The 51,269-nt window shown below is 42.9% G+C and overlaps 2 protein-coding genes and 1 long non-coding RNA gene across 8 annotated transcripts; 1 reads left to right on the forward strand and 2 right to left on the reverse strand.

Annotated features, from left to right (window-relative positions):
- Nucleotides 1-8,846: 8,846 nt before the first annotated feature.
- LOC120725785 (protein NLRC3-like) lies at nucleotides 8,847-26,274 on the reverse strand. Of its 6 annotated transcripts, none has more exons than XM_040018824.1 (6): nucleotides 25,502-26,274; nucleotides 25,041-25,172; nucleotides 19,474-19,715; nucleotides 17,584-19,369; nucleotides 10,246-10,463; nucleotides 8,847-9,498 (listed from the first exon to the last, which is right to left on the reverse strand). In XM_040018824.1, exons 1-5 carry the CDS (start codon nucleotides 25,609-25,611, stop codon nucleotides 10,286-10,288), a joined length of 2,448 nt encoding a protein of 815 aa, XP_039874758.1. In that variant the 5' UTR covers nucleotides 25,612-26,274; the 3' UTR covers nucleotides 8,847-9,498; nucleotides 10,246-10,285. The 6 variants fall into 6 exon arrangements, with proteins under 6 accessions (XP_039874758.1, XP_039874759.1, XP_039874757.1 ...); XM_040018825.1 differs by lacking the exon at nucleotides 8,847-9,498 and adding an exon at nucleotides 9,508-9,667 and having other exon boundaries at nucleotides 10,268-10,463; XM_040018827.1 differs by lacking the exon at nucleotides 8,847-9,498 and adding an exon at nucleotides 10,158-10,169 and having other exon boundaries at nucleotides 10,263-10,463.
- Nucleotides 26,275-31,663: 5,389 nt separating this feature from the next.
- Nucleotides 31,664-35,022, forward strand: LOC120725787. Its single transcript, XR_005694213.1, has 4 exons — nucleotides 31,664-31,785; nucleotides 32,075-32,153; nucleotides 33,555-34,279; nucleotides 34,422-35,022. It is a non-coding gene; the product is annotated as an uncharacterized LOC120725787 (long non-coding RNA).
- Nucleotides 35,023-40,277: 5,255 nt separating this feature from the next.
- Nucleotides 40,278-42,900, reverse strand: LOC120725786. Its single transcript, XM_040018830.1, has 6 exons — nucleotides 42,408-42,900; nucleotides 42,242-42,313; nucleotides 42,024-42,142; nucleotides 41,880-41,940; nucleotides 41,695-41,789; nucleotides 40,278-41,259 (listed from the first exon to the last, which is right to left on the reverse strand). Exons 1-6 carry the CDS (start codon nucleotides 42,441-42,443, stop codon nucleotides 40,278-40,280), a joined length of 1,365 nt encoding a protein of 454 aa, XP_039874764.1. The 5' UTR covers nucleotides 42,444-42,900.
- Between the last annotated feature and the right edge of the window lie 8,369 nt (nucleotides 42,901-51,269).

The raw sequence follows: 51,269 nt of genomic DNA on the forward strand, positions 1-51,269 counted from the left end.
CTACCGTACCGGCCGGGGTAATGGAGGCAATAGAGTGTGCGACTAGAAAAAATCAACGAGCGGATGACCGAGAAAAACCAGATGATGGCTCAATGCCGGAGAGATTGTCATACGGACGAGCCAAAGAAGTTCCGTAGTGTGACGGTATTTCGGCTATTTCAACGTCTGACCAAAAACAGCGTAGCGTGCACTGTAAAATTGTGCCGACAGCAAGTCTGGGCACTACAATAAAAAACTGGTGCATTGTCGCTACGTACACACGTACCCGGGTATTTTGAAAACGCAGATTTTTCTATGCTTTGCCCACATTTCGTCCACAACGTAACACGGCGTTTTTGCGTCACTTGAAAACGAACGATTTTTAAACAATCTCCGTTTTGCATTTACGTGTGGACTAGAAAAAACGGAGAAACCGCAGTTGTCACAAGGTGTGCCCCATTTTTGAGTCACACTGTGCGCCACGTTCTGTTTCAGTGAAATGAATTCTACCTCACTGTTAATTCTCACTCTCTTGCGTGTTTAAATGCTTACATCTACACACAGTTCTTACTCGTCCCTTCCCACATACGGACTGTCTTGCGCTCCTCCCTCTCCGACCCCCCCAGCTTTGTTTACTTTTTCCCACAAGGACTCTTCTAGCACTTTGATTTGGCCAACATTTACTGCACGGTTCGGAATCCCTAGCGCCACTTGCTGCCTTTTGACATGTCATAGAAGCGTTTCCTCATTTCTGCCTTTATTTGTGTGGACGCGGATTTTTTTAAAGCGAAAACGGAAAATCTCCGTTTTCAAAAATACCCGTGTATCGTGTCGGACGTCAGCTAGTCTCTGACTGAAGGCTAATTCCGTCATTCGGCTTTTGTCAGACTAAATTAACTGTTTTTAAACTGTTTGACAAAGCCTCGCTATCAACCAACGATGAGATTGGAATTTCCCTTTTATTTCTCAGTTTATTTGATATTGACCAGTTGTCAGTTTTGTCTCTTCTTCGCTAAAAACAACTAAGATTTATTTTTAGCTTCATATTTTTGTTTCTACATGGAAATTGACAGTTAGTCTGTTTCGTTTGTTTATTTTGAAACTTTAACGCTTTAGCGGCTGCCTTTTGTATTTGCATTATTTGCCTTTATTTATTGACAAAAGTCTCCAATGTTCCTTATACCTCCTACCTGTTGACAAAATTTTTTATTTATCGGTTTGGGAATAAACATATTTAAATAAATAAAACACAGCTGCTGATTATTTCACATTTTACTTGTGAGCACCGGCACATTCAATCTTCCACAATATTTATTTATTGGCTCTATTGATGATAGATATCGTATCGCTCCCATGAAATGAAAAAAAATATCCGTGCATTGAAACAATCTTATATCGCCAGGCTCGAATCTCAGCCAAACCTATTTACTCACGAACAAACAAAACACGAAAAACGCCCCAACAATCACCTTTTCGGTTGTCTAAGTGACTTTATATATTACGTTTTAACCGAGTCAGCGAAAGGTCCGCGGTGATTGAAATATGATTGTGCCGGGAAGTTGTGCCGTTTCTCGGTCGGCTTCAGTGACCATCGAGCTCCCGTCGTGACACATATCGAGTGGTGCGGTAAAGCAGATCGTTCTCCGAAAAAACGTCGAAGCCACTTTTGCACAATCTCGATATCTTGAATAACACCGACAGATATTTGATGTCCTAACAGCTACTTTCTCGCCTGAAAATATTTAAAGTATTTTGTGACCCAGAAAGATTTCGTATGAGTGATTTTCAAAATTAGTAGCCGCCGCCATTGTTTGAAATGGAGTTGGCTGGGCCGGCTATGAATTCTGGCGTTATGGTAGTCCACGAATGGCACACACCTCGACCGAATCTTCAAATTCTGGGAAAAGGAGGGGCGCTTTGTCGGCCTGCATTCGGAGGAGTCTCCGAATTTGGACAGGCCTTCAACGCGTCGCTGTGACGAATCGCGTCTACAATTACTGCGGCCCTCAGGAGGATTTGCAGCCCATGAATTGTGACCGACCTACATTTGTTTGTACATCCAGCTTATTCAATATCCTGTCTGCTGTCTTTCATTATTACTCTTCACCCCGCTTCACATCGTCACACTGTGTGGGATGGAGCTGCCTGACCCCGCCCACACAGACACCGCTCCTCTCTGAGCTAACTCTGTTCATTCCGCCCCTTTCTTCATCCCTCACCTCTCTTTTTCTTCTTCATGTTCCTGCCGCACCGGAGCCTCCCCGCCTTAGCCACGCCCCATTAACTGAGCAGCTAGCCTTACCCAGCATTGCCGTGCGCCGTTGTCTAGTTTGTAAATGTGCAACGAAATCTTGCTCAAACTGTTTCACCAGATGCTGTGTGCCGTGACCTTGACCTGCTACTAGAAGCTGTCGGATTATTCATTGTTTGTGTCGATACTTAGAACCGTGAGGAAGAGCTACACAGTTTAATCAGGGTCCCTCTCTCTGATCAGGAAAGGTGGGCAGGCCCGTGTGGGCCGCGGGCCATACGTTGGTATCCACTGTTTGAATGTGACACTGTTCTGCTGCAGTCAATGGATAAACCAAGAAGAAGAAACAGACTTTACCATGAAGATCCTCAGTGTGGATAGTATATATCAGCCTGATGTCTGCATTTAGTGTCACACACAACTTTCACATCATATTCATCTCAGCACACTAAAACATGCTGACTGACCCAGAGTTTCAAGTGACATCTGGATCTCCAGGAAACAAACGATGCTTCACTCCAGACCTGCAGGTGCTGTAGGTTACTCAGGTCCACTCTCTGTGCGGAATGAGGTGTTGGACTTCAGTGCTGCTGCCAGATATCAAGCCATGATCTTGACAAACCACCGCCTTCAACTGTTAAAAGAACGGAAAGATGTAGTTTATTTAGACAAAGTGCTTGAAATCATCAGTGTTTCATCATCTGTTCAGCGCTGAAGAAGGTTCACATGTAGAAGTTTAGAAAATGGAAACTCCAAACAGCTGAATGCCAACAGGACAGCAGCTTACCAAAACAAACCAGAACAAGAAAAAAACTCTGAATGTTTCACCATTAAAGTCGATACATTTCCTAACAAGCGTATTTAAAGCACCGGTCCCTGATGATCATCTTCTGCCCAGTATAAAACTTTGGTTTTCCACCGGTGAGGTAATGATGCACAAACGACTGTGAGTGCCAAGAGGGAGCGACGGGGATGACAGAGGCGATTGTACAGGGCGCCATCAAGAACCCGGCGCGGAAATGCAGCAGAAGGACTTGGAGCTGTGGATTGAAGCTTTCACAGAGACGTGTTTGACTGACGACTACCACCCAGGACAGATTTTAATTCCACCAGGCCAGCATTTGGAACTTGACTCTTTCTGTCTTCTGGTCACAAAATGATGTGCCTGTCTTAACTCTTCCGGTGACTGTCCTTTTGAATCCGTCAGCAGTGCTCTGCATCTTGTGTGGTTCCTCCCGTGTGTGCCTTTTGTACTCTTTACTGAGTTGTTTTTTCTCCACAGGCTCTTTCATAACATCGCAGTTTGGTGTTGTTCGTATGTCGAGACTGAGTGTACACTGGAGGCTTGCTAACACTGCCGATGCTATGTGACTGGCCACTTGTTTTTTCTCGTAGGTGCCCCCCCATCAGTCCACCTGTATTGCGTACATTCCAGTATTACGACACCCGTCTCATCCCCCCCCCCCCCCCATCCCTGTGCTCGCTGTTTTTGTCTTTTTTCAAGTTTATTACTCGTTCGATCAGCCCGCACTTCTCATCTATCACTGTCGTGGTAGCTTTTTGGGTAGTTCCCTCATGCCTGAGGGCCCCGCCCACACCAGTGATCATCACTGTCCTCTCTGATAGCAAACTTTCTGCTACTTCATCTATGTCCTCTTTTTCCTCGTTCCTATCCATCTCTCTTTTCTCTTCTTTCAGTGTTCTGCAGCCATACAGAGCCTCACATCCGTTACGCTACGCCACTAATCTGAGCAGCTTCAGCATTCTCCCATCGCATGCACCGTTGCCTTCTAGTCAGTGTCAGTTTGTACATTGTGCCCAAGAAATTCCTGCTTCCACAACTGTTTCACAGAGTGCTGTGTGCCCGTGACCTTTGACCTGCTAAAGACAGTCAGGCTGTGGATTATTCATCGTTGTGTTGATACTTAGACACTGTGCGGAAGACGCTACACAGCTAATCAGCTGAAGTCCCCACTCTCTCTGATGATTAGGGAAAGGTGTGGCAGGCAGTGATTTTCCCCGTCACTTTTGTCTTAATTAATAATCTACCCCTTACCTCTTTCATTTCTTTCTACAGATTGAAGGGCGGGGACCGACGGACTCTACTTGTTGTAGTTATCACTGTTTTTGACTATGGACACATTGTTCTGCTCTGCCAGTCAATGCCGACGAAACCAGAGACGAAGAAAATCGTAGACTTTACCATGATAGTACCTCAGTGTGGTCCTTCAGTAGACACTCCTCTCCAGTCCTAGCTGCCTCTGACAGTTTTCCGTGTCAGCCCACACCCTTTCACATCATATTATCCACGCACACACTAAAACCCACATGGCTGCATGACTGCAGACTGTTCACGCAACTAGGATCATTTACCGTGGCTTCTCCGGATAAATCCATCACAGATTCACTCCACTCCTGGCTCCTGTCAGGGCCCGTCTTGCTCAGGTTCCACTCAGGGCCACCCTCTCGTTTGGGCAGTATCGCGGTGAGTTGGCGCTTTCCAGTTGCTTCTGCCAGATATGCACTGGCCTACTTTATTCTGGATCAACCACTCAACTCGGTTCTTCCCTATTCGGTATATATCTTATCGCCCATGACTCGTCTGGTCCCGTTTCCTATCGCCACCGTGCTTGAAACTCCCTTTTCTTCGCTGTTTTCCTTCCTCTGACTCAGGAGCTGCACGACGTTCCAGCTGTTAGATGCAGGTTTAGACAACTGTGACACTCCACCCACCCCGCCTGCATGATCCCCCCCACCAGCTCCGCCCGCTTCATCTTTTACCTCCCACACACCCGGCGACTTCACTCTTGACTGTTTTCTACTCTTTCAAGTCGACACATTTTTTCTCCTTCCCAAATCTTCTCTCGCTTCACCTTGCTCTGCTTCCCCGTTCGTGGTGTTTCTTGTCTTTTACGCCCGGCCCACCATTCCCTCCTTCCTGCCCTTCCCTTTTTTCCTACCTGCGTTGCCGTGTTCGATTCCCTCCGCCCTTGGCCCTCCTCCTCTTGAACGTCAACCAACCCTCTTTCTCTCCTCTCTTCCCCTCCTTATCCTCCAGCCTTTTTTGTTACCCCCTCCCCGCTCACTTCCCTTTTCCTTTCCACACCTTCGTCCTTTCTCCTCTTCTTCCTGTTCCTTCCTGTGATTCTACCACCCTTTCCATTGCGATCTCGTCTGTGCAGCCCCCCCCTGGCCTCGTGATTGGCACCTCCTCCCCTGTGGCTCCGGTGCTAGCGCATCTACCAAGTTGCCACCCCCCACCCCCCTCTCCCACATTTTGCGGGCTTCCCACCCCCATCTATTAAAAAACAAGATACATCACACTCTCATTTGCTTCCAGCACCTTTCACCACCCAAACATCCTACTGTATCTTATTTTCACCCCAACTCTTGTGGACTTCTTTATTGCCAAATCTCAAATGGGACTTAATCCATGCGCTCAGACAAACGCGGCACCCCGTTTTATTTTGCGGATCACTATGATGACATGTTGGTCTTTTGCGCAGCAAGTCCCTCATGCCATGTCCGTTTTCCTATACGAAAACACAATACACCATGATGTGTATACACAACCCCATGTTTTACATATACCTTCACCGTGTTGGACTTGGTTTATCCAGCAGGTATCATAGTTGTATGTTTCTAAACGGTATTTATGCGTCTCTGGTATGAGCGTCCATGTTATTTACCCTCTATACTTCAGTACTGGACGCTGTATCCCACTGTCATCCCAGGTGTTCTTGCACAGCTTCGTAGACGCTCCCTTGGGCCTCACAGCCATGCTGCACACTCATGGACACCGCCGGACATTACCCAGCTTTTATTAGCGGCGCCTGGTACACAATTCATGTTGCAGCATCCGAGCTAGAATCTAAGTCATGGAATCGTGGCTCTGCTTCTACCTATACTCACCCTTTTTGACTCATTTTTGATATAGCATTTCACCCGACCTTTTGGACTTCCGTCTCCGCATTCTCAGTCTTTTTTTTCTTTCCAACTTCCTGAATCGATGTTTATATAATGTATTTTGCCAGAATCTCAGGTTAAAGCTCACAAACTATTTTCAACAAGCAGCAAACAGCTAAAACAGTAAATGAGAGCAGCTAAACACACAAGATGGAAACACAGAGCGTGGATCGTTCACTCGACGGCACGTACACGGACACGCCGTCGGGGCTGAAAGTGGACAGCTCACAGATCCTGAAGCTGCAGGTTTCATCTGTCTCCAACCAAAACTGAGTGAAGCAGCAGCAAAAGAAGATCCAAACTCTGCTTCACGTTTGATAAATATGCTCATGAATTCTCTCTGACTTTGGCTGTTCCTGCCTGCACAGCTCTCTCTCTCTCAGTGTACTCCAAGAACAGCTTCAAACATCTGTTTCTGCATCATTCACTGTTTATTAGCCACCAGTCTGCTGTTGTGTTCAGTGCTGTCGGCCTCTGACAGTAAAGCCTCATTTCTGCTGTTCCATGGAAACTTTTTAAAATGATGACAGATTACAAACTCTCAGCTGTGTCTGTAATCAAACCTCTGTAACTTTGCTTCACTTCAGCAGCATCAGCTCATGTTCACATGTTGCTTCATGGTTTGCTTCAGTTTTTGATCGACTGCAGAATATTTTGAAGGTTATCTGCTATAAAAAGCCAGAAGAGGAAAATCTGCTTCATGTGTTTCTGTTTGATCCTCAGTGACTTTGACACAAAGGCCTCTGCTGTGATGATCACACCTCTGATCAAGTCTCACAGTGTCACAACTGATAAATGATCAGAGTTAGAATATTTCTGACTGTCTGCTGTGTGCCGTGACCTTTGACCTGCTAAAGACAGTCAGCTGTGGATTATTCATTGTTGTGTCTGATACTTAGAACTGTGAGGAAGAAGCTACACAGTTAATCAGGGTCCCCTCTCTCTGAATCAGGAAAGGTGGGCAGGCCGCGTGTGGGCCGCGGGCCATACGTTGAGTATCACTGTTTGAAATGTGAACATTGTTCTGCTGCAGTCAATGGACTAAACCAGAGAAGAAGAAAACAGACTTTACCATGAAGATCCTCAGTGTGGATCAGTATAATATCAGCCTGATGTCTGCAGTTTAGTGTCAACACAACTTTCACATCATATTCATCTCAGCACAACTAAAACATGCTGACTGACCCCAGAGTTTCAAGTTTACATCCTGGACTCTCCAGGAAACCACACAGATGCTTCACTCCTGGATCCTGCAGCTTGTAGTTGTAGCTCAGGTCCAGCTCTCTCAGATGGGAGGGGTTGGACTTCAGTGCTGCTGCCAGATAATCACAGCTGATCTCTGACAAACCACAGCCCTTCAATCTGTATAAAGAATGAAAGATGTAAGTTTATTAGACAAAGTGCTTGAAATCATTCAGTGTTTCATCATCTGTTCAGAGCTGAAGAAGGTTCAGAATGTAGAAGTTTAGAAAATGGAAACTCCAAACATCTACTGTCATTATTGTCACCAAACTCTGTGGATCAATTTTTTAATATTAATTTATTTTGCCCGAAATTCCAGAATCTCAGGTTAAACCTCACAAATTTTCAACAACCACCAAACAGCTGAAACAGTAAATGAGAGCAGGAACACAGATTCTGCACAGAGACATAAACACAAAGCTCGGACCCGCCGACGCATCAGAATCAGTGAGATGTCGCCTTTCTCACTGACGGCACGGACACGGTCGGGGCTGAAAGCCGACAGCTCGCTGATTCTGATGTTTCGGCGGGTCCACGCTTTGTGTTTACGTCCTTTTCACGCTGATTCTGAAGCTGTTAGTTTTATCTCTCTCCAAACAATATTGACCGAACCAGCAGCAAAAGAAGATCCAAACTACACTTCACATAAACATCGTCATGAACTCACTCTGACTTTTGCTGTTTTGCTTCCACCAGGATAAAATCACACTTCATGCACAGCTCTCTCTCTCTCTCACACACAGTTTCCCGTCTAAAAATCTGTTTTCTGCATTATTCGCTTGCTTGTTACGCACAAGTCTACCGTTGTTTACAGGCTGTCGGCCGATGTTTTTTTCCTTTTACTTGCTTTCAAAAAGAAAGCCTCATTTCTGCCGTTCAATTCTGAACAAATTTAAACTTTTTAAAATTATGCAAAATTGCAAAACGCTGTGTCTCTAATAAAACCGCTGTAACTTTGCTCTGCTTCACTTCAGCAGCATCAGGTAATGTTCATGTGTTGATTCACGGTTTTCTTTTGTTTTTCATCTACTGCAGAATATTTTTATAAAATCCCAGAACAGGAAAATCAGCTTCATGTTTTTCTGTATTTTATCTTCAGCTACTTTGACACAAAGGCCTCTGCTGTGATGCTCACACCTTTGATAAAGTCTCCAAAGTGTCAGCTTCCCTTTTATAGACACAAAAATATGTAAATGTACTGAATTATAATATTTCTGTCTGAGGCAAAGTTTCCCAGATTCCAATCGAATTGAATCGATTCTAGAAATCAGTGACGATACCCAGCCCTACTTTGAATTGTGTTACACAAAGAAAAGCAAAGTTTTCACGTTGTTCAGGCAGAATCGAGCGTTGAAGAATGAATTCACACGTCAATAAACATTTTCAAGCAGGACAATGAAAGCAGGAAATACCCCAAACTACAGACCCACAGTCTCTGATTGCTCTGAAATCTCACTGACAGCCAATAGAAATAAAGAAAAGTCCAGACTGACAGTCTCTGTGGGGTTAGGCAGTGAACTGCTCACGCTGCGTTCAAGTGCATCACAAACTATTGGAATTGGATCCAACTTTGTGAAGCAGATTTCTTCTCAGCTGCTGTTTTGAACATTTCCTCATGAACTGTATTAAACTCTGTAAATGAACTGAGAACTATTTCTACATTTGAAACTATGGATTCATTTTCCCGTTCACTTCTGTACCTTAGTGTATAAATGAATGTTAGACTGGGCTCCATGGAAACACTTGGACTGGTCTCAGCTGCCTTCTTTCTGTAGTCATTCCAACAGAGTCCTTTCTCTTCTCCAGCTTCTGTTTGAAATCCTCTCACAGAGCCTGAATCCTGCTTTGCTGTCATGTTTGGGCCTGTGTTCGGCTGCTCTGTGTTCCTCTGCTTTAACACAAACCTCACCACAGCAGCTGTGTGGGTCGTCTCTGTAGCAGCCAGATCAGCTTCTGATACATGAACATCGTCACAGCTCCTAACTTCACCTTTATTAGCTTTGACATTCATGTCTTTCTTTTCTCTGTCTGTTTCCACACAAGCTCAAAGTCTCTGCAGCCTGTTTTTATCTGCTACCATCAGATCTCCAACAGCCTCATTCACATCCCTCACACACTCTACAGCCTCACCAGTACTGACTTCATCTTCACTGACTGATGGAGCACAACATGAACCTGTGGAGGCTGAAAAGCTGTCCTGTCAAACATCTCCCCGTCACCACTCCACTTCTGTCAGCCTTTAAATGAACCCTGCTCAAGTCTGTCACTTCCACAGTGGGGCAAAAAAGTATTTAGTCAGCCACCGATTGTGCAAGTTCCCCAACTTAAAATGATGACAGAGGTCAGTAATTTGCACCAGAGGTAAACCCTCGATGGGCCTTCGGGGAAGAGGCCATTTAATCTCTTGGCCTTTGCTACTCTGGTGTATTTTTTCAGTTCAGTGGCCAGAGCCGTCAACCACTGTTTAGCAGTTTCTAGACCCTCAGTTACAGACATCGTTTTTGTGTCTGTTATTCATCTAGGACCCATCTCTCATGACACATGTTCTGTATGTTAGTTAACTGATTAAGATCCTTCCAAAACTTCCCTAACTTTGTCTTCCAGCCTTCTTCTCAATGTATCCCTTTCTCTACATTTATTGTTGCAGAATCCAATAGCTCATACTGTATTTGGAGCCAAGAGGAAAAACTGTTGTTCAGTCGATTGGAAAGACACAACATTTCTGAAAGCACTCAAACTTCTTCACATTTGTCTTCAGACACATCCTGAACATTTAGGAACTAAAGAAAGTTTCAAACATCAAAGATCTGAAATATAGAAAAACAACAACAGCTGCAGTCAGTGAACTCACCTCAGAGTCTCCAGTCGACAGTTTGGACTCTCCAGTCCAGCACACAGAAGCTTCACTGCTGAATCCTGCAGCTTGTTCTTACTAATGTCCAGCTCTGTCAGATGGGAGGGGATGGACTTCAGAGCCGAGGCCACAACTTCACAGTGAGTCTCTGAGAGTCCACAGTCAGCCAGTCTGAGATTACAGAAAATATAAAATGTGTTATTATAAAAGCAGAAAGTCTGCATTATAAACACAGACTGAATGTATATGAAGATAAAACAGAGTGAGGTCATAATCTGATGAACATCTGCTCTTCACATCTGTGCTTCAGCTCCTCTTACTGTGTTTGACATGACACAACGATTGAGTCTCTCTCAGACCTGCAGACTTTTAATGAGAATCTTTGTTTGGCTTTAATCTGCAGATGAAGGAGGAAGATGGCGTCACATTTAGGCTTCCATAATGTCCACAGTCTGTCACTGAGATCTGATCCAGAGTCAGAGTGAAGACACACATGTGGACTGTTTCCTGTCTTGAATCTAGAACATTTTGAATGAGCTCAGCTCAGTGAAGAGTTCCAGCTGGAAAGATGATCTCTGTTTGCTACCTGCTGCTGTCAGGTACGACTGTTCACGTCCACACGCAGGAAAAATCTGCTGACTGTCACCAAACGGAGCAGAAATGTCATCACTGGACAATAATGATGAATGAACTCAGAGCTGCTGATATCAAATCTGATTTCAGGGGAACTAAACTAAAAAGGAACAAATAGAAACAACCATCATGACTCTGTTTGACCTTCAGATCAGAAACTATGGTTCAGAACAGCAGCAGGATTTCAGGCACTGTCACATCCTCAACATCCATATTCCAAATGCTCTTCCTGACAGGACACGCTTTGTTCCCACTCAGGGAGTTTCCATGTGTAGAAATCATTTCTGAATCTCAGTAGACTGGGAGGTTTTTCCATCTCATGAATCTCTTTCCTAACATCAAACTAGATAAATCAAACAAAGGAACTGGAGTCTGTCTAATTTCTGACCCCAGTAAAGCTTGTACTGGGATACCCCGACATACTCTCTCTCCATCTGCTCCCACAGCCTCATATTCACAGCTGGCCCTTCTCTCAGCATCCACACTCAGGGTGGGGGCGGGGTCAACACCAGTCAAAACCATTGCTTTGGCCTTATGGCCATTTTATTAGTGTGCGTTTCTGAGTAACAAGCAGGCCTACGCACAGGTATTTGGACATGTGTGGACCCGACCTACACTTAAACTTCTTAAATCCTCTGTTTCTGTGTCACCAGCTACACTTTTAATATTCATATATTCACTCCGACGTTTTTGGGGAGCGGTCAGAGCTCGTACACTGCAGACAGACATGTCTCCCAGCACACAGCCGACTGTCAACTCTCTGAGATTGGATATGATTCATTTAGATTATATCTGTAAGGTGAAGTTTATCTCGGTGTTTATTTGTTCCTGAGGAAGTCAGCTCGGCTCAGATTAAAGTTTAATAACTGAACAATTTTCATGAACCTTAACGCCTCCCTGGAGCATATATGGAACTGAATCAGTCACTTTTCTTTATTTCCTCATGTTCATATGTGACACACATGTTTTAACCATTAATCTGGAATTAAACTGACATTTAATATATTTTAAGGAGGAAAGAGAAATTTCACCAGAGGATGTTGATGCTGTTCATGGAGACTGAAGACAGAACGATTTATCTGTCTTAATATTTCTGCTGCTCTTTCCTCTGGTGCAAAAATATTTTAACTGTTGGTTTTAAATCAAAATCAATGGTTAAAATGTTAAAATACCAACAAACTTGTGGCGTTAGTGTTGATATTCTGTGAGTTACTTAACCCTTTGACTGCCTCACCAAGAAAAATACAATGAAAAAATTATTTGTTCATATTTTCTATTCCTTTAGGTCAATAATGATCACAATCAAAAAAAAATTTATACACACCTTATAGTTTTTTAAATATTACCCTCTACCAAACGGTTGAGATGTCACTCTATGGTACAACTACATAAAGTTCTACAGACATAACTAGTAGAAAAAAGTAAAGGTTATACTCATTTTGCAAAATAATAACTACCCAATTTTGTGTTTGACCCACTTTATTGTGGTAGTAAAACATCAAACATTGTTGGATTCCATTTCAACAGTGGGCGTTATAATAACAAACCACAAAATGTATAAAACAGAAAAATATTGTAAATTTGATCAAAAACTTGATCTGCAATTACCGAAAATTCATAAACATACAAATTCACTTTTGACCTGTTGTTAACATAAACTTTTCACTGTAGTGTTGGAACAGCACTAACATTTTTTATTTTATTTTCCAGAAAATTCTGGTGGTATATTATATACCATTGCCATTTTGCACTGAAAAATTTAAGAACACACTGAAACAGTTCTGGCTCTTTTCTTTTGCCGTTCATGCAACTTCACCAATACCCCTTGATGATTAGATCTTCTGGTGGTACACTGCAAAGCATTCCTGACTGGCATTCAAGCACAAGAAAACATTGCATTTTTGGCATTTCCATCTTGAGACGCCCTTTGGACAGTAATTGCATCGGCCTCGCTTGTCACAGTGAAGTGGCCAATGCCCAAAGCAGTCATATCGCACATCTGGCTGTGGTTGTGAGGGTCTTGGGGTGTATCGTTTCTTTGATGGTGGTGGAGAGCTGGATGATGGTCGGCCAACTTTGGATGCTGGCTTGTTGACTTGTTTCAAGCTATGCGCAACTGCCAGGTGGAATCTTTTGAGTGTGATTGGTTTCTGGTTTAGTTGTCCACATTCCCTCTTGTAGACCAGCCAGGAATTTGCAATGGACAGATCAAGCATGTAACCAAAGAGTGGCAGGTACCATCTTGTAGACTTGGCTGGGGTCTTGTACAGGTGTACCAGCATGTCAGAGAGATCTATCCCTCCCATATGCTCATTGTATGCAGGGATGAGTGATGGGCGTGGGATCATAACTTTCGCCTTGGATTCTTTGCTCCAGCAATCCAGGATTGCCAGAAAATCTTCAATTTCCTTAGGGCTAGTCTTGATTGTGTCCCCCAACTCTTGAGCAGAATACAGATTGGTATGATAGGCAATATGATCAATCATTTCATCAGTGAAGAGCATTTTGAAGTACTGGAAAGGGGACTGTAGGGCGTCAGGGGTTTCAAAACTTGCATCTGGAACTTGAAATTCTTCAATGTCCTCATGCTTCCAGATTCTTCTTGTGTCTTTTTTTGGGACTAAAGAGGAAGATGGGTCTAATGTATCCTCTGCTTCATCCAAGGGAACTGTTTTTAGGATAGGTTTCCCTTTTTTGCTCATTTTACGCGAAAGTTTATTAGATCTACTTATTGAAGGAGCATCTTCATCCAGGGAAACATCAAAGCAGCTTTCATCACTATCATCTGCAAAATTGGGTTGAAAATCTGGATCCTCTATTGGGTCATCATCACTCAGTTCACCATCGGAGTCCTGAGAATTTTCAGGTACAAGGGCCAGGTTGGTGCGTTGTCTTGCTCCATAAAAGAATTTGCAATCCATCTAATAAACATTAAAAAAAATAAAATTGTAGAAATATAGTTGGTTTGATTTCCATGTGTCATTTAAAACTGTAAAAATAATCACAGAAAGTGAGTAAATCTTTAAACATTACAACATTTTGTAACATACAGTATTTGTCATGGAAAAATTTAAACATGTCATATTTACATGTATAGATCATTAAATTATTTATATTCAATAGTAAATAGTCAATTTCATATGTTAAAACAACAGTTCTAAACATTAGCTAAGTTTTGCTACTCTTACCATCAATTGACAAATCAACCGTTTGGTTGAGCATGTTTTTAAAAAAATATTACGGATTTATTACAGCTATTTTCTGGTATCAAATGACATAATCATGTTCAGTAAAGACTCTGACATGTTTATACTGCAGAAAAATGTACTTACCTTTAAAATTTTTAGCCAAAACAGTCCATGTGTCCAGAGTGATTTTTTGCTTTCTGATTTCCTGTTTGGAGGGTGGCAGATGAGGCCTGCCATATCCTGACACAGTGCCATCTAGTGTTTTTTTTTAGGATAACATAACTCAACCAAGTGGTAGAGATGGCTCAATAAGGTTGAGTTAAGCTAAGTACTCCAGTTCATTATATATAGTCTCTCAAAATATGCTAAACCAAATGGTTGAGCAGGCAGTCAAAGGGTTAAAGAGATCACACAGGTACAGGACATATTTTATGTTTAAGTTTATGCATGTTTGTGGTGAGATGTGCATGTAGTGGGCTGTTATGCTGTAAACTGTGTGGATGTGTTTGGGAACAGAAAGATTATTTTACTGCATAAAACGGCGCTGATCAGCTGTTTCTGCCGCTGACACACTCGGCCGGTGAACCACCTGACTCACACAGGCGCTCCTCCTCCACAGTCCTCGTTTATGAAGAGCTTTACAAACACAACATCTCGGCTAACAGCTGGATTCTCCCGTTTCAGTGCCAAACAGCCACTTCCTGCTACAGACAGTAAAGTGGACAGTTTGGTGCTAAACATGTTTTTAAAACTTTAAGCTCTTATTTGTTAAAGCCAGCTTCACAGACAGATCTGTGTCAGTGTTTTAGAGCAGGGCTCAGTGGTGTAAACCAGCCTTTATATGTGTTTCATCTCCATTTTTACATTAAACTGAACCAAAACACTGAAACCTTCACCTGATATGTCTGTGCAGGTTCTCATCATACAGTCATGGTAATCTAAGGAGCCTGGAAAGAAAAGTGACTTCTTTAAGTTTCTTGAAGACGTTTCATCTCTCGAAACCTCTGCTGATGATCACCCACACCCTTTTTCACAGCTTGGCTCGTGATGAGCCACATGATCAATAGTTGGTCAGCGACCCTCTTAAGGGACACTCCCACTAGGATTAAAATCTGGGACTCTCCACTTTTTGGTTTTAGAAGTGAAGAAGCTGAATGTTCGGATTAAACATCTTCAAGAAACTTAAAGCAGTGCACTCGCTTTTCTTTCTAAGCGGCCTTTCTTAGATCACCTGATATAACCTGAGTAAATTATGTCGAGTGTCAGCGGGGTTTGAAAACTCTGCAGCATGACCCGGGTGTTGCTGGTGGCATCATGAGCTTAGACCCCTCAGTCAGCTCGGTCTGAAGTCATCGCAGCACTAACAGGCACAAATAGGCTCTAACGTGACAAACTGACCCGACATTTAAAGAGTGCCCACTACAGTCTCAGCTAAAACATATTAAAATGTTAGACAGCAAGGACTGTACACTGGACTCCACTTCAGTGCAAAAAGAATAAAACAAAGTAAATCCATCCACCCATCCAATCTCCTCTGCCTGTCCTTATCATCAATAAAAACAAGAAAACAGAAAATCATAGAAACAGTCATCTTTGTTATTGCATCATCACACATCAGTTCCCAGTAACTAGTCAGAATGAGACGTTGTTTTCATCTTTCTCACACTCATCTCACTCCCCGGTCACAACAGGTGGTGACTTTAACAGGTGTTACAACCTGGCTCAAAGCTGCAAAAGAGGGTGGAGACTGAAAACAGAGACTGGTTTCATTTTGAAGTACTTAATAACCTCGGCTAAAGATGACACCAGACAGCGTGACAGGGTCTGACAACGAGTGGTGTCGTCGTCCTAGCCGACCTCGGCAGTTATTCACACGCCATGACCAAAAACTCCTGCAGTGTGACAGCAGATAGAGGAGGAGTCACAGAGGAGCGTAACAGCTGTGACAGATGCAACAGGAGGACGAGCTCCAACAGTAAACACACTGTGAAGACAGGAAAGCAGTCACGAGTGATGTTGGTCCTGTTTTTATCTCCACTAAAACCTCTCTAACGTCACATGTAACAGAACACAGACACGTCTGATTATCAGGGACCACGACCCACATCTTTGCCTCACTATGTTTATACGAAGAGACTGAAGATAATGATTCTCCCAACACATCACCAACACTTTTATGGCAAACAGATAATAGTGAGTGACAAGAGGTGAACTGTTTCATATGCAGTTATCAGGGTAAATACATTTAAACCAAAGACACTGGAAGAGTAAAGGAAAGGAACTGAAGGTGACAATTCAAGAAGCTCAACAGAGCTCAAATGTAACAGGATCAAGATTCCCTGTTAAAAACAGATATGTACAGTATAATAGTAGACTATAGTAATAATAGTAAATTTAGTGAGTAAATGTATTTCATTTTAAAAAACATTTTTGAATTCCAATTTTTCAAAAGATTTTTACAAATCTTTTAAAAAATAAAATCAAAGATTTACTTTGTACATTTAAAATGGTGATTCCGCTCCTCATTTGAAAATCCATTTCTTCACTGCATTTCCCTTTCCTGTTAGCTCAGGATTACCATATTAGGTATTAGCTGACCTCTGACCTTATATTCCACTTGTGTGGTGTCAGAGTCTCGTCTCTGTTTTCACAGAGGATGTGGTTCTGTTGGCTTCATCAGGTGATGGCCTCCAGCTCACAGTGGAGCTGTTCTCAGCAGAGTGTGAAGCCGTGTGAATGAGGATCAGCATCATGGTCCTCAGCTGGGAAAGGGTGGAGTGCCCACTCTGGGTCACAGACAAGTTCCTGCCCCAGGTGGAGGAGTCTGAGTATCTCAGGGTCGTGTAAAGAAGGGGGAGGGGAGCAGGAATCAACAGACAGACTGTTGCTGCGGTAACAGCGAGGTGGACGCTGTACCGGTCTGTCGTGGTGAAGAGAGAGAGAGCTGAGCCTGACAGCGAAGCTCTCAATTTACCGGTCGATCTACGTCCCTGCCCTCACCTATGGTCACGAGCTGTGGGCAGTGACTGGAAGAACCAGATCGTGGTTACAAGTGGGGCAAATACATTTTCTCTGAAGGGTAGCTGGTGTCTCCCTTGGAGACGGGGTGAGGAGAATCCCCTTCACAAAAACTAATCAAGTGAACAAGACTCTCCAGGAGGTAAACATTTAAATATCCAAGTCTACCATAAAGAGAAAACTGCATGAAGGTAAACACAGATGGTGCATCACAATTCATTGCATGTGTTTTACATGAAGAATGGAGGATATACCGTCCACTTTCACTCTGTCTTTAGCAGCAAGTGGCTCTTTGTTGTTTGGCTAGCTGCACTGAAACAGGAGAATCCAGCTGTTAGCCGTAATGTTGGTGTTTGTAAAGCACTTTATAACCAAGGACTGTGTTTTTAATTTAAAGATTAAACTATTAACCGACACTGATCAATGATGTCAATGATCACATCTGGACTCACCGAGCCTTTCTGCAGTTCCTCACAGCTGGAATCAGTCTCAGTCGTCCCTCCTTTGAAGCTTTGTACTTCTGCAGGTCAAACTCATCCAGAACCTCCTCTGACATCTGCAGCATGAAGGCCAGAGCTGAGCAGTGGATCATAGAGAGGTCCTTTGACCTTTTCTTTGACTTCAGGAACTCTTGGATCTCCTGATGTACTGAGAGGTCGTTCATCTCCATCAGACAGTGGAAGATGTTGATGCTTCTGTCAGGAGAGGATTTTGTCTTCCTTTCTTTTAGATTCTTGATGACTCTCTGGATGGTTTCTGGACTGTTCTCTGTCTGACCCAGCAGACCTCCTAAGAGTCTCTGGTTGGACTCCAGACAGAGGCCATGAAGGAAGCGGACAAACAGGTCCAGGTGGCCATTTTTACTCTGGAGGGATTTCTCCATGGCTCGTTTAAGGAAATCATCCAGAGAGGACTCGTTGTATTTTTTTCCCAGGAAGTCCTTCAGCACCTCTGACTTCCTGTTGGTGAAACAGTGGAACATGTAGACCGCAGCCAGAAACTCCTGGATGCTCAGATGAACAAAGCAGTAGACTGGTTTCTGGAAGATCACACACTCTCTTTTGAAGATCTCTGTACAAACTCCTGAGTACACCGAGGCCTCTGTCACATCCAGACCACACTGCTCCAGGTCTTCTTGGTAGAACATGATGTTTCCTTTCTCCAGATGTTCAAACGCCAGCCTCCCCAGCTTCAGAAGAACTTCCCTGTCAGCCTCCGTCAGCTCCTGTGGACTCGTCTCATGTCCCTCGTGGTACTTGTTCTTCTTCCTCTTTGTCTGAACCAGCAGGAAGTGTGAGTACATGTCAGTCAGGGTCTTGGGCAGCTCTCCTCTCTGCTCTGTAGTCAACATGTGCTCCAGAACTGTAGCAGTGATCCAGCAGAAGACTGGGATTCTACACATGATGTGGAGGCTCCTGGATGTCTTCATGTGGGAGATGATTCTGCTGGACAGCTCTTCATCACTGAATCTCCTCCTGAAGTACTCCTCCTTCTGGGCGTCAGTGAAGCCTCGTACTTCTGTTAGCCTGTCAACACATGTAGGAGGGATCTGATTGGCCGCTGCAGGTCGGGAAGTTATCCAGACGAGAGCCGAGGGAAGCAGATTCCCCTGGATGAGGTTTGTCAGCAGCTGGCTGACTGATGACTTCTGTGTGACGTCAGACAGCAGCTTCCTGTTGGTGAAATCCAATGAAAGTCTGCTTTCATCCAGGCCGTCAAAGATGAACAAAAGCTGAGAGACAGCCAGCTTCTCTGCTGTGACCTTCTGTAGTGTTGGATGGAAAACATGGAGCAGCTCCAGAAGACTGCACTGCTCATCTCTGATCAGGTTCAGCTCCCTGAATGAAAGCAGAACCACCACACTGACATGTTGGTTCTCCAAGCCCTCTGCCCAGTCCAGAGTGAACTTCTGCACTGAGAAGGTTTTTCCAACACCAGCCACGCCGTTGGTCAGAACCACTCTGATGGGTCTCTGTTGGTCAGGTAAGGCTTTAAAGATGTCCTGGCACCTGATTGGAGCATCATGGAGGGCGTCCATCTTGGAAGCTGTCTCCAGCTGCCTCACCTCATGTTGGCTATGAACCTCTTCACTCTGTCCCTCTGTGATGTAGAGCTCAGTGTAGATCCTGTTGAGGAGGGTTCTACTTCCTGTTTCATCACTTCCTTCAGTCACACGTTCACATCTCCTCCTCAGACTGATCTTATGTTCATCTAAAACCTCCTGCAGACCAACATCTGCTGAAAGAAAGAAAAACAGAAAGAAAACTCTTCAATGTCTGAACAACAACAAGAAGTCCAGTTTTCAGAAATGAGTCCATCAGCAGACAGATGTTCAGTCTTACTTTGTACACAGCTGCTCTGACTGGCTGTCTGCAGTCCAGCTCTGCTTCTGGATCTTTCTCCACACTGGGGACAGGACCAGTCTCCTGATGAAGCAGACTGGTCCCAGTATGAGCAGATGCACTGTCTGCAGAACCAGTGTCCACAGCTGGTAGAGACTGGATCCTTCAGGACGTCCTGACACAAAGCACAGCAGGACAGCTGCTCCTCCTCACAGACACCACTCCTCTTCCTCTTCCTCCCTCTGTGAACACATTTCTTTATCACTAAAATCATTGACTGTCAGTGACAAACATCCAGATTTGATGACACTGTGCAGAAGCTCTGATGGTCACAGAGAAAAGTCAAAGTGGAGAAACTTGTGTTTGAGTTCAGAATCCAAGTTTCCTTTGCTGTTCCTGCCTGTCTTATTAAACACAGAGTGATCAGCCTACAAACTCCACAGTAAAAGCCTTCATCACAGAGCTGATTATGTCCTTCACTGGATGTACTGGAAGTTTGGGATCCATCACTTTCAACTGACCTTTGACCTCCTCTAAAAACTGTGGTGGAGCAGCGGTGTCACATTCAGAGCTTTCAGCTTTATTTTGAAAGAGTTCAGTCATCAGGAAGTGAACTTCTGGGTTCTGATTTCCTTTCTATTATTTTACAGAAGTGAAGAAGAAGAACTAAAAGCTTTGAAATGATCTGAGTGATATTTTTGAACATTGCCACCAAATTGAGTTCAGCCTCCAGCAGTAACTTTGTTTCATGATGCCTCCCTGATGATGTGATGTTTGATTACAAACCTGTTTATGTGTTAGACATTAATCACATGAACACAGGCAGAAAAAAGAAGCCAATGAAACAAATGACAGAAACGTGTTCATTCACTGCCATGATCCATATTCTATATGTACAGATGTTTGTAAAGAACACGTGTGCAGCGCTTTGTTCTGAGTATCTGCTGTCAGCACACAGTGCAGCAATAACTACAACCACATGTTTCTGTAGATCCTGAACATCAGCCTGGAGGAATCTGACCTCAGGTCTGCACACAGAGGAGCTTCACCTCTGGGATGATGCTGGCTTCAGCTCCTTCTACAATCAGGCAGAAGCTTCTGCACCATCAGGACACAAACAGAGAGGAGCTTCTATCCTCAGACCATCCAAGTCCTAAATCAGAACATGCTCCCCTCATAGCATCACCATCAGGGTTTAAACAGGACCTTCTTCATTAATCCCATGCAAATGTACACCTATCTGGAATAACCCTGACATATTACAAAACAATAATATGATTAATTTCCCAGAATGGAGTTGTAAAGGAATTAAATACTTAGAACATATATTAGAGGGAACAGAATTTATTCCATTTGACAGACTAGTTGAACAATATGGGATCAACAAGACAAGGTTTTTAGAATATCAACAAATTAAATCCATAGTAAAAAAGAAATTTAACCTCAGTCAAGTTGAATTACAAACACCACTAAGTGCGGCACATTTTCTTACTCTTAAATCCCCCAAATTATTATCTAAAATATACAGAACACTTTCTAAATTAGATGAATCAATATCCCTTCCTACTGCAAAGTGGGAAGCAGATTTATCAGTCAACCTAGACCAAAACTTCTGGTCTCAGATTTGCTTAAAAACCTTTAAATTAATTAAAAATCCCAGTCTGCAATTAATACAATACAAAATACTACATAGAGTGCACTATACAGGTCATCGGATGTTCAAGATGGGCTTTACATCTTCCAACAACTGCTCACACTGTCAAGGCAATACACCAGACAATTACATCCACGCTCTTTGGTTCTGTCCACCAAACGAACCTTGGACTTCAGTTGAGCTCTCCCTGACGCTGGGAGAAATGAAGAGGCAGTGACACTCCTGTGGAAATCTCCTGGAGGAGGAAAAACAACAGTGCCCTCTTTTCGGTTTTAAACGTTTTTTTCTGCGAGATATGTGAAGACTTATCAAAGTGTCTGAAATGTAACATTCCAACTTCCCCCTTAGTGTGTCTACTGGGCAGCTTAGATAATGTCACTTCAGAAAAGAATATAGCCCATATGGTTTTCACTGCCCTATGCATAGCCAAGAAAACAGTCCTCATGAACTGGAAAAATAAAAATAATCTTAATTCTAACCAATATAGAAATTATCTATTAGATTACATTAGTCTTGACACAGCCTCTGCCACCACATTAGATCAATTGCTCTGGGCCCCTTTTATCAGCTCCATCACCTAGTGGGGGTGGGGGGTCATAGTTTGGTCCCGCCTTCACTGTTGTGATTGGTGAGGGGGTAGGGACAGGCTTAGGGCGTCGGGGGGTTCCCCGGAGGCATCTTCCTTGGGGGGCTCAACCCGGGGTAGCGGTCACGTCCGGTTGGGGGCTCTGTTGGCTCTCAGGTGACTGTTTCCTCGCGGCTGCGTGCAGCGGGGCTAGGGGAGGGTCTGTGCTGACGGACGTGGGTTACTGACCTGGCAACCTGGCTGCCCCTGGGTGGGTCCGGGATGGGCGTGAGGTTCTGGGGGCGCTCCGTCTCTGGGCTGGGGGCCGGGCCTCGGGGGCTTGGGTCCTGGTTGGTGTGTTGCCGGGGTTGTGGGCGGGTGGGTGCATGGGGGCCCGGCCCTGGAGCAGGGTGCCGCCGGTGCGTTGAGCCGCCTGGGGGGCTCTTCCACTGGTGGGGGGGATGGTCACATCTTGCAGGAGCTTTCTTCTCTTCAGGAACTCTCTGCAGGAGGGGAAGATACAGGAGAGGTGGAGGAAGATCTCAGCCTGGGCGTTTACTGTCTTATGTAGTCTGGAAGATGAGTGGATGGTGGGGTGGGTGCAGTTTTCTCTGTGGTGGGGTTGGGTGGACTGTCCAGGGCTCTGTGGAGCCGGGGGGCACTACTGCACTGGGCCCCGGTCTGATGGGCCTGGGCCCCCTTTACCTGGCGGGTCGCGAAGGGTGGGAGTGCCTACTGGGGTCAGCGGGGGAGCTGGCCCCAGGGAGGGGTTACCTGCCCCTCCCTTCCTTCCCTCCCCATCTCCAGCTGCCTTCCTCTTCCCGCTCCTCCACAACCACCCACACATGCAGGGCCTTGGAGTAGGGGTATGTCACCAGGGTGCAGAGGAGGCTACCCCCCCCTCTGTCCCCTTCTGGCTGCCTCTGCCTCAATTTTATCCCACAACTTAGACATTCACATTATTCACACTCTCATTACACATACATATAGGATCTTGGGGGTGGGCACAATCACGGAGTCCAAATTACCATCAGGGTGTATACCTCACCCCTGACGTCGTTGCCCACCTCTCAATTTTAAATACACTTAGTCATTGAGGGCTAGCAGGAGGGACTATGCGCTTACCTGCTGCTCCTTGGCAGGTAGCTCCATGCCCTCCTGGGTTTTAATTGCACCTTAGAACACATATGCATCAACACTACAATGAGCGGGTGGAGGGAGGTTTGGAGTCTTCTCCCACCCCCATTCTCTGCGGCCTGCTGGAGCGGGAGGGCTAGGAGGAGGAGTTGGCCGTCCGACTGCGGTCTGGGGTGTGGGGCCTCCCTGCTGCTGCGGAGTCGGGGTGGTCTGCCTCTCCCCACCGCAGGGAAAAGGGTAACACCACCTGGGTCTGGGTGCAATTCCCCCCTCCAGGGGCAAGGGTACCTAGACCCGGTTTGTAGAGTACGCTTGGGGAGTGTGATTGTGTGTACAGCGTCTCTTTATGTCTGTCTCCACGTTGGTTGAGTGTGGAGTGAGTGCATATGAGAGCATGAGGGTGGGAATGGATGTTTGTGTCTGTGTGTGCCTGTATGTCTGTGTCTATATGTCAGGTTGGGTATCAGACGCCACCTCTCTGGGGACATCTCAGGCCCTCCAAGGTTTGGAGGTCTATCTCCCCCCACCACCACTTCCCCTGCCGGTGGCGGACTCCCTCAGGTGTCGGTGTGTTGGTGGTTCTTTGTGTCTGGGGGTGGGCGTCCGGGTACACACCGGCTCACTCCTTGGCGGCCGCTTGTCGGGGCCTGGGGCCTGGGGCTCGCTCGGGCCCCTTTGGAGATGGGGTGCCCCCGGCCTCTCGGCCTGGGGCTCGGTCACTCAGGCACAGCTGGGGGCCGGCGGAGCTCACGGGCGCGTCACTGCAACTCCCCCTGGCTTCTGCTCCGCGGCTGCTGAGTGAGCCCTCATCTGGGACTCTCCTCAGCTCTTACTGGAACAGTGGCGCGGCTGCCCCTCTGTTGGTCTTCCATGGTCTCTTGTGTTCTGGGGGCCTCTGGATGTCTGGAGTTTTGATCTCCTCCATACCTGCTTCACACCCTGGAGGACGGGGCTGTGGCTCCCCACACTCCCTAGCAGATCATTACATGGAGAAACCTTTGGAATGCAAGCATGCTGATCCACACAGGTATGCACACAGGTGTACACATGGGTATTCACAGACGCGGACTAAAGCTTTCTTGGCTGCTGCCTCAAAGCACACTGTGCACTGTCTATCTTGCGTGCTGCACAATATCGTTTATTATTTAGTAACTATTGATATCTATGACTAGCTAGTTTATTGTGATGGTGCTTTGTTTTCTCTATTATTATGTTGCTCTTTGTTGTTTGCTGTCTCCTCTGTTTGTTTGTTTTTTGTTTGGTTTTTTTTTCTCCATACAGGTGACCCAGGAGTTTTTTTTTTTTTTTTTTTTTTTTTTTTTTTCTCTCTCTTCCCCCCCCTTCTCACCGTCTCTTCTCCCCTTTGGTTTTCTTTCTTTCTCTCCCCCTCTTTCTCTCATTCATTCCCCCTGTCCTATTTATTAAATTAAAAAAAAAAAAAAAGACAAAGGATGAACTGAAGCTCTGCCATCACGTAATGTCGCATACTGCTGTTTCTGATGTCATTTAGGAAAAAAAAAAAAAAATAAAAAAAAAAGGGTTTAAACAGGACCTTACATCATGCTCTTGTCTCACTGTCATATTTCAGATCATGTCTGATTCATTATGACGTCACACGCTGCTACACTGATCCTGCTGCTTCATTACTGCTGATATTACTCTGCTCACTCTGTTCAGTTACTCTGTTTACATCACTTTGCTCATTTGCTTTGTTCTGCTTGCACTGCTCTGTCAGTACATGCTGTGCTAATGTGGCACAAAGCACTTTAACATTACATCTGCACAATGTTTCATTCATTCATTTAATGATTGTTTCTAATGTTTTGTCCAGTCACAGGAGCAGCTCAGCACATTTCACTGTGTTGTACGTGTATGACGATGCCTGTGACAAATAAACAGCCTCGGACTCTTCAATCTTCTGCATTTCTTTGGAGATCAGCTCAGTGGCCTGTTGAGACCATCTTTCTACTTCTGATGACTCAGTTCAGATTATTATCCTGATACTTTCTTTTAAAATGTGATGAAATCATTTATCTGATGTTCTGACACAAATACACCAAAACAATCCCAAACAGCATAAACCACCACGTTACACACAGTGTAATAAAAATACAGGCAACTACAAATAAAAACACTTTTAAAATATAAACTAAAATTACAAAGTGGTCACAGAATTTCAAACACACGTAAATGAGTCAGCAGCTCTCTTACATGGTCAGCTGAGCTCCATGATTGAAGAACATTGTTGCTGCAGGTTCATTACTGAAGTTTACAGGTCTGTCTTTGGACCAGTCACTCCTCACAGACACACAGCTGGATGCTGGAGACTGTGACCTCTGACCTCTGCAAACACAAACATCAATAACTGATCAGTTCTCTCTGACAGCCATGTGATCAGCTGATCACTCTGTGATAGTGTGTCTGCCTCATAACGCTGACAGGTCAGCCAATCATCAGCCAGTTTTTTCTGTCTCTGAATGAACTCAGTTTGTTCTCAGCTCTTCTCTCTGATTCTGCTGCACTGACTTCACTTAAACTTACAGAGTTCAGATCTTAGCAAGAAAACAAGTCAAGAAAAATCAAACTCAGATCAAACAGTTTGAACCAATCACAGATCAATGATTCTGTCATGGTTATGTTGAAATGACTAATAAAGTTAGTAGTGTTCTTACATTGTTGCTGCAGGTCCATGACTGTAAGGTGGAGGTGTTTGTGTAACCCCATCACTCCTCACAGACACACAGCTGGATGCTGCAGATGCTGCTCCGTCTTCTTCCTCCATCTTCTTGATGTCAGGGTGGAGTTAGTCTGAGAGGTAAACACACACACTCAGAGGTGCTGTTGTACTGGAAGCATCACACTGACGGCTTTCTAATGTTGGAGCTTTGGCCCTAAAGTCCAAACCAGTTATTTTAGAGGCTCAAAGTCTTTAAAAAACACCAAAACCATCACATTATTTAATAAGTACATGATCAGGTGGATGAAGGAACTCAGTGTGTTTGGGATCATCATCATGGTGAGGAGCCCACATGTTACGGCTCCTTTGGAGAGAAGCTGAGGATCACTGCAGGAAGTGAGCTCATGAAACCAAACTGCTGTTTGTGAGCAGGATGACTCTGTTATTGGACCTGCTCTGTGTTCTACATATGATCAATACTTCAAATATCTGTAAACATCTCATCTTATATTTGTTGCACTTGGTCACATCTGTCTTTAAAAATAGATTTTTAATGTCACTGAGAGTTCTTTTCTACCTTTATTGATTTATTTTGGAATAAATTAAATATAAAGGTGCCAAAAACTGCCTGCAGCTTCTGCTCTGTGACAGGAAACTACTGTCAGGCTCAAAATGACTTCAGATTATTCATCACAGAGTGTTTATAGATCACAGGACACGTTACAGTTTCACTGTCGATGTTTTAGTTTAAAAAATGACGTGATAAGATCTTACTGTGAATCTGCGCGCTCATTGGCTAATAACTTGAGACTGACAGGTGGTTATCCAATCAGCGTGCGGCCTCACACGGACATAAAACTCTAAAAGTTTGTTTCTGAAGGGATTTTCAGATCAGACCTGATGTTTCTGCCTACAGCCTGTTTACCGATATAATCAATATCAGATATCAGAGCAACAGAAACCTCGGTGATCAGGACGCCGGGACTGAGAACAGGAAGTGGCTCAAACGTCCCACTTTCATAAAGTCAGCCTGAACTCCACTCACCGAGTTTCTGTCGCCATCCCAGATTTGTTGGTGTAGTGAAAATGTTGTACAGAGATATAACAAGAAGTATTGCACTCAATCAAGGGTTTTCTAATAGTTTTAAAATTAATCGTGGCATTCGGCAGGGATGCCCTATTAGCCCGTTATTGTTTATTGTTGCAGCAGAAATGCTTGCCATTTATATCAAACTCTCTTCAGATCTGGAAGGCATAAACATTCTTGATAAAGAATTTAAAATTAGTCAATTTGCTGATGACACTGCCTTATTTCTAAGGAATGTAAATATGGTCTCTCTACTGCAATTAATAAAATCCTTTCATTCTCAAAAGCATCCGGCTTAACACTAAACCTTAAAAAATGTGAAATCTTAGCTGTACACAGCTGTAATCAAAATACTATTAACAATATTCCAGTAAAAGAGGAAGTAAAATACCTTGGTTTAATAATCAGTAAAAAATACTAATGATCGAGAGAATAATAACATAACTCCTAGATTAAATGTAGTTAAAAAAATATTTAATCATTGGTTAACACGTGATTTATCCATATTAGGTCGTATCTTACTGTCTAAAGCAGAAGGACTTTCAAGACTCATATACCCCTGTTATTCAATTTTTACATCTCCTAAAATGATTAAACTGTCCAATTCTATTATATTCAGCTTTATCTGGAAGAATAAAACACATTATATACGCAAATCACAATTAGTTAAAGACTATGAAAACGGGGGCTTGAAAGCTTTAGACTTTGAATCCATTATTGCTGCATTCAGGCTCACATGGATAAAAGACTGCATTTCCTATCCTCAATCTATGTGGTACCATATTCCAAACAAACTCTTTAATAAGGTCGGGGGGTTAGATTTTTTGCTCAGATGTGATTATGAAATATCTAAGATTCCTCTTAAGTTGTCTAGTTTCTATAAGCAAGCTTTGAATTTTGGGAAAATAATTTTCACCCACAATTTTTCACCTCACAATTCTGTGTTGTGGAATAATAGGGTTATAGTCATCAATAAGAAGTCCTTATTTAAATCAGACTGGTATGATAGCGGTGTATGTTTTGTTGTTGATCTGCTTGATAAAAATGGAAACTTGCTATCTTATGAAGAATTTACTGATAAGTATAAAATAGAGATTTCATTTAATAATTATAATAAGGTTTGTAAAGCGATACCCACACCGTTGTTAAATCTTATTGTAAATACTTTAAAGTATTCATTAATAAGAACATGCTTACCTTCACTGACGATAGGCAATACCTCAATAAAGGACAAACAATTTAATAATAAGTTCATCTCTAATACCTTTAAGCAAATAGTATTCTGCAACTACAATGTCAATGTCAGACATGACCTTGATAGGATGTTGAAAGAAAAGTCATTTTCTTTTTACCTAAAATACCCACTTGCGCCTAAAATGAAAGAAACACACTTCAGAATCATATCCGGCATTTATCCAGTTGGAGAATTCCTGTATAAAAGGTTTCGTTTTGAGGCAGACTCTTGTGCTTTCTGTTCTTCCGATCCAGAAACACTAGAGCATCTATTTTTCACTTGTCAGTATGTTAATGCTTTTTGGTTTGAAATACACTGTTGAGTTTCACTCAGAATTTCCAATGTACCTGCCTTCACATCTAAGGATATTCTTTACTTTATGGACAATCTGGATTCTGAAATCTCAGATGTTGTCAATTTTGTAATAGTGCTATGTAAGTTTTTTATTCATTTATGTAAGTGGAAGAATGCCTCTCCTATGTTTACCGTCTTCTTGAATTACTTTTGTCAATATTTTAAGTCACTTAAGCTTATTTCAAATATGAACAAAAAAACTTCTGTACTATACTGTAAAATCACAAAATACTTGCTATTCTAATTTTCCTGCCTGTGTCAAGAGGTCTATGTTCCTTATTACTTTACCCTAGAAACTTTTATTTTCTCCCTGTAAAGTTATGATGACTTGCTTCACCATCTTTATAATGTAAATTGTTACAATTCTGGTCTGTTTCCTTTACTTTTTTTGTATATGAAAATTTGTTTCAATAAAAAAAAAAAAAAAAAAAAACAAAAAAGCGTTTCTGTCGCCATTTTAGTTTTTAAAAATGTCGTGATAAGGGCGGGTCTTACTGTGAACCTGCGCGCTCATTGGCTAATAACTTGAGATTGACAAGCCGTTATCCAATGAGCGCGCGGCTTCTCCCAACATAAAGTAGTTTCCTTTGAAAAACCAAAGTCTGATTATTTTTGGCTCCACTGACGGAGCCTGTTGTTCCCGCCACAGAGACACAGTAATGTCAGAGCGGTGTTAACACTCACCTGCCTCAGCACAGCTCTCACTCTCCTCCTGCTCTCTCAGCTAAACTCACTTCCTCTCTACTTACAGGAAACCAGCGCTCAGAGGAGCCGACCGGCCTCACGTTTCACCCACAGACACGAACAGCGTGGAATTATTTTATGTCATAAGAAGAAACATATTCATGTTAACACTCGCCTGCCTCAGCTCCACCTTCCTCCTCCTGCTGCTCGGAGGATCAACACTTTCACTTTCACTGCTCCTCCCTAAACACAGAGGATGCTGGGACTTGTAGTTTTTACCTTGTGTGATATTTATGGCTGTGACACTAAATCACAGCACGAAGACTTCCTGCAAATATGTCACAGGTGATAAAAGTTTCACATTAAAGGTGAAGTTATTTTTCTGTCTCGTGTTCAATAAACAGTGAGCTGGGAAAACTGAAGAACAGACTTCAGACGTTCCCTGCAGAGTTTCTGCTGCTCGGTCGTCTGCATGTTGCTGAGACTGAGCTGATGATGAAGCTGTGACGGGTTTATGGCACGTTTGGTTCTGGAGAAGAGTTTTACTGTCGGTGCAGGTGAAATGATCAGAGGTTACAGCCTCTGGTTAAAGTGGAGGCAGCGATCAGGACGGCTGAGCAGCAGAGGTCTCGAGGGTCCTAAAGTGTAAAAGCATCAGTGTTAGTAACACAAAGATCACAGAATGGGATCATCCACACAACACTAACATCTAAATCCACGGCAGGAACTCTTCCAGTGTCCTGAAAAATCTGTGTGCACGATGCTGAGATTAAAATCTGTCTCCTCATCTTAATGCAATATTTACTGAAGTCTGGTAGAAGTTTTACTGATTTCCAGTCCACTTAGCAGACGTGTGGATAGGTGGTGGGTTGTAGAGCAGACTGAAAGCTTTAAGTTCATCCTCTGATTAAAAACTCAGACCCACAGATACAGGAAGTATAACCCTGGTGTAAGACAGGAAACAGCAACACGGCAGCCATCTTTTTCCTCCCATGCTGACCAGTGTCCCAGCAGAAGCTGGGGTTTGTTAGATCCTGTTCGATCCAGAGGAAACAGGCTAAAAGAGTCGATCAGGGGGGATCATGGTTTTATTATGTGCTCGTTATGATTGAAGCTCTGGTTGTGTGTTAGAGACAGAACCTGCAGATTCCTCCACTCTGCCTCCTCCTCTGCAGGAATCAGCCTCTTGGCTGCTTTTATTCACCAACGTGAATAAAATCATCAAACTAATCCAAGTTCATTGTGAAATGCCTGAAAATGGAAGAATAAATCTGTCAGTTACCGTATAAAGTTTGAGTTTGTCAGTGTTTTACATGGAGACGGTCGTCAGATGTTGAATGTTTAGCATGAATGTTCCACATCTGGAGAAACCTTCAAGATTAAAGCCAGTGAAAAGTGAAGAGTTTCTGCAGCAGCCGCACTTCCTGCAAATGTGTTCTTTCAAAATAAAGTGAAAAGTCTAAAATTATATTCACGACAGGTTTAAAGGTGAAGGTGGTCACATGGTTTTAGTGGAATGCCTACGTGGGCGCGTCTGAGTGATTTTGATTCAGATTGGTGCAGCGTGGAGCAGTAAACACTTGTTTTTGTTCATCTGGACTCATGAAGGATTCCAGTTAGCACATTTCCAGCCAATGAAATGTAACTACAGATGAAGACAAACACATTTAAGCTGCCTGACTCTCGAGTGTGGGTGCGTGTTCCCATTTTCAGTCTGTTTTAGTTTTCAGTTTAGAGGAACGCTGCAAACTCACAAAAACTTCTTTCTTGTGAGGTTTTGTTGGCAGACTGATAAAAGCAGCAGCAGCTGGTGTTTGATGAGCAGACGTGTGTTTCCTGTTCTGTAATAATCAGCTTGTTACCATCACATAATGAACTCAGCCGTGACCAATGAGGCCGTCCTTGTGCGGTTCTCTGGCGCTGATTCTGACTGTGACCTTCACCTCTGCAGGGTCGCCTCTGCTCGTGGCTGAGCTTGTGTTTGTCAGGCTGACAAAATAAAAGCTTCTTCATTTCTGTGGCTGAAGAGGAGTCTGCTCTTCTTCACCAACAGGAAGTGAAACATTTCTCACTGATTCTGAAATCTTCACTTGTCTCACAAATTCACAGTAACACACACACGGTTGTGTTTTCATATCCTTGTGGGGACATCTATTTGACATCATGCTCTCCTCAGCCTTTTACTCTAACCATTGAGACTGAATGCCTAACCCTGACCTGACTGTCCCTGACACTAAAACCACATCTGAGTCTCACAAATGTCTTCAAACTTGTGGGGACGGGCATTTTGGTCCCCACAAATATATTAAAATCTGTAACATAATGTTTGGAGTTTAGTCTGTTACTGTTACTATTTTTACCATTTCTTTTTGGCGCAACTGTAATCCACATAATTTCCTTAGGGATTAATAAAGTATTCTGATTCTGATTGTTTCAGGATGACCTGCCATTATCCAATGACACATCTGCTTACCTGTATCTTTGGCTCATTTCTCCCCTTCTTTTCTAATTTTTCTAAACTGAGCACCTGATGGCTTTGAACTTTTCTTGTCCATCTTCCATTGGTTTTAATTTTGCACTCCAGTATGAACACAAATCCCCCAACTCGAGGATCATCACAACATAACCTAACAGACCAACACCTTAGTTGATAGATTCACTTTGTCGAGGGTTTATTTCTGGGATTTCACACAACCCAGGATTCAAATCATGAATACATAATGGGCTTGGATTTACATCATTATGAATGAAATGTGCTCTGTTTGGACAACACGTTCTCACTCCCAACTCGTCAAACGTGTGACGCATGGTCAGGCTCCCTCTGCTTCACTGATGGACGCACAGGGTACCCCCCTCGCGTCGGGAATTGACGTGAAGGGTCCTCCGATTGAAGAGATTGCTGCGGAAGTGCCTGTTGTCGGTATATTTAGACATTTTCCAAATCACATTGTAGTGAGGTATACAGAACACAATAAATTATATAATGTAAACAACTACCTGAAAAACAGGTAGAACGATGCTTTTGTATCGTTTATTGCGTTTACGGAGGGAGTGATGTATGCTGGGTAATGGCACAGCTACTGGGTGACTTTATTCACCCGCTTCGGCTGTTATCAGTCCATACAATGGGCGTTATTAGCACAAATCAGTCCCATAGATATGGGCCATCTCCTGCTAGATTGTTCAGAAGGTTGTTCTCATCCATCCAGATGGAGGATCACTAACAGGAGCGTGGAAGACTCCAGAATCCACTCTGGCTGGAATCCGGTGGATATACAGTGTGTACAGGTAAGACCATTTAAACGGGCAGCATTTATAGAATGACTATTAAAAGTCAGCGAGTGTCAGTAATGTTAATGTGGTTATGTTAGTAATACACCGAGTGCTAATATAACAGCTTTAAGATGCATTTGTAGATATTATTACGTGTTTTACCGTCTTTATGGTGCTAGCTTAAAGTTACGGTGTAAACGTTAGCTTATATTGGAGTAAAGCTGTTACTGGTTAAACGATGTTAGCACAGAAATATTAGCTTCTGTCATGACTGATGAAGTTACTAGTGTCACGGACCGCCGGGGCAGACCGTGTGGAGTGAGTGGAGGACCCAAGAGCAAACAGAGGTGAGGACACAAAACCGGACTTAACAGAAGGCGAGCCTTTATTTAGGGCCGAAAATATAAGGAACAAGGCAGCAAAGGAACTGAGGGAAAACCTGAACATAGACTGGGAAAACTATGGCTAAACAAGGTACAAACTAGGACTAGTTGAGGCTGGGGAACTATGACAAGGGGTAGGGGAGATAACACAGACGACGCGACACAGACTACATGAAACACAGAGACTAAATACACAAGAGGGATGATCAGGGGAAGTGGCCACACATGGGAACACAGCTGACACAGATAAACATAACAAGACATGGCAGGAGTAAACAACACTGACGGGAGACTGTCAAAGTAAAACAGGAAGTACACAGAGGTGCAAACAGGAGGAGAGAGAGAGAGAGCACGGGCATAGTGGGCTGGGGAAACATGGAATAAAACATAAGGAGAGACGAGGGCTCACAGATACACAGAGGGGCACACAGGGGGCAAAAGCCACGAATGGAAAACACTAAGGGAACAACACAAGAGGGCAACTCAGAAAACATGGCCTAAAATAAGGAACGAAATACAAAAATACAAAGAACTAAGAATACTGGGCCCACATGGCCCAGGACCATGACAACTAGTTAATAAAGTTTCCAGTAAAGTGTTTAATCGCAGCCACAGATTGACAGCAAATATCTCGATTACCTTCAGTGCATCTGTAATAAATATGTGCAAGTTTCAGTGCTTCGTTTAAACTGTATGATACTTACACTGACCCTGGGTCAGTGTAAAATACAATCCTAGCTGTGTGAACAAAGCCTGGCTCCTTTAATCCTGCATGACAAACCTCAGGATGCAGGTTATTATTACTCTTTCCTGCTGGCACACCTGTCACACCTGAGAGTCAGCTAGAAACTTACAGTGACGTGGACATCATGCAAAGACTGCCAGACTCTGTAATACTGTAAATGATCAGTGACTCAGGTTATCACTAAACTTTAAACGGCACCTCTGTGTCTCTGTGTGCTGAACATCTAGGATTGAGTCAGGCTGCATCAGCTGAAGCTGTTATTTGTATATATCAGTATTTTTTGTTCAGGTGTGGGGAAAATACGTAAGACTGCAGTGAAGCGATGCACCAGAGTAATCCCTGGCCAAAGGTATCGTACTTAAATCAGACTACTGATCCAGCCACATCAGCCTTTTGTGAGTTCTGTTTAAAGTAGACTAAAAGTGAACTGCAGGTTCCTGAGAGGTGGACTGTGAGCACAGAAACACATGTTCATACATACAGCTGCAGCAAACTTACATTAATTTTAAATAGATTTGTTACTCTGATGTCTGTCTCTGTGTTAGTCCTCTGACAGACTGGTGACCTGTCCAGGTGTGTTCTACCTATGACTACTGGGACAGGCTCTAGCCTCTGTAATAGAAATTTTCTGTTATTCTCATTTAAAGTAATTAAGTGCTTATGCATGTGCTTAGTTGTGACACTGTTACTGTTCAGTGAAAGTTTCTAAAACTAGATGAACTTACTTCAGCGTCAGCAGTTTGAGAAAACAACTCCCTTTACAGGTGCTGATAAGGCCAAGGGCACAAAACAGCTTAACCATTGATCCGTTAGGTTTCATAGCGAGACACGTGAAGTGTGGTAGGATCAGTTTGTAACTTCCTCCCTCTTCCTTGGAATGCATAAAGGAGGAGGAGCAGCATATCAGTCTTGGACTGTCTAACCTGCCGGAGCAGCACTGAATGACCACCACACATGAGCATGTTCCTGCAACATTCAGCATCTGATCCTTCATCTGTGTGCTTCTGCTTTTGGTAAGTAGAGTTACCCAACTCCAGTATTTCTAAATACATGCCATCCATTTCTAACGGCCTGGTTACTTCCTGTCAGTTACTTTAGAAACCATGTGGTCACCTGACCTAACACTGTTTCTTCTTCTTCCCCTTAATGTTCAAGTGTCACATGTCAAACAGCTGGAGAGGAAACTACACCAGTGTACTGGGATGTTTCACCAACACGTGCCAGATGCTGTTCCTTCATGGTGACATCACCAGAGACAGCCCCACCCACCTCAGGACCTCGCCATTGATCATGATGATTATAATGATGACAGCGAGCGGAACTAAGACTGTAAAAATCCACGACCAGAATGTTTCTTTCTAATTATTAATGAATACTGAGAGCCTCTTTCTGTGTTTTGTCTGTTTTGGTTGTTTTTTTACCTCATTTGTTACTAACAAAGTTCACAAACTCACACAGTTTACATTCTGTATGTTTCCATCTTTACCAGCCACACTCTAACTGCATTTAAGAAAATAATCCTTAGAAATCGTTGTTTTTCTCTTTTGTAATTGATGATAATTCAGTGAATATACTGCGCTGCTTCCTTTTATTGCGTCACACATTGCTTTAAGTTTTTCAGTGTCCAGTTATTTTTTACTGCTGTTTGAATTCTCTGTATGTTTGACCCTGTAGACTGTTTGATGGACTGCTTGTCTTCCTGTTTGTTACCGCCGCCTGTTTTTTAATAAAGATTTGGATTTCTGACTTCAACACAGCCTCTGCGTGTCCTCCCTTTGTGTCCTCTTCCTCTGTGAACGTGTTGCATGTGTCACAGATTCCTTTTATTAACAGCTTTCCCACAGTGAGTTGCATCAGCATTCATTCACAGCACATTTCAGAAGGATTCAGATTAATACAGTGATCTTACAGTCAGAATGATCCTGACAGAGTGCCACTGTAAATGATCTTTCATCAGGTCAATTTTAAAGTTCAGTATTTCAAAGCAGGAGTTATGAAGACTCATGCTGGCATTAGGACTAATAATATGTACTTACAAAGTCAAAGTTTTTTAATTATGCTAGAATATTGGAAGACAATCAACTTTTAGTGTTTTCCGCATATTAATTATTCTGAAATAGAGACGTGACCCTAACTGTACAGAAGCACTAAACAACTGACAATCTAACAGACATCATTGGCCTGAGCCGTCATGCACAGTGAGTCTGATCCTTTGCTGTGAGAGTCTGACAAGCATGTTTCTGGTCAGTTTGGAAGAAATAATATCACAATGTTGATCTTTCTTTCCAATATTCCTTCTCTTTTACAACATAAACTGTGATCAAAGCTACTGATGTTCACAGCATGTAATAATACTGACAGTCCAGGGCATTGTGGTCTGTTGAGCTAGGGTTAGGGTTAGGGTTAGCAATTCAGACATATGTAATCAATATTAAACGTCTCTGGCGTGGGCCACTGTCCGCAGTGTTGGGAAATCCATACCAGGCTGGAAGGAGTCAAGGTAGGTGAGCATCCACGAGAAGACACAGCAGATGCATCCTACTAATACTGACAGGACCAGGAGACTCCAGAAACCGAGCATCTTCTCTTCAGTGCCATCCTCTCCTGTCACCCTCTCTGCCCGCAGCTCTTTGAGTATGGGGTAGATAAGGGCGCAGACAAACCCTTATTACTAATTTGTATTATAATTCAATTTTCATGAAAATATTCATATTCAGTATCGGTCCTTTTATATTATAACCACGTATCCACCCAGGCTCATGGTGGGGCAGGGCTCTGTCCTGGGATGCGTGAGTGACAGGTAATTTACACCCTGACCAGGTATCCATCTGTCAGAATTGTTTTCAATATTTGGTTCAAAAACATGAGTGACAACAAAAATCCAACTAGGATTCTTGCATATGATGAATGAAGTCTGTCTTTGACTGTATTGTCCAGCTGATCCATCAAACCCCCAGCAGGTGAACCTTATTCATGACATAACACGGCAACAATGTAAAAAATGAACCACCAACAGTCTAAATGAAAGTGCATTTAAAGTCCTCTTCAATAAATCATATGCAAAGAGTCATTCAGGACTGTAAAACGTGAACTACAGAACCCAGAGTCTTCATCATTAAATCTCTGGTTGCTTCATTTTTCTATCCTATATCAGATACTTTAAGGTTAGGTTAGGTAAACTTGCATTCTCATGGTGAGGCAAAGTGCTTTATGTGTGTGTGTGCGTGTCATGAACGGCTATAAAAGGCCTATAATTAAAGAAAAAGCGGGTTTGAGTTCGAGTTGCGGCAGAATGTCACTACTTGTAAATGGAACGCAGCCTTCCTGCGGCGGACAGCTAATAACAGGAATCGGACGCGGTCCACCCGAGTCCACAGCAACCACCATAGCAACCGCCTAGCATGACCTTAAAAACATATTCTGTCTTCATAACTATCAAACACGTGAAATGATTTGCAAAGTGTGAAAGTGTTACAGCTGCAGAGAGCTATGGCGGTATCTTTGGAAGCTGTTTACATAGCTAATAATATACGATGTAACCATGGAGACAGTCAGTCACGTGAGCTAGCGGTGCATGTTTACTACAGTGAATAAGGTGATTGTGTGCACAGCGTCCACACGCTGCAGGGGGTAAAGACATTACTTCAATATTGTTTTATATTGATATATATTTGCCTTCTGTTGACCATCACCTCAGGTTCACCATCACAGTTTCAGCAGACAGATGCACACTGTCTAAATATGAACACATTCAAAAACTCATGTCTCAGAAATAAGCACAGCTGTTCATGTTTGTCATTAGAGTTTTATTTGTAAGAAAATTATGAACTTCATATTGTGCATCAAATAAAAGAACATTTCACAACTCTGAGTCAACAGAAACAGGAAACAGAAATGTCTCTAATGTAGACGTGTACAGTGTAGTGTAAGCATTAAAAGATCATAAAGGAAACACTAACATTCATGTGAAACTAATTGTAATAAAAAAATGAGCAGGTGGTTTATAGATGTAAAAGAAAGAATCTGAAAACAACACTTTTTTGGTCTAAGTGATCAAAGTAGAAAACAGAACTGATGTTCAAGAACAAACCGTAGCTGCACTAATATTACACATCTCCATTGTTGTGGTGAACAGACATGTTGCTTTTAAAACCACATGCAGTGTGTGACCGTGACTGTTCACTGAGACCATGAACGCCACTTCGCTGAAGCCTTCGCCTTCTTCTTCTTCTTCTAAATTGGAAGCAGAAGGAGCACGAGCTGCTTTGATCTACTGAAAGGAAAAAGCAGAACATCTGAGCTGAAACCATTAAGACAGGAACAATCATTCAATGCAGTGTCTCAGGTGGCTTAGCCTGTTACAACTGTTGATACAAGCTACACACACACACAGCCTTATGGGTACAGTAGTCTCCCGCTACACCTCCTTTTAGCTAAAGACATACTTCACAATGACTCACTCAGCTCACAAGAACAGGAATGCAGAGCATTATCAAACGTTAAAATGATACACATCTCTCACTTGTTCACTTACATTTAAACGAAACACATAATTGTAAACATCTCTAACAGCCTAAGCCAGCTTTGAATAGGGCCTGAATGGATAACTTCAGAGAATTACACATCCAATCTTACACGAGGTCTCACCGCTCGACCAGATCTGGTAACAGTCCCTGTTGGTGTGAGGTGGCTCCTATTTCTCCTTAGAAAACCTGTCTGTCTCTACCACATAAGACCTGGGAGCACTGGCAGGTCCAACTACTGCTCCAGTGGTTCCTTCAGTAGTAATCCACACCTTCTGTCCCGACTCTATGTCTGCGGTTGTAGTGTTTTGCCTGCTCACACCTCCCCTCCTCATCCTTCTCGCGAAAGCCTGTAGGTCGGGCCACTTGGCACCAGCTTCGCAGCAGCTTGTGGCAGAGAGGTACGCAGGTGTCTCCCCATGAGCAACTGTGCCGGTGAGAGCCCATGTTCCAGTGGGGTGGCCCTGCACGCTAGCAGCGCTCTGCTGTAGTCACAGTCCTTTCAAGTCTTTAATGGTACGATCAGCGCGTTCTGCCTCCCCGTTGGCTCGGGGGTACCTGGGGCTGCTCGTTTCATGTGTGAACTGGTACTCTTTAGCAAAGTGCTTGAACTGTTCTGATGAAACTTGCGGCCTGTTGTCCGATACCACAGTCTCGGCAACTGCATGTCTTGCAAAGGCCTCTTTTATAGCATTAATAGTGACCTCTGCTGTTGTGTCTCTCAGTTCAGCAAGTACCACGACCAGATTTGGTGTGTGGTAGTAACAGGCAAATGAACTTTTTTTTTTTAATGATTTGAATATATATGAATGCTTGTGCATAAATACACAAACAATACACATATGCTTTCATGCTTTCAATTGTGTAATTTACGTGACTCTAGGTCAGCGGTCTCCAACCTTTTTTGCACCACCGACCGGTTTATGCCCGACAATATTTTCACGGACCGGCCTTTAAGGTGTCGCGGATAAATACAACAAAATAAAACTAGTACCGAAAAAAGAAGATTTATTCATAACACACGTGAAAAGACCCAGGAAAACCGAGTTAACGATAAAAACGATAACAAAATAACGCTGAAAAGCGATAAAAACCCTGAAAACCAGACATTTCACACCTGAGCCTCAACTCTCGCGGCCCGGTACCAAACGACTCACGGACCGGTACCAGTCCGAGGCCCGGGGGTTGGGGACCGCTGTTCTAGGTAGCTCTGCTTTGGAAGTTCAGTTCAAGCTAGAAATGTGCTTTGGAGTTTGTACGTGTTTTGTCTCTAGGGGCCACCACATATATTTCTATTTACATCCAGGTGACAGCAATCCATGGATGGTTTCGACATGCAAGAGGATATTTTCCCCGGTGCCCAGCGGGAGAAGACACTGGTTGCGATGTCGATGAGGTCCTGTGGCCAGACCCCAACAGACGGCGGGATCCATGAGCCCACGTATGCACAATTGTCATGATTTTTTGTGTGTACAGTACAGTGTTTTTTCTATTACTGTATTATGTTTGTGTTTTGCTTTATCTGAATTGATGGTGCTGCAGTGGACAATATTGAGTAGGCCTATTTGCTTTTTTTGGTTGTTTGTGTCTCCTGAAAATGTGCCTTCAGAATAAACAATGACAATGAAAGACTGCAGTGTTTTATATGAAGTAGACTAGTGTGTCCCCTGATCTGATCTGCATGTGATGCAAGTATGTGTCATTTTGTCAACAGAGTTACATCTTGACAGAGGAATGTTAGGTTTTGACAGCAGAGTTTCAGTTTGGCACAGATGTGAATGGTATATTTTGATGTGTCATGTTTACTTGTGTTTAGAGTTTTGGCACAATGAGCGACGTTTTGCAAAATGTGTTCAAGCAACGGGCAAAAACTGTAACATGTTTTTCACCAAAGATTTCAGCAATTATAAAAATTCAACTCAAGCTATCCAGCTATTAGCATTCACACTGCATTTTCTACAGGAAGTACATTTTATATACCAGTTTCAGTTCAAAGTGCATTAAAAATAATAAATAATTATTAAAAATAATACCATCAATATGTTACTGCACTACACTTACTGGACTTGTGGAAGTATTTCGAGAACCATAAGAGATTCTTACAAATGTTTGAAAGAAAAAAAATCTTTAACATAGCTGGAGACTCGTGTAGAAATATGAATGAGTTTATAAAGTTTCTGTCATGGTGTGCTGTGACAGGCAGGTAGTAGGACCCAAACACAGGACTCTTACGTGGAATGAAACTTGAATCGGCAGCTTTTATTGCTGGAAACTCAGGTGGACTCAAGAAACTACAAACTAAGAAACAAGAACTAGGAAAACAAATCAGGAACTATGAACAAGAATCAAGTAAAGAACACGGAGGAGAAAAAACACCCAGCCCACTGAAAACTAAAGAAACCCCCAAAAACATGAAGAACAATCATTAAGGAACATATTTACATATTTAGAGTTACTGCAACACCAACACTGGGTCACAGCTTCAGTGTCAGTCGGTGACTTTTGGTCTGCAACAGCAGCAGAACAGACTTCTCAGTCTTTTGAAGAAGCCCTTTTTCTTCTTCTTGATCTGACGGTCTTCGGACTTCATGCTGGCTTCAGGTTCTGGAAAAGGTTCCTCAAAGGGAACATCAGGAACCGGCCCAATTTCCGAACAAGATCCTTTGATCTTTTGATCTTCCCCTTCAACACAGGATTTGGACTCGCCATAGGGTTCCTCACAGGTAGCGTCGGGCTCTGCAACACTTTCTGACAGAGCTCCTTCGATCGTATGGTCTCGAGTACTCAGACTGGATGCCCTTTCAGAAAGAAGTTCCTCACAGGGAACGTCGGGCTCTGCAACACTTTCTGACAGAGCTCCTTCGATCGTAAGGTCTCGAGTACTCAGACTGGATGCCCTTTCAGAAAGAAGTTCCTCACAGGGAACGTCGGGCTCTGCAACACTTTCTGACAGAGCTTCTTCGGCTGGTGGAACGTTTGCCACGGAAAGGCCGTCAGAGGAGCGCTCACCATTTGTGCTCTTCACATCAGGACTTGAAGGGGGCTCAAAGATTTCACATATCCGGATCCTTGCTACATCAGCAATGGTCTTCAGCAACAGGGGTGCAAAGTTTGCAACTTGGATAGACAGAATTTCTTCAGGAAATTTCTGTCTAATCTCCGTCAGGATGCTGTCGACCATATCGTCTCGGATAGAGCGGGTGAAGACGGCCTGTGTTTCCATCGCCGCGAGGCTCTTGGAGACACGATCTAAAGTGGCCTTGGTGACACTGGTGGAGAGGATACTTAGACTCTGGGAGGCCATGTTTAGGAGGGGACGAGGAGGAAGCTCCCAGAAGCCCTGGAGAACGCGGGGAACTACCTCGACCACTACCTCCTGCGCGGTGAGCAGTTTGCTGTTAGGCTGTTCCTGCTGCTTCTTTTTCAGGATTTCAACGTAATCCTTCACCGCGCTGAGGAGTTTAGGTGCTCTGTAGAAAAACATGATAAGAGTTATCTGTTAAACATATTCAAAGCATCATTTAAATATTGAAACACTGTAGCTGGACTGTTAACCCTGTAACCACCTTTGTATCATACATGAGTTTCTGAGACCTCGATCTCATCAACATGATCAATACTTGCTATAATTTCTAAATGTTGTGGACAAAACTCTTTTTTAGTCTAAAGTTAACATTGTCGTTAACAAAAAGTTGCCAAAAACACCCAGTGTATCAAATGTGATACAAAAAATAAATACACAATAAAAGTAAATCATACACAACATGACATAGCAAAGAACTCATGTGTGGCTTTTGTTTAAAGGGTTAATAAACATCTCAGTTCCAAAGAATCTGAATTTTCTGGCTGTTTTTTGATGGGTTGGGTCTTACAGGGTTAATAACTGTATGTTACATGTGACTCACTGAAATTTAGGAGGTACGGCCTCTGGGAACTGAAGAAGCAACCTGGCTTCAAATTCAACGTCCCTCATTTTATTGCTGACGTTCACCGCCCACACCTGAAACAGAAAACACATTTACAGTGCGCTTATGTGTAAAGGTTATGTGCACGTAATGAAAAAAAAGTCTTGTGGGTTTTCTCGTCTTACCAGCCTTAGAAGAGGTTTGGCTTCCTCTTCGTCAAAATCCTCTAACTCAAACTCCCACAGCCTTCAAAAGAAAGCAAAGCAGAGGTTTTCTCTCAGCACTTACACGTCATCACAAACAGACTTTCAGGCGTGACAGTAACTCACTGCTCTCTGAGCGTCTCCCTGCTCTTCTCCACCAAAAGATCTCTCAGATCTTCAGCAGTGAGGTTCGGTGGAATTAGATCTTCCTGCTGAAGTCTGAGAAACTCCGTCATTATCGCAACCTAAAAGTAAAGGAGACATTTAATCACCACCACTCTCAGGTCCTCAGAAATGACCTGATATTTTCTGTCAGCTTTGGTTTGCATGAATCTGGGTCTAACCTGAGTCCTGTAGCCCGGAAGATGCCAGCAGATCTTTAGAGCACGTTCATAAATCGGTGTGTTGAACAACACCTGTCAAAGAAATAGCAATTTAGTCATTGTTACTTAAAACGACATCAAATTCTTCAAATTACTGAAATGCAGTAAAAGCAAAAGCGTCACATACCCTGATAGGCTTATAGATTCCTTGACTCTTTTCCATTTAAACGTGTTCAAATCAAAGTCAGGAAGAAAAACGTCAACTGCTCTCCAACGATGGCGTACGGGGGATCTGGACCTGAAAATGCTCTCAGCTCGGTGGTCTCGCACAGATGAGCTCTTTTGACAGTCTGATGTTTATTTATGAATGCAGAATTTCTTGAGCAGTCACCATGGAAACTTGATGCAGCTTCATGTTGTTAAATTAAAAGTAAACACTGTGTATTTTGCACTACACTCCACTAAACTTATCATATAAGTAAATAAAGTGTGGGTTAGGTCCCTCCTGTGGAAAGAGCCACACAAACCGATGGATCAGAAAAGACAAAGTCAGCTCCAGCATGCCTTTTCATATTATGTGCCTGCTTATCTCCATTTCTTTACAGTAGATGGGAACTTTTGCAGTAAAGCAATGGCTTACAAACAGTGGACTGTGGACTAATGCAGACATCTGAAGCCTGACAGCAGCTGGACAAACTGGCCCTTTAAACAGCCCAGAGGAAGAAGAGACCTCTGCGTTATCAGTGCAGCCTAAAGCACAATAATAATAATACTATTAATATGATTTTTAGAGCAATAATGCCCCAAATAATGAAGTCATTAATTACACATTCGTCATGCTTCACAGGAGGTCAGGAGTGACCGATGAACGTGATGCTACATTAGAGTCTGTCCTATGAGTTCAGCAGGAGGAGGTGAACCCACAGCTGGGACCAGTTCTCTAGTGGGTCCAGTATCATACTTGTGTTCATCCTGGTCTGAACCTGGTCAGAAGAACTGACTTCACTTTTGAAAATTCAATACTTATAAAAGGTAACCCCAAACAGTCTACAACGGCTGTTTTCTGTCCACCGAAGCAAATTTGATTGACGAGGTTTTTGTACCTTCACTTCTCCAAAAAGCAAATAAAGAGATTAAACAAAGATTTACTGAACGACCGTCAGAATTCCCAGAGCTAACGTAGATCGCTTTATGCTCTTGAGTCAGGAGGGATAAGAAAAGTGACTGCAAACATTGTGGAACGATTCATAGCGTTTGATTGCTTGTGTGAATGTATTAAACAGGAAACCAGGAGCTGCAGAAACCCAGTAATGCTGAAGACGCATGCGTGTGCGTTTATTACAGGTTTTTCTGAATGCAAATCTTTAGATCTTTGTTAGAAAAGCAAAGTCTTGATGAACCTGCATGAGTGCTCACTGTGTATGTTAACAATGATCAGATGAGTTTCTTTTTTGTTCATTTAAACCTGTTTTATATTTAGTTTTTTTCTAATTTGACTCGATTCACAGAAGATGAAGCATTTGAACTGAAGTTCAAACTAGAATTTCTTAGAGAGACTCCGCCTGAAAGAGTGAAACCCGCATGTGAGATTTTGTGGCCTCTGTGTGACTGTTGGTGGGTCAAAAAGGTTTCAGCTGCACAGCCAGACGTTATTGAGCGAGCCACCGGCTGAGAGGCACACTTCTCGCAGCTCCTTCCTTTCGTCAGACTTTAAAAGAAACATTTACAGGGTTTAGAGATATTAATATTGATACCACCTCTGGAGAGGTTACGGTGTTGTGCCAAAAAGTGATTTCTGTGTATGTTTTATGTGTAATATCTTTACGTACGTTGGTAAATAGACTTCGGTTGTCAGCTTAAGGCTGTGTGCAGGCAAGAGTGGAAGTAGAAGGACCCAAAGTGCAGACACTCGGAGGCGGAAAGTAACTCAAAACTCAGCTTTTATTGCTGGATGGCAAAAAGTGGCAAAACGTAACAAAAATCCAAATAACGTTACATGACCAGGCAGCCAGAACACACAGCATAAATGAAAGCAGATCACGACACCGACACAAAGAAACACAGGGCTTAAATACACAGAGGAGCAATCAGGGAATGGGTAACAGGAGGGAAACACAGCTGGGGCAAATCAGGCCTAACGAGACAAGGGGAAGCAAAACCACACACATTAACATCAGACATGGACTTTCAAAGTAAAACAGGAAACATAACACAGACTCAGGCAGGCTCCATAACAAAGGGAACAGAGACGTGGGACCAGGGCAGACACAGACACTGGCTGTATCCCAATTCAGGGTCTGCAGCCTTAAAGTACGCAGCCTCAACCATCCTCAAGGGCCGCGTACTCAAAGACCGCTAAGGCCGGAAGTGCGAGGCTTGTGAAATGGGACGGTCTAGCCTCCGTTGCGCTGCCCAGGTTGCCTAGCAACCACGATACCAACAGCTGGAAACGTGTCTTACAGCTTTGTTTGACAGAAATGAAGGAGAAAATCTTTTGTGCGTTTGTTTGTTTGTTTCTACATGAGCTTTGATCATTCTCTGTAAGATTAAGCTCAGCTATTGAACGGCGTATATTTGAAAGTAAAGGCTTTAAAACCAAGTTAGTACAAACGTCACTAACGTCACATAACTTTGCCGACATGTGGCCAACAGTAATGTTTTAATGTTCTTCGTTATTAAACATTTGCACATAAATAAGTGACATAATATTCAGTCCTTACTTAAAGTTTACTCTTCGGGCGCCCCTCATCCGCCGTTTTATTTCGGCAAAATTATCCACACCCACCGCCGCGCTATGCATTCTGGGATATGTTGGGCCACGAAGTCTACACTGCCACGTCCTTAAAATTCAGGGAAATGAAGGACGCATTTGGGGGCCGCATTTCGAGCAGCCTTCGAATTGGGACAGCCTTCGTCGCGTCGCTGTGACGTAATCGGCCTTAAAATGCGGCCCTTAAGGCTGCAGACCCTGAATTGGGATACAGCCACTGACTGGACGTGGGGATACAGCAGATAGGGGAGACAGCAACTATGGAACACAGACAGAAAACCAGAACACTAAAACTCTAACCAAACCCCACCCAGAGAACCTAAACTAAGAATAATCCTAAAACCCATAAAGCAAAGCTAGAATATAATGAAATAACAAAATCAAAGAACCAAAAACACAAAACACTGGGTCAACGACCCAGGGACCCTAACATCGGTGAACAGGGTTTACAAAGAGGTTTTATATAGAATTTAAAAGAAATCTGTGTTTCAAGTGTCTTTACAACTCTGTGTTATTGTACTTACATTATAACCAATCCGCTCCTTTATCCCCACTTAAAATATTTTTACTGAACTATTGTAATATTTCCTCTTGGCCAACTTACTCTTACAAAAGACATGTTTAATGTTAATGAGATTTTTTTAACTACATAAATAAAGGTTATATAAAAGTCGCTGCCAAAAACTGATCGCAGCTTCTACCTTGTTACACGAATGTTGTTTGTGGCTCAAGATGACTTTATGTCATCCATGAGGGAAGCATTTGACATATGTTTCACATATTATAGCCCAACAAGTTACTTATAGCAGTTTAAATATGAGCAATCACTTTTTGGCAAATACCAGAAATCACTTTTGGCAGACAATCACTTTTTGGCACAACACCGGTGTCTAGCAGGTTTTATATTTTAGAAAGTTTAAAGCTCAGCTTAATAGAAGTCGTGTGGTCGTGAGTTTTGCATAAACAAATTTGTGCAAACCTCAATGAAGTGAAGCAACATTATAAAGAAGAGTGAGCCTAAATGACTCCCCAATGATGTGAGCGACTGATAGTCATACAGGAAACAATGACTTTGAGCTGTTGCTGCTAAACGTGCTTCTACAAGCAACTGAATCTTGGAGTGGACTTTGGTTTGTCTGCTCGTAAATTGGTGGTTCATGATGATAAATGAACTTCTGAACTGGTTTAACATCAGTGCAGTGGCTGGTCCATTCCTTGATGTATATGTCAACGTTCAAAATGAGCCATTTAAATCAGCTGTGTTGGATCAAGGACACATCTAAACCCTGCAGGACAGCGGCCCCGAGGCCTGGAGTTCCCACCCTCAGTGCAGTGGAAATAGTCTCGTGCCAGTCTTGGTGCTGCCTTTGAGTCTATATTGCCGAACACTGTGTGCACACATTTCTTTCCTTCCTAAACAAACACACATTTGTAAAGGAAAATTTAAATTGAACTCACAGTTGGCGGTTAATCGTTATATAGTTGAGATGTACACCGAGAGACGCATTTAGTGGGACTTTTACACCGCCACAGATTTTCTTCTTCTTTTTTGTTACATTATTGACATATACTAGATATTCTTAACGAAGCAGCAACAATCATGTCTCTGGTACAGGCACTTTCCACCATGCAGGTTAAGCTAAAATGTGACTTGAAACAAATTCTGGGTTTCCGTTCCATAAAGGTTCATTTCATCTGGTAAGTTAGCCCCTGAGGTAACAGTCTATGTGAACAGAACATACTCACTGACTCACACTCAACTTGATTGATAGTGATTTCCTGAATCAGGCAAAGCGCACAGAGGAAATTCATTTGCATATGTTTGTTTTCACGATCACTGAAATCCAAGTTAGGCATGTTTCCCTTTTTTGTTGTTGTTCTTGACACGAGTGCTTCAGTTATTTTCTCATCAGTATGTCAGGACAGAAAGGATTCTGTTGTGGATTTATGATCATCTCACGTGTGTCCATCTTTCAACTCTTAGATTGTGTAGACATTAATGCAGCTGTCAGACTGTAGGCCAGTTTCTTTGCACTGTAAGCATTGATTGGATGCTACTGTAGCAATCAGTGCTTACACACAACGTCCCTGCGTAAACCCTCAGACACACAACAAACAGATCAATAGTATCTGAAATTCAGAGTACGGATCTTTTTACACATTTCTCACAGAAAATCATCTAAATCGCTTTCGTGTGAGATGCACATCATGTTGCCTCATAAAGACTTGCCCTGTATGTGTTCATTTCTTTTGACTTTCACGTGGAATTGTCACCTAATATAACAGGTCCATCAGTAAATGGTGTCTATCTTCAGTTTCTGTCTCCTAGACTTTGTCCCTGTCAGGTTACAGCTGAATAGATAGTCATATCATGCAGAGACTGCATCGTACTATAATGCTCGTATGATCGCGTTTGTCACAAGTGGACTGGTCTTGTTGAAACGTTGCATAAACCTTGCCCAGTAAACTGTGAGTGCTAACATTTCTATGGCATATGCAAATACTTTAGACAAATCCCACAGTTGTCTATATTTGTATATTTGACAGTTTAATGAAGCATTTAGAAATCAAAGGTCAGATTAAAATGCTGTATCACAATAGAATGTGATATCACACAATACAATATTTTAATATCACACACAGCATGAAAGTTTGCTAGTGTATATTATAAAAATATTACAGCATGTTGGTATAACTTTATCCCCTCCTAGTTTTTAAGATACACATTTTGGCCCACACTGATTTGTGATCATATTCCTCTGTCCACTAAATGAAGATGGAGGCTCTGCTCTTTATTTCTGTGTTTCTCTGGAGAATCCTGGTAACATGATGGCTTTCTGTCTCTAAACACACACGAGCTTAACTCCGAATGAACATGATCAGAGTTCATTGAACCAACTCTGATCAGTCTTTTCTAAGGGTTTCAAGCCTTTCTTGTTCGAGCCTCTCTTTGTTGTTGCTACAGTTATGTGTAATTATTAATAGTATTGCAGATGTTAGCCTCTGCCTGCAGTGTTGATGTGGGTAAAGGCTTTAACCATGGATTAGCGGCAGGTCCCAGCTTGTAAATTGTGGAGCATTAATGCCCACTCCAGCTCCTGTAACCAAATATAAACAGTTGGGATGAGAGTTAGCTCAAGCCACTACAACAGCCAGCAAGAATGATCTGTTCATGCTAGCATTAACAGTGCCTATACACATAGCGACACACGGGGGAGGGGCCTAACTAATAACCAAGATGACTACAGGCTTGGAGGTGCTAAAAGTCAGATATACCAGGAAGCAAGTTTGGGCTTTAGAACAAATTTTGTGTAATTATAACAATATGTAATTTAGGACCTGGTTACATATGATGCTGCTGATTTTTTAAATCTAATTTTTACGTTGCATGAATTTCTTTTTGTCAGACAGGGAATCAAACAAGTTCTGTTTTCTCGAATGAATCCCACTGTTACTTGTTTGTCCTACCAACAGGGATGTTTACATGGTATTCATGACTGCTGCACCTGATGACTTTCACAGCTTGAGGACTGCAAACATTTCCCAACAAGACATGAGTGGTGGGGTGATCGTTGGTAGTTCCTGATCAGGTGAGGATCTGTTCCCATCAAACCACCAAAACCAGTTGTTCAGGACGTTTACAGGATGAAGAATCCCCAGTTATTCTTTGTGGTTAGAATGTGCCTACATGTGGCTGTGTGGGATTCTGGCTTACTTTAGGGTCAGAGCAGTTGGTATGTGGAGCAAATACTGACACAGTCAGAGTGGGCAAACCAGCAATAGGCTTGTTGTCATACCTGGAAGTCTGAAAGCTCCCGATGCTGGATGGATAACTAGAAAGAAGACAGCTAGGATTTTCAAACTGATCCCATAGATGGATCTACTATGAAGCTGAGGGACAGCACTGCTTAAAGATCCTTTTTAAATGACTCCAGCTGTCTGATTTAATGAGACCACGTGTGCTCAAGTTTCCTGCTCTGACTCGGCCTCAGAATGTCTCGAGGCAGAAATCAAGCACACTCAAAGGAAATAAGCGTATCAGTGGGCATGTGCTCAGCACGCAGAGTGGGAGTGACTAAAGGTGCCACTGCAGAGCATCGCAGTTGTTTCGTGTGATTAAGTTGTGTGTTTATGAACCTGTGAGTGTTAGTCCTTTTGGCAGGATGACTCGCATGAAGCTGTTATAATTGTTTGTGCATGTTAAAGTTATGCCTCAGCTTCTTTGATACCATGTTGGTAGGATTATTTGGCACTAAGTTAATAGCAGTGGCTGTAATCTCCCGCAGTCATTACATCCAGCGGTATTACAAATAAAGGACTTTTCTATTGTTTAGTTTAACTGTGGCTAGCTTGCCATGTCCGTGCCTTATGATTGGCAGTTTGTATGACGTGCTATTTAGGCAATATATGAGCTATAGTGACCCCTTGTGGATATTGTGAGATATTGCTGTGTTGAGTACATTATGTTTTCAGTTGTTTTCTAGTTATTTGTGACTCTACTAATGATAAAATTGCCTGTTTCTGTTTCCAGAAAACCATTGCTCATAGTCCCACATACTATACAATGATAAGTTCAAGTATGGCTGTACCTAATTTGGATTAAGCCTGGCAAGCACTTTGATGTAAACATTTCTTCTGTGGGACTTAAAGACAGTTAACCCAACTCCTGGACTGCTGCAGTCTTCCTGACAGAAAGCTTAGGCCAGGCTTGTATGCCCAGTATATATATTCTATAACGTGTGTAACTACTTCGTTTAGTTGTTTTTGTTTGGATTTAGTTTTGATTTTTTTCTTTTCAGTGTATTTCAGTGTCAGTAATTTGTGTAGTGCTCACTCACATTTTCAACTGAAAAGACCTGCAATAGAAACGTATTTAGGAGCAAACAAGTGAATGAAAAGTTTGACATCATGAAGCCCAAACAGCAACCTAGTTTTCAACAAAAACACATAACATAAGAGCAGCAGTGACGATGCAGCTGACAACACATGAACCCATTTAAACTGGTCCCAGTGTTTTTAGCCTAACTTGAGTCTTGAACCATTGGGGCAAATGAGAAATTCCAGCAGTTTCTTGAAAGCAGCAACTTTTTTGTGATGTTAGGGACATTATGGTAACTCGAGGCAGAACACCATCCAATCTTGGTAAATAACACATGAAAGAACAAAACAAACAAACATGGTAAAAAGAAGCCAAACGTGTGATAACATTGTTCCATCACGCTCACTCACTATTCTCTCAACCTTTGCCTTCACGGGGCTGCTGCAACAATGTACCTGGGATTACCGTAATGATGCAAATATTAATGAAAAGTGCAGAGTTGCTGCTCTCAGGAATCATTGGACTTCTTTTAATTGAGGAAATGGATCAGGAGTTACGGTAGTTACAGATGTTTAATACACCCTAGAAAAGAGCTTTCTGTAGTGCTGTGCGATACGGAAAGATGTTTTATGTCTCCGATACAAGTAAATACAGGGCTGATATGATCTATACTTTTTAATGTGGATGATGCATCATCAAAATGCCAAATTGTTTACATTTTCATGACCTTTACGTTGTTTTTTAGGGGGCTTCATCCTAATGATTATTAATGAGTTAAAACCGAGGACAGAAATAATAAAAGGATTTAGTTTGTAGCCCATAGTTTAAAAACAGTAATCACACATCATCCCTTTCTTTAACAGCAACACAAAAGGATCATTATATTCCATTAAATCTGAGCCATATTATATTCAGTATATTTATTTTAATTTCAGTAAAGTTTTTATTTAAATGACATGTTTCAGTGAGATAAATGTGTTATTTCAAGGTCGTTGCATCATTTTTACTTTTCGAGTTGGCTAAAATAAGAATTAGCCAGTTTGCACTTTAAAGTACTAGTAACCAACATATCGCCACCGTGATCTACCGGGATCATTCTTAGAGCATGCTTTCTGCATGTGACCAACAAGAGACCTCCGGTTTGTCTGGGGGAGCATTTCGCGCCTCGCTACATGTTTCCAAACGGCCTTTTTTCAAGTGGAAAAGCGTCCTGAAGTTAAAGAAGGTATGTGTTGAGTTTCTCTCCATCTATGATTTCTACGCGCATTCCCGTTACGTTAAGCAACCGTGATATATGTGAGCACTGCCGCGTCTCCCTCCCCATCCCTCTCATCGGTGCACTTCAGCATGAATACGATCAATGATCAGCTGATGCAAGTTCCCGTCTCTTGTTCTGTTTCCCACTTTGCCGCCGAAAGCGGGGAAAACCAGCCGATAAAACCACCGCAAGCACGTTAAGC

Source organism: Simochromis diagramma, unplaced genomic scaffold (assembly GCF_900408965.1).
Source record: "Simochromis diagramma unplaced genomic scaffold, fSimDia1.1 OVJJ01000045.1, whole genome shotgun sequence".
NCBI classification, from domain to species: domain Eukaryota; kingdom Metazoa; phylum Chordata; class Actinopteri; order Cichliformes; family Cichlidae; genus Simochromis; species Simochromis diagramma.

Excerpts from the sequence above, each read along its gene's own strand:
- LOC120725785 (XM_040018824.1), bottom strand. The coding sequence starts at position 25,611 with ATGGAGGAAGAAGACGGAGCAGCATCTGCAGCATCCAGCTGTGTGTCT. Across the intron at positions 25,173-25,501 it reads CATGGACCTGCAGCAACAAT|AGGTCAGAGGTCACAGTCTC; the intron begins GTAAGAACACTA and ends TTGTGTTTGCAG. Across the intron at positions 19,716-25,040 it reads CATGGAGCTCAGCTGACCAT|AGGGAGGAAGAGGAAGAGGA; the intron begins GTAAGAGAGCTG and ends ATGTGTTCACAG.
- LOC120725786 (XM_040018830.1), bottom strand. The coding sequence starts at position 42,443 with ATGGAAAAGAGTCAAGGAATCTATAAGCCTATCAGG. Across the intron at positions 41,941-42,023 it reads AGGGAGACGCTCAGAGAGCA|GCTGTGGGAGTTTGAGTTAG; the intron begins GTGAGTTACTGT and ends TTTCTTTTGAAG. Across the intron at positions 41,790-41,879 it reads CCAAACCTCTTCTAAGGCTG|GTGTGGGCGGTGAACGTCAG; the intron begins GTAAGACGAGAA and ends TTTCTGTTTCAG.